The sequence below is a fragment of the Triticum urartu genome, chromosome 7A (genome assembly GCF_056163025.1).
Source record: "Triticum urartu cultivar PI428250 chromosome 7A, HENAU_Tu73, whole genome shotgun sequence".
NCBI lineage: Eukaryota > Viridiplantae > Streptophyta > Magnoliopsida > Poales > Poaceae > Triticum > Triticum urartu.
In genome coordinates, this window is record NC_141879.1 from 727,890,296 (window position 1) to 727,962,384 (window position 72,089).

General features: G+C 43.6%; 2 pseudogenes; both read right to left on the bottom strand.

The window, feature by feature from the left end:
- Positions 1-1,519: 1,519 nt before the first annotated feature.
- On the bottom strand, positions 1,520-16,690 carry LOC147962322 (uncharacterized; annotated as a pseudogene).
- A 3,324-nt stretch (positions 16,691-20,014) lies between these two features.
- On the bottom strand, positions 20,015-35,485 carry LOC147962323 (uncharacterized; annotated as a pseudogene).
- Positions 35,486-72,089: the final 36,604 nt, after the last annotated feature.

Here is a 72,089-nt window from a genome sequence, read left to right on the forward strand (position 1 = left end):
GCATCAGAAAGTGGGAGGTGCACATTCAAGCCCTGGGTCTTCCCGCTTGAAGGTCTGGCTTGTGAAGGAGGTGCAAGTTTAATGTTTTGCATGGAATTTTTTCCTCATTGCAAAACCCTTGGATACCCATATTAGGACCCCATGCAAATGAGTGATTTCGATACTATCCCATACAATTTGATATGCCACCCTCTCCTTTGGGCCCCGTGATATCCAGATGTAGCATTTCTTAGGACGGGACCACTCCATGTGACTTTTAGTCTTTTTTATGTTGGAATACGTCATCGGATCATGAGAAACACAAAGAGAGGTCAAATCCTAGCAGGCATTAGGTTGGGGGCACCGGAAGGAGGGATGACCACACTGAATCCTTAAACCTTCCCGCGAGATGGTCTGGTTTGTGAAGGAGCTGCCATTTTCCTTATTACACAATTCTGGGATACCCGTATTAAGACCCATGCAAAGGAGGAGTGGTTACAACACTTCCTCGTGCGATTTGAGCCCCCTTTTTGGCAAGCCCCATGGTGTCTAGCCATTGCTTGCCTATGGAAGGGACCACTTCATGTAATTTCAGTCTTTGTTTTTGTTGGAATATATCATATTATCATGAAAAACCCATAGAGAGCCCAACTCCAAATTGGATTTAGGTCTGGGGCACTGGAAGGGGGAAGGTCGCAGTACTGCAAAGCATGCTAGTTGTGGCAGGTGCAAAGCGGGCTGCCGGAGCGGCAGAGGTGGGGAGCTCGCCGAAGATGTCCTCGAAGGCCATGGCGACTGATACCAAGTTAGAGAGATGATTGCCTCCCTGCACTATTGTTCTGTTGATGTGAGAGGTACATGTTACATATACACAGAGGTCCAACGTCTCCCGTGACTATAGTCACGCAGGCCATAATCGTGGAGAGTTGTTTTTTTTTTTTGCGGGGGAGTGGAGAGTTGGTTGAGATCCTGTAAACTAGGAAAGGACTACAACAGATACATATGATACATGCAGTGTATAAGGAAAGGACTGTCACGTTTGACAATTCTCCTTGGAACTAGGATGGTAAAGCACGGCCATGCCCAATGCACACACCAGCCATGCCTTGGGCACCTGCACGCACGCATGCTCCATAGACAGATATGTGTACACCGTGCCTGGGCCACACACACACACACACACACACACACACAAACACACACACACACACAAGCTGGCCCTTGTCACACACGCATGGGCACACATGCCTCACACAGGCGCTCTCAACCATGGCCGTGCACACGCGGATGCAGACGTCCAGCGATGCACTATGCACGGTTGCACATCAAACATGACCATGCGTACAAAGAGTCTACACGAGATTACACTGCTGTGTGCCTAGATGAGCCGCCAGTGGTAGCAGGGGTGGAGCCAGGATTTGAACATGAAGGGGGCGAGACAGATAATAATCATTCCAAATTATACACCACACAAGAATATAGTCTCAATAGTAGAATTGATATGAGTGCATGACAACATATGTTTAGCAAAAAAAAGAAGTTACATATCTATCAACTGAAATTCAGCTCTACGAGTACCATCGTAAAAAATGTGGATAATCTCATCAGATGTGACTTTTGCAGCTATAGCATTTCCAATGTAGACAATCATGTAATGTTGAAGAAAGTCATCACCCATTTTGCCTCGAACACGCGTCTTCACTAGTTTCATAGCAGAAAAGGCTCGCTCAGTGGTTGCCGTTGAAACTGGAAGAGTAATAACCAACCGCAATAGTCTATCAATAATGGAATAGTCCTGAACTTTACCAGTTTTGAACAAACCAACAGTCAAATCAGCAAGTGAATGCAAGCATTTTAGGTCTGGATGTGAGCGAACATCCATTCTGAAATGGATAAGTTGAGACTCTAACCGAGCCAAATCTTGGTTAGAAAAATCAGCAGGATAAAACTTTTCTGCTAGAGTGCATATCTTTGTCACATCAAATGTGTCATGCAGTGGATTCAAGGATACACAAAGCCTCAATAGCTTAGTGCTTTGAACGCTGAACCGGTCATTTAGCTCGACCAACTGTTGATCTATGGCAACATTGAATACATCTGCTTTATAGTGGTGAAGTGTTGTGGTGTTGTCATGCTTGTTTCGAGATTTAGTCATATCAACGTACCCACAAATGGCAACATATATTAGATTAAAATACTTGTGATGATTAATATTCCAATCTAGATATAGGCAAAGAGACATACTTGGAACTAAAATCGGGGGTGTCAATATCATGCTTCAGACAAAAAGATTTAACCTCTTTTAGAAGTGGTTCCCAACCATCTTCTCTTAGTTCAGCAAGTAGAAACTTTGTGTTTGCAACACAATCTAATGCGTTTAAAATATCCAGAGACTTCCTTTGGAGCATTTGACATAAAACATCTGTGATCTTCATAATTTTCTCCATGAGGTGCATAATGAATACAAAATCAAAAGAGATAATCATCTTTAGGGCGCCCACTGCATCTCCATGAGAATATCTTGTGACTGAACGATCATTTTCTACACTTCGTAGAATTGCAATCGTAGCAGCAAACATCTTCCTCAAGCTATTAATTGATTTGAAGTGAGAACTCCACCTCGTGTCTCCCGGCCTCTGTAAAGAGCCTATTTGATTTGCCCCTTTTCCCGTATCAAGCTCACCCAATTCAATGCCACGTGCAATTTCAGCAGCTTGATTAGCTAATAACTCATCATTCCGTTTAGACGACGCACTAACAACATTTATCACAAAATTTGCATGCTGAAAAAAATTATGCACCTCGTGTACCTCTCGTGATGCTGCAACAAGAGACAATTGGAGTTGATGAGCCATGCAGTGCACATAATAAGCATATGGGCATTCATTTAATATTAGAGCTTTCAATCCATTCCATTCCCCTCGCATGTTACTTGCGCCGTCGTATCCTTGACCTCTAATATCTTGTACATTCAAGTTATTATCTTCTAAGACAGTACAAATTGCCTCCTTGAGAGTCAATGCAGCAGTGTCACTAACATGTATGATGTCAAGGAAGCGCTCATCTATCACTAGTAGAAAACAGGGCTTTGGTCCAGGCCGGGTCAGCCCATTAGTCCTGGTTCAGTCCAGAACCGGGACCAATGTGGGCATTGGTCCAGGTTCGTGAGCCCAGGGGGCCGGCCGGGCCACGTGGGCCATTGGTCCCGGTTCATCTGGACCTTTTGGTCCCGGTTGGTGGGATGAACCGGGACCAATGGGCCTCGCTTCTGGCCCACCACCATTGGTCCCGGTTGGTGGCTTGAACCGGGACCAAAGGCTCCCCTTTAGTCCCGGCTCATGTCACCAACCGGGACCAATGAGGTGCCTATATATACCCCTCGCTCGCGAGCAGAGCACCCCAGTGCTCTGTTTTTCTCTGGCCGAGGGGGAGAGGTCTTGGTGGTGCTCTAGCTCACCTCCTATGCACACAAGGTGTTCGATGGAATGCCCGAGCCACACTACTTAAGTTTTCTCCTCTCCAAGCTCGACCTCCAAACTCCATTTTCCATAATATTTGTCTAGGTTTAGCGGTCCGTCACGCCCCGTCCCCGTCTTCACCGCCGTCGATCACCCGTGCCGAGCTCATCGCCGGCACCACCGTGGTGAGCCTCTTGTTCTTATCTTCTTTCTGAAAGGAAAAATATTCTTACTTGTATGTTTACATAGATACTTGTATTATTTTCTTACTTTTATTATTGCATCTTATAGTGCGATGGTTTTGGTATCGCCCCCGTCGGCCCTCGTCCTGTCTATGATTCGGATGTGGTATATATATTATCTTTATAACTATTGGTTCATTTATTGTTTATGAAAATTATGCCGACCAACGTGACATAGATTTTATTTATGTAGGATGTATGTGAATCGGAAATGCCAACCGACCCTATTGTCGAGAGGTTAAATTTAGTTGAAGAAGAAAACAATTTGTTTGAAGGAAAAAATAAAAAAAATTGAGGTGGAGAAGATGATATTGGAGTTGCATGTTGCGGATGTCGTCGATGATCACAAGATCAAGATGGATGCAATGCGCTTGAAGATTAGAAATATTAGAAAATATGCCATTCATACCGAGGCTTGGTATCATTATGCCGTTGGATCAATTGTTACCTTGGTTGCGATTATGATCGCATTTGTTTTCGCATTGAAATGTTTTACATAGTTTCAATGTATGGTTTAATTAATTAGATGCTCTGGAGAGCTATATGTTGTTAGATGAGAACTATGTATGCACTTTGGTTTTAATGTGATGATGAACTTCTATTAATTTGGACACTTAATTATATATAATGCACGCAGATGAACCGGCAATGGATGTACGGTGACAGACACACCCGCGAGTACATTAAGGGCGTGCATGAGTTTCTCGATGCGGCTGAGGCAAAAAGCAGAATGGTTTTATGTGTTGTCCATGCACTGAATGTGGGAATACGAGGTCTTACTCTAACCGGAAAATCCTTCACTCCCACCTGCTTTACAAGGGTTTCATGCCACACTATAATGTTTGGACGAGGCACGGAGAAATAGGGGTTATGATGGAAGACTGCGAAGACGAAGAGTACGATGACAACTATGTGCCCCCTGAATAAGGTGATGCTGCAACGGGGGGAGCTGGTGAAGATCAACAGGAATCAGACGATGTGCCCAATGATGCTGCAACGGGTGAAGCTGTTGAAGATCAAGAGGAACCAGACGATGTGCCCGATGATGATGATCTCCGCCGGGTCATTGTCGATGCAAGGACGCAATGCAAAAGTCAAAAGGAGAAGCTGAAGTTCGATCGCATGTTAGAGGATCACAAAAAAGGGTTATACCCCAATTGCGAAGATGGCAACACAAAGCTCGGTACCGTACTGGAATTGCTGCAGTGGAAGGCAGAGAATGCTGTGGCTGACAAAGGATTTGAGAAGCTACTGAAAATATTGAAGAAGAAGCTTCCAAAGGATAACGAATTGCCCGACAGTACATACGCAGCAAAGAAGGTCGTATGCCCTCTAGGATTGGAGGTGGAGAAGATACATGCATGCCCTAATGACTGCATCCTCTACCGCGGTGCATACAAGGATCTGAACGCATGCCCGGTATGCGGTGCATTGCGGTATAAGATCAGACGAGATGACCCTGGTGATGTTGACGGCGAGCCCCCCAGGAAGAGGGTTCCTACGAAGGTGATGTGGTATGCTCCTATAATACCACGGTTGAAACGTCTGTTCTGAAACGAAGAGCATGCCAAGTTGATGCGATGGCACAGTGAGAACCGAAAGAAAGATGGGAAGTTGAGAGCACCCGCTGACGGGTCGCAGTGGAGAAAAATCGAGAGAAAGTACTGGGATGAGTTTGCAAAGGACCCAAGGAATGTATGGTTTGCTTTAAGCGCGGATGGCATTAATTCTTTCAGGGAGTAGAGCAGCAATCACAGCACCTGGCCCGTGACTCTATGTATGTATAACCTTCCTCCTTGGATGTGCATGAAGCAGAAGTTCATTATGATGCCAGTTCTCATCCAAGGCCCTAAGCAACCCGGCAATGAAATTGATGTGTACCTAAGGCCATTAGTTGAAGAACTTTTACAGTTGTGGAATGGAAATGGTGTACGTACGTGGGATGAGCACAGACAGGAGGAATTTAACCTTAAGGTGTTGCTGTTCGTGACCATCAACGATTGGCCCGCTCTCAGTAACCTTTCAGGACAGACAAACAAAGGATACCACGCATGCACGCACTGTTTAGATGACACTGAAAGTATATACCTGGACAAATGTAGGAAGAATGTGTACCTGGGCCATCGTCGATTTTTTCCGACCAACCATCAATGTCGAAAGAAAGGCAAGCATTTCAAAGGCGAGGCAGATCACCGGAAGAAGCCCGCCATGCGCACCGGTGATCACGTGCTTGCTATGGTCAATGCTTTACACTACGTAATCTTTGGAAAGGGTCCCGGTGGACTAGCTGTTCCGAATGATGCTGAGGGACACACACCCATGTGGAAGAAGAAATCTATATTTTGGGACCTACCCTACTGGAAAGACCTAGAGGTCCGCTCCTCAATCGACGTGATGCATGTGACGAAGAACCTTTGCGTGAACTTGCTAGGCTTCTTAGGCGTGTATGGGAAGACAAAACATACACCTGAGGCACGGGAGGACCTGCAACGTTTGCACGAAAAAGACGGCATGCCTCCGAAGCAGTATAAAGGTCCTGCCAGCTACGCTCTTACGAAAGAAGAGAAAGAAATCTTCTTTGAATGCCTGCTTAGTATGAAGGTCACGACTGGCTTCTCGTCGAATATAAAGGGAATAATAAATATGCCAGAGAAAAAGTTTCAAAACCTAAAGTCTCATTACTGCCATGTGATTATGACACAACTGCTTCCGGTTGCATTGAGGGGGCTTCTACGGGAAAACTTCTGATTAGCCATTTTGAAGCTATGTGCATTCCTCAATGCAATCTCTCAGAAGGTGATCGATCCAGAAATCGTACCAAGGCTAAGGAGTGATGTGGCGCAATGTCTTGTCAGTTTCGAGCTGGTGTTCCCACCATCCTTCTTCAATATCATGACGCACGTCCTAGTTCATCTAGTCGACGAGATTGTCATCCTGGGGCCCGTATTTCTACACAATATGTTCCCCTTTGAGAGGTTCATGGGAGTCCTAAAGAAATATGTCCGTAACTGCGCTAGGCCAGAAGGAAGCATCTCCATGGGCCATCAAACAAAGGATGTTATCGGGTTTTGTGTTGACTTCATTCCTGGCCTTAAGAAGATAGGTCTCCCTAAATCGCGGTATGAGGGGAGATTGACTGGAAAAGGCACTCTTGGAAGAGACTCAATAATATGCAGGGACGGATATTCTTGGTCTCAAGCAAACTACATAGTTCTACAGAACTCTACCTTGGTGACCCCATATGTCGATGAACACAAGAACAGTCTACGCTCCAAACACCCGGAGCAGTGCGACGACTAGATTACATGTGAACACATCAGTACTTTCAGCAGTTGGTTGGAAACACGTCTCAGAGGTGACAACACTGTTTGTGATGAGTTGTACTTGTTGTCCAGGGGACCATCTTTGACTGTATTGACTTACAAAGGATACGAGATAAATGGGAATACATTTTACACGATCGCCCAAGATCAAAATAGCACCAACCAAAACAGCGGTGTCCGCTTTGATGCAGCAACCGAGAGCGGAAAGGACACATATTATGGTTACATAGTGGACATATGGGAACTTGACTACGGACCTCATTTTAAGGTCCCTTTGTTTAAGTGCAAATGGGTCAATCTGTTAGGCGGCGGGGTACAGGTAGACCCACAGTACGGAATGACAACAGTGGATCTGAAAAATCTTGGGTACACTGACGAACCGTTCGTCCTAGCCAATGATGTGGCACAGGTTATCTATGTGAAGGACATGTCTACCAAACCGAGAAAAAGAAAAGATAAGGAAGCAAATACATCATACGATGAGCCAAAGCACCACATAGTTCTTTCACGAAAAAGGGACATCCTGGGAGTGGACGGCAAGACAGACATGTCTGAAGATTATGAAAAGTTTCATGAAATTCCTCCCTTCAATGTCAAGGCTGACCCAAGCATCCTGATAAACAATGAAGATTATCCATGGTTACGGCGCAATAAGCAAATAACACAAGCGAAGAAAAAGTGAAGACTTTCTCCCGCAACTATTATGATGATACCATGCCAACGTTGTAACACACGAACATGCTACCATTGTCCGTTTTGTACATGCACATGCTATGTGGGTGAAATTATGATACCATGCCAACTTTCAACTTTTTCAGAGTTCATTTGAAATGCTTTCATGTCTTATGGTTCGGCCCTCGTAATACCATGACCATTAGTCCCTGGCCCATGCCAACTTTCAACTTTCAACTTTCTAAAACTAATGGCACTAACAGAAAGTTTATAATTTTGCTCCTCGCCCCTGGCCCATGACCATTAGTCCCGGTTTGTGCCACAAACCGGGACTAAAGGGTTGGTCCTTGTTGCGGGCAGAGTTTAGTCCCACCTTGCCAACCGAAGGGGGCTCACACCGGTTTATAAGCCCTTCCCTCTCTGCCTTGTTGAGCTCCTCTCAAAGTGACAATAGATGCCCTAATAGAGAAAAGTTTAACCTAAATTCATAGTGAATTTCTCTGAAATTCATAGAAATTTACTAGGAATTTAGGTTGAATTTTCTCTATAAGCGCATCTATTCTCCATTTTTTAGTAAGTTAATCACAAACTTGTGATTCAAACAATTTTGAAAGAATTCAAATTTTAACTATTCAAATTTGAAAACTAATGGCACTAACAGAAAGTTTATAATTTTTCTAAAACTAATGGCACTAACAGAAAGTTTATAATTTTGCTAACCTAAAAGCAACCAGAATTAAAAATTAAAGCAAAAAACAAAAGAAAATAAATAATGCAGAAAACAAAACAAAAAAACTGGAAAAAAATAGCAATAATAAGTATTTTGTTGTTAGTAGAAACAAAATAAAATAAATAAAGCAACATAAAGTTTATAATTTTGCTGACCTAAAAGCAAAAGGAATTAAAAAATAAAGCAAAAAACAAAAGAAAATAAATAATACAGAAAACAAAACAAAAAACTGGAAAAAATGAAAATAGCAACAATAAGTATTTTGTTGTAAGTAGAAACAAAATAAAATAAATAAAGCAACAAAGAAAACAAAAAAAACAAAAAAAAGTGTTTTCAAATTTGAAAACTAATGGCACTAACAGAAAGTTTATAATTTTTCTAAAACTAAAAGCAAAAAGAATTAAAAAATAAAGCAAAAAACAAAAGAAAATAAATAATGCAAAAAACAAAACAAAAAACTAGAAAAAAAATTGAATATAGCAACAATAAGTATTTTGTTGTAAGTTGAAATAAAAAAACAAAAAAAAGTGCCACCTACTGGGCACCCACGGCCTGAATACAACTAGAAACCCTACCATGGGCCAGGATTCAGGCCCGCAGGAGGCCCAGTAGGCCCACAGGCACACATTGCACGGTTAGGCCCGGAAGCCTGCTTTAGAGAGGAGCTCGAGAGGGAAGGCGCACCGCACCTTATAAACAGGTGCGGCTCCCTCTCAACTAGCGAGGTGGGACTAAACATTTGGGCGCAGGGCAGCACAAGGCCTTTGGTCCCGGTTGGTGGCACCAACCGGGACTAAAGGGGGCATTGGTCACGGTTCGTGGCACCAACCATGACCAATGCCCCCCTTTAGTCCCGGTTGGTGGCACCAACCGGGACTAAAGGGGGGCATTGGTCACGGTTGGTGCCACGAACCGTGACCAATCCGCCGTCTATATAAGCAAGAATTGTGAAAAATTTCGTTCAGTTCTTCCATCGCGCCCCGACGACGCCGCCAGGCTGCCCCTCTGCGCCTCGCCGTCGCCGTCGTCGCCCTGCCTCCGACGCCGTCTCGCGTCGCCCCGACGCCGTCGCCACCCCGCACCACCTCGACGCCATCGCCGCGCGCCACCCCGCGCCGTCGCGGTCTCTCCGCGCCGCCCCGACGCCGTCGCCGCCTCGCCTCTGCCTCACCGCGCCCCAGCTGCCCCGTGCCGCCGTCGCCTCTGCCTTGCTGTAGTCTGGGCCGGCACCACCCCCCTCTTTCCCCTTTTTTTGCAAACACATATATGTTTTTTTCATGCAGATTATATGTATATGCATGTATGAGTATATGTATGAGTATATGATGATGTATGAGTATATGTATGTGCTGAAAAGATAGATTTTTAGAAAAAATACTATTTTTTCTGTTGATGATATGATGATGTTTTTTTCATATATGCATTTTTTCATATATGTATTAATTTTTTAAGTTGTTAGTAGATATCGATTTTAGGTTAGTGCATTTTATCACTGATTTTAGGTTAGTTGATCGATTTAGTGCATTTTATGTTTGTTGCATTTTAGATTAGTGCATTTGCTAAGTGATATTAAGAAAGGAAGGAAAAGAAGGATAGGAAAGAAGAAAATAAGAAGAGGAAAGAAAGAACAAGAGGAGAGGAAGAAAAGGAGAAATAAATAAGAAGAAAAAAAAGAAGAAAAAGAAGAGGAGAAGAAGAAAGGAATAGTTTCTCTTCTTCTCCACTATTCCTTTCTTCTTCTCCACTATTTTTTCTTCTTTTTTTCTTCGATCTTCTCCTCTAGCTATTCCTTTCTTCGAGGGTTCTATAGGGTCGAGGGATCGAGGGACGAGGGTTCCAGGGTCGTCTAGGAGTCGAGGGTTCCAGGGTCGTCGAGGGTTCGAGGGGTCGAGGATCGCCGAGGGGTCAAGAGAGGTTTCCTAGTGTCAAAATATTGAAGAAATCCATGGCTTTATCATTAGCCGGAAGTAACCAGGGCATGACGAAGTCCTCCAAAGTTATTTTGGAATGGTGTCCCGGATAGGATAATTTTCCTTTTTGTATGAATTTTAGCAAAGGCCTTCCAAATAACGATATTTGGAAGGTTCTTGCTGAACTTTGTACCAAAAAGCGAATTATCTTATCTGGGACTCCGTTCCAAAATAACTTTGGAGAGCTTCGTACCATCATGCACCTGTTACTTTCGCCTAATGATGAATACATGGTTTTGTTGAATCCTTTGACACTAGGCAACCTCCCAACCCCTGGCGATCCTCTTTTTTTTCTTCTTCTTCTCTTCTTCTCTTTTTTTATTCTTCTTCCTCTTTATTTTATCGGAAACGAGGGTCGTCGAGGGTCAGGGTCGTCGAGGGTCAGGGTCGCCGAACAGTAGAGGAAACCCTAAATAGAAAGTATCGTCGGTGTGAGATACATGTGGCCGTCGGTGTCGGACACTACATCCTCGTCCCACAAGTGGCGCGGGCTTCAACTCCCACGTCACTTGTGGGACGTGGATGTAGTGTCCGACACCGACGGCCACATGTATCTCACACCCACGATACTTGCTATTTAGGGTTTCCTCTATCGCTCGGTGACCCTCGACGACCCTCGTTCCCGATAAAAAAGAAGAGGAAGAAGAAGAAAAAAAGAGGAGAAGAAAGAATAGAGGAGTTCTTACTCCTCTATTCTTTCTTCTCCTCTTCTTTTTCTTCTTCCTCTTCTTTTTTTATCCTTGAAGCGTTGTCGAGGCCACCCCAAACCCTAGAGAAGCAGCGTCGAGGCCACTAATTAATATTAGTTCTACGTTTTTGCCACTAATATATCCATCTGTCATGTTTAAATAATAATTGCCATGTTGTCAATATTTGTAGAAACTATGGACACCGCCCGAGACGAAGTACAAGAAGAGTTGTTGGGGGACATAATCGCACGAGGAAGTGATGCCATCTGCTCGTTGTTTATCAACGACACCGATGGTCTGGAAGCAGCTGGCTATGATTATGATGGCTCCGGTGACCTAATGCCGGTGCAAGAAGGAGACCGTGAGGACGGCTCCGGTGACCCAATGCCGGTGCAAGAAGGAGACCGTGATGACGTCTCCGGTGACCGAACCGAGTCCGGCCAGGTATATATATTAGTTAAGCTTATGCTGACTAGCTAATTGATGCATTCATTGTTTTGGTATGTACACATATTAATTAAGTCTTTGTTCTTTTTTCTAGCCCTCCGGATCGAGCACAACTTCGGTAAAGAGACGAGGCCCGAAGAAAAAGTTGAGCTCGGATGAAAAGTTTGAGATCATAGCAATCGTGCCCGACGGCCAACCGATTGAACCCCTCCGGATAAAGAGCAATTAATCAAGTCTTTTGCTCTTAAGAGGATGGCAGAACTATTCAGGAGGTGGAAGAAAGAGCTGAATAAGTTTGTCGAAAATAATGAGACACCAGAATTCAAGGGCAGATATGAGAAGATCAGAGATCACTGGCCCGCATTTTTGGCCCACAAGACATCGGAAAAGAGTAAGAAGATGTCAGCGACAAACAAGCAAAATGCTGTGAAGAAGAAGCATCACCATCGCACGGGGTCAGGTGGCTACCTCGTAGCCCGGCCTAAGTGGGCCAAGACTGAGAATGATCTGGTTGATAAAGGGATCGAACCAGAGACAATTAACTGGCCAGACCATTGCCGGACTTGGTTCTTCGGGGCTGGCGGAACCTTGGACCCTGTAACAGGGAAGTGCATTTGGACGAACGATCAAATGGACATACCAGTCAGGAAGCTTCAGCACTATATCGAAGCAGCGCAGCAAGGGACGTTCTTTCCAGACAGAGAGAACGACGAGCTCACAATGGCCCTCGGGAATCCTGAGCACCCTGGACGGACACGAGGCACGCCAGGCTCCATTCCGTGGAAGGTTGGGTTTCCGGACGCAGGCGGTTACAAATCCCATGAGAGGAGGAAAAAAGTGCAGCAGACCCAAATGCAGGCGCTGCAAGCAAGGGTACAAGCGATAGAGGAACGAGAAGCAAATCGCAGCAAACGTACTACCGAAGCTTCCCCCGAAGCTACCCCGCCATCTCAGCGGAGAAGCAGCGTGGCTTCCACCGAGCTGCTTCAGCCGGAGCATGCCTTGACGGCTCCTGCCAGCTATCCCGTGGATGCTATCACGGAATCTCAAAATTGCCACCTTATGACGCAATGGATGAATTTGAAGGTCAAGGCGGCTGTTGGCTCTGTTTATCCTACTGAACCCGGCGCAACTTTTCACTGCCAGCTGATTCCAGAAGGATATGCTAGGGTGATGGTGGATAAAATAACGGAGGGATTTAAGGACCTCCAGCTTGACCACCCTACCGGTGAAGGGGAGACTAGGCTGGAGTCTGCTCTGAAGACTCCATGCCTATGGCGGAAGGAGCTCATCAACCTTCCGAACTGGACGCCTCCGCCTCCTCCTCCTCCTCCGGCAAGTCAGGGCACTCCGCCTCCTCCACCGCCTCCTCCTCCGGCGAGTCAGGGCACTCCGCCTCCTCCACCGCCTCCTCCTCCGGCGAGTGACGATCAGGGCACTCGACCGGCTCCTTCTCCAGCGTGTGGCGGCACTCCGCCTCCTTCTCCGCCTGTGCCGACGCGCCCGAGCAGCCAGTCTCCTCCTTCTCCGCCTCGTCAACAAGGGCAGAAGAGACCTGCCGCCGCTCCGGCTGCTCCGACGCGTCGTAGTCCTTCTCCTCCGCCTCATAAGCAAGTAAAGAAGACAACCGCTCGGTCTGCTCGGCCGGCGTCTAGCAGTACAGCCAGAGGCGGGAGGACATACAGATTCGGTCCTTCTCTGAAGACTCCAGAGAAGTTACCATACGAGAGGACCCCGGAGGAGAACGCCGAGATCGCACGAACCGAAGTGGATGACTGGTTTCAAGGGTTGAAAGGAAAGAGACATCCACTTCCGGAGGAGAGGTAGATCCGGTGAAAGCGAAGCGCACTTTGGCTGCCCTGACAAAACCACCCAAGTCTCCGCCGAAAGGAAACTATGAGCGCATTATTGGAAAGGAATTTGCCGAAGCGGAGCGGTCGGGAAGTACTGTCAGTGATCAAAGGCTGAAAGAACAACGAGCTGGGAAACAAATTGCCCAGCTCGGCGAACAAGCGAAGCATTCGTGCCCCCCGCTCAAGGTGCCTAGCGACAACGTTGCTAATGATCCGAGGATGGTGCCCGGTTATAGCAATCTTGTCGATTACCTTCCCGACGATGTACATTATGAACCCATGGAGGTGCAGATACAAAGATACGAGTACGGGAAGCCTCTCGTCAAAGATGAAAGATCTCTATCAACGATGATGCAAAGATTGCATGATTGGTACTTGAAAATCTGCAGAGACTCTGGGGGGAGGAGTACTTTGTATGTGAAAGTTAAAAAGGAGCATGACCTCGTTGGAATTGAACTGTTGCCTGTTCCATTTAAGGAGTTCTTTCAATTTTTCAATCAATTGGCCCTCGATAAAACAACGGTCGCCTGCTACTGGCTGTAAGTAGTACTACTTCTCTCATTAAGTCTCTCTATATAGCTCATCTCTTTAATTGCATGTATTTATAATCATCTTCACTATATTATGCGGATTGAAGATCGCCGAATTGAAGAAAAGACAAGTCGGTGATATTGGGTTCATTAACACATATCTCATAGGTGCAACTCAGGTTAAATTTCATGCCGCAGCTACCGAGGCCAACGTTCTACGATCGTTGATAATAAATGAAAACAAAGATATAATACTCTTTCCTTACAACTTCAAGTGAGTGTTACTGTCTTGTGCGTATTCGGTTTCCCTTATATATTAGTCAAGGTTATAGTAATGTAATTGATGAGTTATGCATGCGTGTGCAGTTTCCACTATATTCTCCTAGAGATTAAGCTTGAGCAGGGACTAATAACTGTCTTAGACTCAAGACGAAAAGATCCCCGGGACTATGCAGACATGACTCAAATACTCGAGAAGTAAGTTAAATCGATCATTATCCACCATAGCAGCAACTTTGTTCATTTCCTGATATATCAAGTAATTGTTTTCTTTGTCCGGCAGGGTTTGGAGAAAATTCACCAGAAAAGCTCCGGGACTGCTGAAGGAGCTGCAATTTAGACACCCGAAAGTAAGTACTATAGTAGCATGTTCCGCGCATCTACTAGTCATTCAAGCGCTAGTTTCATCAATATCATTTTGCATTCTTGCTTATCAGTTTGATTGACCTCTATTTCTTATAAAGTGGTTGTGGCAGGAACAAGGGAATGATTTCTGTGGATACTACGTTTGCGAGTCCATCCGCCACACGACCTGTGAGCGGGGCTACACTGACGAATAATATGAAGTACGTAAATAACAACATTCACAATTTTATTTTATTACCATCATTTGTGTTGAGTTTCATTCATATATATATGTATTGACCCCCTTCTTTAAATTAGATGTTTCGGAAGCGGGATGAACTCCTAGCACCAGCTCGCATGCGAGCAATTCAAGAGGAATTGGCGGCATTCTTTCTTGACCACGTGATCCCTGAAGACGGAGAATACTATGTGGACCCTGAGTCCGTATGATTATATTTGTAAGAGATAATTATTGTATATATGTAGCCGGTAGTGTCGGATAGATATAGGGGAACTTGTTGTTCGACCAATCTCTCGGAGAAGGAGAGGTGGTCGATATCACTTTGCTCTGTATGCATATATGTTCATGACGATCTTCTGTTTCCTTCGTTTGCTTACTAGCTAGCTAGCGTGTCTAGTCCTCTCTATACGTATGTATAGTACGTAGCGTCGACCAAGCACGGACATAAGAGAGGACACTTCTCTCTATTAATTATAGCTAGCTAACACAAAATATGAAACACCTAAATTAACCCCCCAAAACCCCCAACCCCCGCCCCTTTAAAAAAAACAAAAACCCCAGCCACAGAAATGCTGACGCGTGGATGCCTATTGGTCCCGGATGGTGCCACCAACCGGGACCAAAGGGTCTCCTGCTTGGGCTCCACGCACAAGCCACGTGGAGGCCCATCTGTCCCGGTTCTGGATTGAACCGGGACTAAAGGGATAGGGCATTAGTACCGACCCTTTAGTCCCGGTTCCAGAACCGGGACAAAAGGCCCTTACGAACCGGGACAACAGGCCCTTTTTCTATCAGTGTATGTACCCTTCTTTATTAGCAAACCGAATGACCAGTGCCATCTGCTCCTTTTTAGATTCATCTCTAGACTCGTCCACCATTATACAAAATTTGCTATTGCCAATTTCTTCTCTAATACTTTTCTGCACTTTCCTGGAAAGTAAACCAAGGATTTCTTGCTGAACGGGGTGTGAGGTGTACTTGGCATTTTGTGGAGCATTTTCCATGACAACATCTCTAACATCCTTGTTATAAGCAGCCAAAAGCTTTACCAACTCAAGAAAATTACCCTGGTTTATGGATCCTGGAGATTCATCGTGGCCTCTAAATGGACAAGCTTGGAATGTTAACCACCGTCCTAATGAAATAACAGACAAGGGACATGTTAGTCTTACATAAATACAAAATATACTAGGTTAATTGTTGAAACAAATAAACTTAGTCTTACCTAATGGAATCAATTGTGACTTTAAGTCTTAACCTTGCAGCTGCAACCTTTTTTGTACATACTTGTACCATCGCCTTGTCAATGTGGTTCAATCTATTTTTCAGATTTTCATAACAACGGGCTGAATAGCTATGAGCTGAGTTGGAATCTTTGCCCATGTGGGTTATAAAAGCACAATCTTTGCCATCATTCACCTTTCTCCAGTTTATAAATCCATCCACTGTGAATGCACTTGAACCACACTTTCCAGTTGGCTTTTTCGTAATGAGGAAACAATAGAGGCAGTATGCACGATGTGTGATAAGTGAGTACTCTAGCCAAGGCCAATCAGTGAAATAACTATACTGGAATCGGCGGCGGTTTTTTGTTGTTCCATTATATGGATACTCTTTCATGTATGGATGAAAAGCGCCCTTAGAAACATAGAATCGACGTGCTTCATCCTGCTTATCGGGATGGAGTTCCCAAATCTGTTGGCGTGTACCAGGATCTCTCACATATTTTGTGCTTCTAGTTCTACCTTCTTCTAAAGTTTCTAGTGGTGCCACAATATTGTGATCATCAGTTTGCATATCAACTAGATTAGGGCTGGAAGTATCATCTACAACAGGTTGCTCCTCCGGTGGATTTGCATTTTCAGTTGCATTAGAGCTAGAAGCAATAGGCTTGGAAAACAAATCTATTGTTGCTGTACTCTTCCTCTTCATCCTTCAGTCATTGGAACATTAAACAAGGAGTGGCATTAGAAAACTATTATGCTACCTTATCAAAGCAGTAAATTAAACTATTATCTCTGTAGAAATTGCGCTAATTCACCAAGATTAACAGTGATTTAGTGACGTACCTTGATTCTGAGTTGAAGTTGATCTGTTGATGTATGTATGGTGCCGATGAAGTACACAAGTAGTTTCTGTCTTATGATTGAATCGCATGCACTGAAGTGTTGGACCACTGCCCTGGGCGACGGCGGCAAAAGCAGTAAGACTGCAAGAGCCTACGGTGAACGAGCGATGGGCGGCGGCGAGCGGGCGGCGGCGTAGGAAGGTACAGAACTAGAAGACTTGATCGCACGAACGAAATTATCGGGAGGATAAGGGTAGATCGATAGCAGGTAATCTCTTTTTTCTGATATATACGTACATCTAGAAATCGAGGCTCGGTTGATGGTTCCACGTTGGGCCTTGGGCAGTTGGGCACTTGGGCTAGAAAGTTTTCATGTCCAACAACAAAAAGATCAGAAGCGGCCTGTACACATGACACCTATACGTAGAAACTACTGGTAATACTAGTACCTACTAACGAAGCGTCATTGGGGGGGGCGAGGCGATGGGGGGGGGTCTGACCCCTGCTCGCACCCCCCTGTCTCCGCCTTTGCCAGCGGTGTTGTTGGGCCATAGGGGGTAGAAACGGATGGGGAGAAGGTGAGGAAGGAGGGGCGAGCCAGGCTAGTGCGGGCAAGGTACGCAATCACAGTTGAGCCGGTAACCAGCGAGGAGATGGTGCCAGTGGGGTGGGCTTGGGGCAATGGCGACGTCCGGATCTGGGCCACGGTGGAGGCGGAGCTGGGGCAGAGGTGTGATATAAGTGTGGAGGCGGGATGTGCCATGACGGGGTAGGCTATAAATTTAGAGGGAAAAGAGAGAAAGGCGTGTGTGGCAAGTGGGTTATTTTTGCTAAGTCCCTTGCCCAAGATGGCTAGTCCCAGACACGGGGATCTCGGCAGAGACAACCTTTCCCGAGAGCGTGACAAATAGAACTTAGCAAAGACCATTTTTTTGTTTTTCCCTTGTTCCATATTTTCTCTTTAAATTGATGTTTCATTTCATTCTCTTATTTTAGTTTCTTTGCTCCTTTTCCTTGGACCTTATGTAGATGGGGGGTCTGCACTGAAGCCTTGAAGTAGGTGCCACTTCAAAGTTGTGTATTAAATTTTCCATCATTGCAAACACTTGGATACCCATATTATGACCCCATGCAAAAGGAAGAATGCTTCTGACACTTCCTCCCATGATTTCATGCGCCAGACTCTCCAACGGGCCCTACGGTGTCTAGCCCAATCTTTTCTTCTGAAGGATCCACTACATGTGACTTTTAGTACTTGTTTATGCTAAAATATGTTATAAGACCAAGAAAACTATAAACAGAGCCAACTGTAACACGTGTTGGGTTGGGTGAACAGAAGGGGGGAGGTTCGTAGTAAATCACAGAATCTTCGTACAGATGGTCTGGTTTGTGAAGGACATGCCACTTCAAAGTTTGGTATTGACTTTTTCCTCGTTACACAAACAATGGATGCACATATTAGGATCCCACGCAAAAGTAGAAGTGTCTCCAACACTTGCTCATGTGATTTCATATGCTCCACTCTCTGGCCGACCCTGTGGCGTCTAGCCATAACTTTTAGCTGGAAGAGGGCACTCGATGTGATTGTTAGTCTTTCGTCATATTGAAATATGTCACAGGATCAGGACAAACCCAAATAGAGGCTAACTCCTACCAGTAGTTGGGTTGGGAGCATCAGAAAGTGGGAGGTGCACATTCAAGCCCTGGGTCTTCCCGCTTGAAGGTCTGGCTTGTGAAGGAGGTGCAAGTTTAATGTTTTGCATGGAATTTTTTCCTCATTGCAAAACCCTTGGATACCCATATTAGGACCCCATGCAAATGAGTGATTTCGATACTATCCCATACAATTTGATATGCCACCCTCTCCTTTGGGCCCCGTGATATCCAGATGTAGCATTTCTTAGGACGGGACCACTCCATGTGACTTTTAGTCTTTTTTATGTTGGAATACGTCATCGGATCATGAGAAACACAAAGAGAGGTCAAATCCTAGCAGGCATTAGGTTGGGGGCACCGGAAGGAGGGATGACCACACTGAATCCTTAAACCTTCCCACGAGATGGTCTGGTTTGTGAAGGAGCTGCCATTTTCCTTATTACACAATTCTGGGATACCCGTATTAAGACCCATGCAAAGGAGGAGTGGTTACAACACTTCCTCGTGCGATTTGAGCCCCCTTTTTGGCAAGCCCCATGGTGTCTAGCCATTGCTTGCCTATGGAAGGGACCACTTCATGTAATTTCAGTCTTTGTTTTTGTTGGAATATATCATATTATCATGAAAAACCCATAGAGAGCCCAACTCCAAATTGGATTTAGGTCTGGGGCACTGGAAGGGGGAAGGTCGCAGTACTGCAAAGCATGCTAGTTGTGGCAGGTGCAAAGCGGGCTGCCGGAGCGGCAGAGGTGGGGAGCTCGCCGAAGATGTCCTCGAAGGCCATGGCGACTGATACCAAGTTAGAGAGATGATTGCCTCCCTGCACTATTGTTCTGTTGATGTGAGAGGTACATGTTACATATACACAGAGGTCCAACGTCTCCCGTGACTATAGTCACGCAGGCCATAATCGTGGAGAGTTGTTTTTTTTTTTTGCGGGGGAGTGGAGAGTTGGTTGAGATCCTGTAAACTAGGAAAGGACTACAACAGATACATATGATACATGCAGTGTATAAGGAAAGGACTGTCACGTTTGACAATTCTCCTTGGAACTAGGATGGTAAAGCACGGCCATGCCCAATGCACACACCAGCCATGCCTTGGGCACCTGCACGCACGCATGCTCCATAGACAGATATGTGTACACCGTGCCTGGGCCACACACACACACACACACACACACACAAACACACACACACACACAAGCTGGCCCTTGTCACACACGCATGGGCACACATGCCTCACACAGGCGCTCTCAACCATGGCCGTGCACACGCGGATGCAGACGTCCAGCGATGCACTATGCACGGTTGCACATCAAACATGACCATGCGTACAAAGAGTCTACACGAGATTACACTGCTGTGTGCCTAGATGAGCCGCCAGTGGTAGCAGGGGTGGAGCCAGGATTTGAACATGAAGGGGGCGAGACAGATAATAATCATTCCAAATTATACACCACACAAGAATATAGTCTCAATAGTAGAATTGATATGAGTGCATGACAACATATGTTTAGCAAAAAAAAGAAGTTACATATCTATCAACTGAAATTCAGCTCTACGAGTACCATCGTAAAAAATGTGGATAATCTCATCAGATGTGACTTTTGCAGCTATAGCATTTCCAATGTAGACAATCATGTAATGTTGAAGAAAGTCATCACCCATTTTGCCTCGAACACGCGTCTTCACTAGTTTCATAGCAGAAAAGGCTCGCTCAGTGGTTGCCGTTGAAACTGGAAGAGTAATAACCAACTGCAATAGTCTATCAACAATGGAATAGTCCTGAACTTTACCAGTTTTGAACAAACCAACAGTCAAATCAGCAAGTGAATGCAAGCATTTTAGGTCTGGATGTGAGCGAACATCCATTCTGAAATGGATAAGTTGAGACTCTAACCGAGCCAAGTCTTGGTTAGAAAAATCAGCAGGATAAAAGTTTTCTGCTAGAGTGCATATCTTTGTCACATCAAATGTGTCATGCAGTGGATTCAAGGATACACAAAGCCTCAATAGCTTAGTGCTTTGAACGCTGAACCGGTCATTTAGCTCGACCAACTGTTGATCTATGGCAACATTGAATACATCTGCTTTATAGTGGTGAAGTGTTGTGGTGTTGTCATGCTTGTTTCGAGATTTAGTCATATCAACGTACCTACAAATGGCAACATATATTAGATTAAAATACTTGTGATGATTAATATTCCAATCTAGATATAGGAAAAGAGACATACTTGGAACTAAAATCGGGGGTGTCAATATCATGCTTCAGACAAAAAGATTTAACCTCTTTTAGAAGTGGTTCCCAACCATCTTCTCTTAGTTCAGCAAGTAGAAACTTTGTGTTTGCAACACAATCTAATGCGTTTAAAATATCCAGAGACTTCCTTCGGAGCATTTGACATAAAACATCTGTGATCTTCATAATTTTCTCCATGAGGTGCATAATGAATACAAAATCAAAAGAGATAATCATCTTTAGGGCGCCCACTGCATCTCCATGAGAATATCTTGTGACTGAACGATCATTTTCTACACTTCGTAGAATTGCAATCGTAGCAGCAAACATCTTCCTCAAGCTATTAATTGATTTGAAGTGAGAACTCCACCTCGTGTCTCCCGGCCTCTGTAAAGAGCCTATTTGATTTGCCCCTTTTCCCGTATCAAGCTCACCCAATTCAATGCCACGTGCAATTTCAGCAGCTTGATTAGCTAATAACTCATCATTCCGTTTAGACGACGCACTAACAACATTTATCACAAAATTTGCATGCTGAAAAAAATTATGCACCTCGTGTACCTCTCGTGATGCTGCAACAAGAGACAATTGGAGTTGATGAGCCATGCAGTGCACATAATAAGCATATGGGCACTCATTTAATATTAGAGCTTTCAATCCATTCCATTCCCCTCGCATGTTACTTGCGCCGTCGTATCCTTGACCTCTAATATCTTGTACATTCAAGTTATTATCTTCTAAGACAGTACAAATTGCCTCCTTGAGAGTCAATGCAGCAGTGTCACTAACATGTATGATGTCAAGGAAGCGCTCATCTATCACTAGTAGAAAACAGGGCTTTGGTCCAGGCCGGGTCAGCCCATTAGTCCTGGTTCAGTCCAGAACCGGGACCAATGTGGGCATTGGTCCAGGTTCGTGAGCCCAGGGGGCCGGCCGGGCCACGTGGGCCATTGGTCCCGGTTCATCTGGACCTTTTGGTCCCGGTTGGTGGGATGAACCAGGACCAATGGGCCTCGCTTCTGGCCCACCACCATTGGTCCCGGTTGGTGGCTTGAACCGGGACCAAAGGCTTCCCTTTAGTCCCGGCTCATGTCACCAACCGGGACCAATGAGGTGCCTATATATACCCCTCGCTCGCGAGCAGAGCACCCCAGTGCTCTGTTTTTCTCTGGCCGAGGGGGAGAGGGCTTGGTGGTGCTCTAGCTCACCTCCTATGCACACAAGGTGTTCGATGGAATGCCCGAGCCACACTACTTAAGTTTTCTCCTCTCCAAGCTCGACCTCCAAGCTCCATTTTCCATAATATTTGTCTAGGTTTAGCGGTCCGTCACGCCCCGTCCCCGTCTTCACCGCCGTCGATCACCCGCGCCGAGCTCATCGCCGGCACCACCGTGGTGAGCCTCTTGTTCTTATCTTCTTTCCGAAAGGAAAAATATTCTTACTTGTATGTTTACATAGATACTTGTATTATTTTCTTACTTCTATTATTGCATCTTATATAGTGCGATGGTTTTGGTATCGCCCCCGTCGGCCCTCGTCCTGTCTATGATTCGGATGTGGTATATATATTATCTTTATAACTATTGGTTCATTTATTGTTTATGAAAATTATGCCGACCAACGTGACATAGATTTTATTTATGTAGGATGTATGTGAATCGGAAATGGCAACCGACCCTATTGTCGAGAGGTTAAATTTAGTTGAAGAAGAAAACAATTTGTTGAAGCAAAAAATATAAAAAAATTGAGGAGGAGAAGATGATATTGGAGTTGCATGTTGCGGATGTCGTCGATGATCACAAGATCAAGATGGATGCAATGCGCTTGAAGATTAGAAATATTAGAAAATATGCCATTCATACCGAGGCTTGGTATCATTATGCTGTTGGATCAATTGTTACCTTGGTTGCGATTATGATCGCATTTGTTTTCGCATTGAAATGTTTTACATAGTTTCAATGTATGGTTTAATTAATTAGATGCTCTGGAGAGCTATATGTTGTTAGATGAGAACTATGTATGCACTTTGGTTTTAATGTGATGATGAACTTCTATTAATTTGGACACTTAATTATATATAATGCACGCAGATGAACCAGCAATGGATGTACGGTGACAGACACACCCGCAAGTACATTAAGGGCGTGCATGAGTTTCTCGATGCGGCTGAGGCAAAAAGCAGAATGGTTTTATGTGTTGTCCATGCACTGAATGTGGGAATACGAGGTCTTACTCTAACCGGAAAATCCTTCACTCCCACCTGCTTTACAAGGGTTTCATGCCACACTATAATGTTTGGACGAGGCACGGAGAAATAGGGGTTATGATGGAAGACTGCGAAGACGAAGAGTACGATGACAACTATGTGCCCCCTGAATACGGTGATGCTGCAACGGGGGGAGCTGGTGAAGATCAAGAGGAATCAGACGATGTGCCCAATGATGCTGCAACGGGTGAAGCTGTTGAAGATCAAGAGGAACCAGACGATGTGCCCGATGATGATGATCTCCGCCGGGTCATTGTCGATGCAAGGACGCAATGCGAAAGTCAAAAGGAGAAGCTGAAGTTCGATCGCATGTTAGAGGATCACAAAAAAGGGTTATACCCCAATTGCGAAGATGGCAACACAAAGCTCGGTACCGTACTGGAATTGCTGCAGTGGAAGGCAGAGAATGCTGTGGCTGACAAAGGATTTGAGAAGCTACTGAAAATATTGAAGAAGAAGCTTCCAAAGGATAACGAATTGCCCGACAGTACATACGCAGCAAAGAAGGTCGTATGCCCTCTAGGATTGGAGGTGGAGAAGATACATGCATGCCCTAATGACTGCATCCTCTACCGCGGTGCATACAAGGATCTGAACGCATGCCCGGTATGCGGTGCATTGCGGTATAAGATCAGACGAGATGACCCTGGTGATGTTGACGGCGAGCCCCCCAGGAAGAGGGTTCCTACGAAGGTGATGTGGTATGCTCCTATAATACCACGGTTGAAACGTTTGTTCTGAAACGAAGAGCATGCCAAGTTGATGCGATGGCACAGTGAGAACCGAAAGAAAGATGGGAAGTTGAGAGCACCCGCTGACGGGTCGCAGTGGAGAAAAATCGAGAGAAAGTACTGGGATGAGTTTGCAAAGGACCCAAGGAATGTATGGTTTGCTTTAAGCGCGGATGGCATTAATTCTTTCAGGGAGTAGAGCAGCAATCACAGCACCTGGCCCGTGACTCTATGTATGTATAACCTTCCACCTTGGATGTGCATGAAGCAGAAGTTCATTATGATGCCAGTTCTCATCCAAGGCCCTAAGCAACCCGGCAACGAAATTGATGTTTACCTAAGGCCATTAGTTGAAGAACTTTTACAGTTGTGGAATGGAAATGGTGTACGTACGTGGGATGAGCACAGACAGGAGGAATTTAACCTTAAGGTGTTGCTGTTCGTGACCATCAACGATTGGCCCGCTCTCAGTAACCTTTCAGGACAGACAAACAAAGGATACCACGCATGCACGCACTGTTTAGATGACACTGAAAGTATATACCTGGACAAATGCAGGAAGAATGTGTACCTGGGCCATCGTCGATTTTTTCCGACCAACCATCAATGTCGAAAGAAAGGCAAGCATTTCAAAGGCGAGGCAGATCACCGGAAGAAGCCCGCCATGCGCACCGGTGATCACGTGCTTGCTATGGTCAATGCTTTACACTACGTAATCTTTGGAAAGGGTCCCGGTGGACTAGCTGTTCCGAATGATGCTGAGGGACACACACCCATGTGGAAGAAGAAATCTATATTTTGGGACCTACCCTACTGGAAAGACCTAGAGGTCCGCTCCTCAATCGACGTGATGCACGTGACGAAGAACCTTTGCGTGAACTTGCTAGGCTTCTTGGGCGTGTATGGGAAGACAAAACATACACCTGAGGCACGGGAGGACCTGCAACGTTTGCACGAAAAAGACGGCATGCCTCCGAAGCAGTATAAAGGTCCTGCCAGCTACGCTCTTACGAAAGAAGAGAAAGAAATCTTCTTTGAATGCCTGCTTAGTATGAAGGTCATGACTGGCTTCTCGTCGAATATAAAGGGAATAATAAATATGCCAGAGAAAAAGTTTCAAAACCTAAAGTCTCATTACTGCCATGTGATTATGACACAACTGCTTCCGGTTGCATTGAGGGGGCTTCTACGGGAAAACTTCTGATTAGCCATTTTGAAGCTATGTGCATTCCTCAATGCAATCTCTCAGAAGGTGATCGATCCAGAAATCGTACCAAGGCTAAGGAGTGATGTGGCGCAATGTCTTGTCAGTTTCGAGCTGGTGTTCCCACCATCCTTCTTCAATATCATGACGCACGTCCTAGTTCATCTAGTCGACGAGATTGTCATCCTGGGGCCCGTATTTCTACACAATATGTTCCCCTTTGAGAGGTTCATGGGAGTCCTAAAGAAATATGTCCGTAACTGCGCTAGGCCAGAAGGAAGCATCTCCATGGGCCATCAAACAAAGGATGTTATCGGGTTTTGTGTTGACTTCATTCCTGGCCTTAAGAAGATAGGTCTCCCTAAATCGCGGTATGAGGGGAGACTGACTGGAAAAGGCACTCTTGGAAGAGACTCAATAATATGCAGGGACGGATATTCTTGGTCTCAAGCAAACTACATAGTTCTACAGAACTCTACCTTGGTGACCCCATATGTCGATGAACACAAGAACAGTCTACGCTCCAAACATCTGGAGCAGTGCGACGACTAGATTACATGTGAACACATCAGTACTTTCAGCAGTTGGTTGGAAACACGTCTCAGAGGTGACAACACTGTTTGTGATGAGTTGTACTTGTTGTCCAGGGGACCATCTTTGACTGTATTGACTTACAAAGGATACGAGATAAATGGGAATACATTTTACACGATCGCCCAAGATCAAAATAGCACCAACCAAAACAGCGGTGTCCGCTTTGATGCAGCAACCGAGAGCGGAAAGGACACATATTATGGTTACATAGTGGACATATGGGAACTTGACTACGGACCTCATTTTAAGGTCCCTTTGTTTAAGTGCAAATGGGTCAATCTGTTAGGCGGCGGGGTACAGGTAGACCCACAGTACGGAATGACAACAGTGGATCTGAAAAATCTTGGGTACACTGACGAACCGTTCGTCCTAGCCAATGATGTGGCACAGGTTATCTATGTGAAGGACATGTCTACCAAACCGAGAAAAAGAAAAGATAAGGAAGCAAATACATCATACGATGAGCCAAAGCACCACATAGTTCTTTCACGAAAAAGGGACATCCTGGGAGTGGACGGCAAGACAGACATGTCTGAAGATTATGAAAAGTTTCATGAAATTCCTCCCTTCAATGTCAAGGCTGACCCAAGCATCCTAATAAACAATGAAGATTATCCATGGTTACGGCGCAATAAGCAAATGACACAAGCGAAGAAAAAGTGAAGACTTTCTCCCGCAACTATTATGATGATACCATGCCAACTTTGTAACACACGGACATGCTACCATTGTCCGTTTTGTACATGCACATGCTATGTGGGTGAAATTATGATACCATGCCAACTTTCAACTTTTTCAGAGTTCATTTGAAATGCTTTCATGTCTTATGGTTCGGCCCTCGTAATACCATGACCATTAGTCCCTGGCCCATGCCAACTTTCAACTTTCAACTTTCTAAAACTAATGGCACTAACAGAAAGTTTATAATTTTGCTCCTCGCCCCTGGCCCATGACCATTAGTCCCGGTTTGTGCCACAAACCGGGACTAAAGGGTTGGTCCTTGTTGCGGGCAGAGTTTAGTCCCACCTTGCCAACCGAAGGGGGATCACACCGGTTTATAAGCCCTTCCCTCTCTGCCTTGTTGAGCTCCTCTCAAAGTGAAAATAGATGCCCTAATAGAGAAAAGTTTAACCTAAATTCATAGTGAATTTCTCTGAAATTCATAGAAATTTACTAGGAATTTAGGTTGAATTTTCTCTATAAGCGCATCTATTCTCATTTTTTTAGTAAGTTAATCACAAACTTGTGATTCAAACAATTTTGAAAGAATTCAAATTTTAACTATTCAAATTTGAAAACTAATGGCACTAACAGAAAGTTTATAATTTTTCTAAAACTAATGGCACTAACAGAAAGTTTATAATTTTGCTAACCTAAAAGCAACCAGAATTAAAAATTAAAGCAAAAAACAAAAGAAAATAAATAATGCAGAAAACAAAACAAAAAAACTGGAAAAAAATAGCAATAATAAGTATTTTGTTGTAAGTAGAAACAAAATAAAATAAATAAAGCAACAGAAAGTTTATAATTTTGCTGACCTAAAAGCAAAAGGAATTAAAAAATAAAGCAAAAAACAAAAGAAAATAAATAATACAGAAAACAAAACAAAAAACTGGAAAAAAAATGAAAATAGCAACAATAAGTATTTTGTTGTAAGTAGAAACAAAATAAAATAAATAAAGCAACAAAGAAAACAAAAAAAACAAAAAAAAGTGTTTTCAAATTTGAAAACTAATGGCACTAACAGAAAGTTTATAATTTTTCTAAAACTAAAAGCAAAAAGAATATAGCAACAATAAGTATTTTGTTGTAAGTTGAAATAAAAAAACAAAAAAAAGTGCCACCTACTGGGCACCCACGGCCTGAATACAACTAGAAACCCTACCATGGGCCAGGATTCAGGCCCGCAGGAGGCCCAGTAGGCCCACAGGCACACATTGCACGGTTAGGCCCGGAAGCCTGCTTTAGAGAGGAGCTCGAGAGGGAAGGCGCACCGCACCTTATAAACAGGTGCGGCTCCCTCTCAACTAGCGAGGTGGGACTAAACATTTGGGCGCGGGGCAGCACAAGGCCTTTGGTCCCGGTTGGTGGCACCAACCGGGACTAAAGGGGGCATTGGTCACGGTTCGTGGCACCAACCATGACCAATGCCCCCCTTTAGTCCCGGTTGGTGGCACCAACCGGGACTAAAGGGGGGCATTGGTCACGGTTGGTGCCACGAACCGTGACCAATCCGCCGTCTATATAAGCAAGACTTGTGAAAAATTTCGTTCAGTTCTTCCATCGCGCCCCGACGACGCCGCCAGGCTGCCCCTCTGCGCCTCGCCGTCGCCGTCGTCGCCCTGCCTCCGACGCCGTCTCGCGTCGCCCCGACGCCGTCGCCACCCCGCGCCGCCTCGACGCCATCGCCGCGCGCCACCCCGCGCCGTCGCGGTCTCTCCGCGCCGCCCCGACGCCGTCGCGCCCCGACGCCGTCGCCGCCTCGCCTCTGCCTCGCCGCGCCCCAGCTGCCCCGTGCCGCCGTCGCCTCTGCCTTGCTGTAGTCTGGGCCGGCACCACCCCCCTCTTTCCCCTTTTTTTGCAAACACTTATATGTTTTTTTCCTGCAGATTATATGTATATGCATGTATGAGTATATGTATGAGTATATGATGATGTATGAGTATATGTATGTGCTGAAAAGATAGATTTTTAGAAAAAATACTATTTTTTCTGTTGATGATATGATGATGTTTTTTTCATATATGCATTTTTTCATATATGTATTAATTTTTTAAGTTGTTAGTAGATATCGATTTTAGGTTAGTGCATTTTATCACTGATTTTAGGTTAGTTGATCGATTTAGTGCATTTTATGTTTGTTGCATTTTAGGTTAGTGCATTTGCTAAGTGATATTAAGAAAGGAAGGAAAAGAAGGATAGGAAAGAAGAAAATAAGAAGAGGAAAGAAAGAACAAGAGGAGAGGAAGAAAAGGAGAAATAAATAAGAAGAAAAAAAAGAAGAAAAAGAAGAGGAGAAGAAGAAAGGAATAGTGGAGAAGAAGAGAAAATAGAATATTCTATTTTCTCTTCTTCTCCACTATTCCTTTCTCCTTCTCCACTATTCCTTTCTTCTTCTCCACTATTTTTTATTCTTTTTTTCTTCGATCTTCTCCTCTAGCTATTCCTTTCTTCGAGGGTTCTATAGGGTCGAGGGATCGAGGGTCGAGGGTTCCAGGGTCGTCTAGGAGTCGAGGGTTCCAGGGTCGTCGAGGGTTCGAGGGGTCGAGGATCGCCGAGGGGTCGAGAGAGGTTTCCTAGTGTCAAAGTATTGAAGAAATCCATGGCTTCATCATTAGCCGGAAGTAACCAGGGCATGACGAAGTCCTCCAAAGTTATTTTGGAATGGTGTCCCGGATAGGATAATTTTCCTTTTTGTATGAATTTCAGCAAAGGCCTTCCAAATAACGATATTTGGAAGGTTCTTGCTGAACTTTGTACCAAAAAGCGAATTATCTTATCTGGGACTCCGTTCCAAAATAACTTTGGAGAGCTTCGTACCATCATGCACCTGTTACTTTCGCCTAATGATGAATACATGGTTTTGTTGAATCCTTTGACACTAGGCAACCTCCCAACCCCTGGCGATCCTCTCGAACATGAGAGGAAGAAGAGGATAAAAAAAGAAGAGGAAGAAGAAAAAAAAAGAGGAGAAGAAAGAATAGAGGAGTTCTTCTCCTCTTTTTTTTCTTCTTCTTCTCTTCTTCTCTTTTTTTATTCTTCTTCCTCTTTATTTTATCGGAAACGAGGGTCGTCGAGGGTCAGGGTCGTCGAGGGTCAGGGTCGTCGAGGGTCAGGGTCGCCGAGCAGTAGAGGAAACCCTAAATAGAAAGTATCGTCGATGTGAGATACATGTGGCCGTCGGTGTCAGACACTACATCCTCGTCCCACAAGTGGCGCGGGCTTCAACTCCCACGTCACTTGTGGGACGTGGATGTAGTGTCCGACACCGACGGCCACATGTATCTCACACCCACGATACTTGCTATTTAGGGTTTCCTCTATCGCTCGGTGACCCTCGACGACCCTCGTTCCCGATAAAAAAGAAGAGGAAGAAGAAGAAAAAAAGAGGAGAAGAAAGAATAGAGGAGTTCTTACTCCTCTATTCTTTCTTCTCCTCTTTTTTTTCTTCTTCCTCTTCTTTTTTTATCCTTGAAGCGTTGTCGAGGCCACCCCAAACCCTAGAGAAGCAGCGTCGAGGCCACTAATTAATATTAGTTCTACGTTTTTGCCACTAATATATCCATCTGTCATGTTTAAATAATAATTGCCATGTTGTCAATATTTGTAGAAACTATGGACACCGCCCGAGACGAAGTACAAGAAGAGTTGTTGGGGGACATAATCGCACGAGGAAGTGATGCCATCTGCTCGTTGTTTATCAACGACACCGATGGTCTGGAAGCAGCTGGCTATGATTATGATGGCTCCGGTGACCTAATGCCGGTGCAAGAAGGAGACCGTGAGGACGGCTCCGGTGACCCAATGCCGGTGCAAGAAGGAGACCGTGATGACGTCTCCGGTGACCGAACCGAGTCCGGCCAGGTATATATATTAGTTAAGCTTATGCTGACTAGCTAATTGATGCATTCATTGTTTTGGTATGTACACATATTAATTAAGTCTTTGTTCTTTTTTCTAGCCCTCCGGATCGAGCACAACTTCGGTAAAGAGACGAGGCCCGAAGAAAAAGTTGAGCTCGGATGAAAAGTTTGAGATCATAGCAATCGTGCCCGACGGCCAACCGATTGAACCCCTCCGGATAAAGAGCGCATTTGTTACTCAGTGCGGGGTTTTGGTTAGGAACAAGATCCCGATCAGCATCCAGCAATGGTTTAAGCTGGCTACAGAAGACCCTGAGGTGTCTTATGTCAATGATATGCAGAAAAATGATCTTTGGACTGAGCTGAAGTCAAATTTCACCCTACCGCCAGAGGATAATCCAGAGAAGCCAGTTAAAGAGCAATTAATCAAGTCTTTTGCTCTTAAGAGGATGGCAGAACTATTCAGGAGGTGGAAGAAAGAGCTGAATAAGTTTGTCGAAAATAATGAGACACCAGAATTTAAGGGCAGATATGAGAAGATCAGAGATCACTGGCCCGCATTTGTGGCCCACAAGACATCGGAAAAGAGTAAGAAGATGTCAGCGACAAACAAGCAAAATGCTGTGAAGAAGAAGCATCACCATCGCACGGGGTCAGGTGGCTACCTCGTAGCCCGGCCTAAGTGGGCCAAGACTGAGAATGATCTGGTTGATAAAGGGATCGAACCAGAGACAATTAACTGGCCAGACCATTGCCGGACTTGGTTCTTCGGGGCTGGCGGAACCTTGGACCCTGTAACAGGGAAGTGCATTTGGACGAACGATCAAATGGACATACCAGTCAGGAAGCTTCAGCACTATATCGAAGCAGCGCAGCAAGGGACGTTCTTTCCAGACAGAGAGAACGACGAGCTCACAATGGCCCTCGGGAATCCTGAGCACCCTGGACGGACACGAGGCACGCCAGGCTCCATTCCGTGGAAGGTTGGGTTTCCGGACGCAGGCGGTTACAAATCCCATGAGAGGAGGAAAAAAGTGCAGCAGACCCAAATGCAGGCGCTGCAAGCAAGGGTACAAGCGATAGAGGAACGAGAAGCAAATCGCAGCAAACGTACTACCGAAGCTTCCCCCGAAGCTACCCCGCCATCTCAGCGGAGAAGCAGCGTGGCTTCCACCGAGCTGCTTCAGCCGGAGCATGCCTTGACGGCTCCTGCCAGCTATCCCGTGGATGCTATCACGGAATCTCAAAATTGCCACCTTATGACGCAATGGATGAATTTGAAGGTCAAGGCGGCTGTTGGCTCTGTTTATCCTACTGAACCCGGCGCAACTTTTCACTGCCAGCTGATTCCAGAAGGATATGCTAGGGTGATGGTGGATAAAATAACGGAGGGATTTAAGGACCTCCAGCTTGACCACCCTACCGGTGAAGGGGAGACTAGGCTGGAGTCTGCTCTGAAGACTCCATGCCTATGGCGGAAGGAGCTCATCAACCTTCCGAACTGGACGCCTCCGCCTCCTCCTCCTCCTCCGGCAAGTCAGGGCACTCCGCCTCCTCCACCGCCTCCTCCTCCGGCGAGTCAGGGTACTCCGCCTCCTCCACCGCCTCCTCCTCCGGCGAGTGACGATCAGGGCACTCGACCGGCTCCTTCTCCAGCGTGTGGCGGCACTCCGCCTCCTTCTCCGCCTGTGCCGACGCGCCCGAGCAGCCAGTCTCCTCCTTCTCCGCCTCGTCAGCAAGGGCAGAAGAGACCTGCCGCTGCTCCGGCTACTCCGACGCGTCGTAGTCCTTCTCCTCCGCCTCATAAGCAAGTAAAGAAGACAACCGCTCTGTCTGCTCGGCCGGCGTCTAGCAGTACAGCCAGAGGCGGGAGGACATACAGATTCGGTCCTTCTCTGAAGACTCCAGAGAAGTTACCATACGAGAGGACCCCGGAGGAGAACGCCGAGATCGCACGAACCGAAGTGGATGACTGGTTTCAAGGGTTGAAAGGAAAGAGACATCCACTTCCGGAGGAGAGGTAGATCCGGTGAAAGCGAAGCGCACTTTGGCTGCCCTGACAAAACCACCCAAGTCTCCGCCGAAAGGAAACTATGAGCGCATTATTGGAAAGGAATTTGCCGAAGCGGAGCGGTCGGGAAGTACTGTCAGTGATCAAAGGCTGAAAGAACAACGAGCTGGGAAACAAATTGCCCAGCTCGGCGAACAAGCGAAGCATTCGTGCCCCCCGCTCAAGGTGCCTAGCGACAACGTCGCTAATGATCCGAGGATGGTGCCCGGTTATAGCAATCTTGTCGATTACCTTCCCGACGATGTACATTATGAACCCATGGAGGTGCAGATACAAAGATACGAGTACGGGAAGCCTCTCGTCAAATATGAAAGATCTCTATCAACGATGATGCGAAGATTGCATGATTGGTACTTGAAAATCTGCAGAGACTCTGGGGGGAGGAGTACTTTGTATGTGAAAGTTAAAAAGGAGCATGACCTCGTTGGAATTGAACTGTTGCCTGTTCCATTTAAGGAGTTCTTTCAATTTTTCAATCAATTGGCCCTCGATAAAACAACGGTCGCCTGCTACTGTCTGTAAGTAGTACTACTTCTCTCATTAAGTCTCTCTATATAGCTCAGCTCTTTCATTGCATGTATTTATAATCATCTTCACTATATTATGCGGATTAAAGATCGCCGAATTGAAGAAAAGACAAGTCGGTGATATTGGGTTCATTAACACATATCTCATAGGTGCAACTCAGGTTAAATTTCATGCCGCAGCTACCGAGGCCAACGTTCTACGATCGTTGATAATAAATGAAAACAAAGATATAATACTCTTTCCTTACAACTTCAAGTGAGTGTTACTGTCTTGTGCGTATTCGGTTTCCCTTATATATTAGTCAAGGTTATAGTAATGTAATTGATGAGTTATGCATGCGTGTGCAGTTTCCACTATATTCTCCTAGAGATTAAGCTTGAGCAGGGACTAATAACTGTCTTAGACTCAAGACGAAAAGATCCCCGGGACTATGCAGACATGACTCAAATACTCGAGAAGTAAGTTAAATCGATCATTATCCACCATAGCAGCAACTTTGTTCATTTCCTGATATATCAAGTAATTATTTTCTTTGTCCGGCAGGGTTTGGAGAAAATTCACCAGAAAAGCTCCGGGACTGCTGAAGGAGCTGCAATTTAGACACCCGAAAGTAAGTACTATAGTAGCATGTTCCGCGCATCTACTAGTCATTCAAGCGCTAGTTTCATCAATATCATTTTGCATTCTTGCTTATCAGTTTGATTGACCTCTATTTCTTATAAAGTGGTTGTGGCAGGAACAAGGGAATGATTTCTGTGGATACTACGTTTGCGAGTCCATCCGCCACACGACCTGTGAGCGGGGCTACACTGACGAATAATATGAAGTACGTAAATAACAACATTCACAATTTTATTTTATTACCATCATTTGTGTTGAGTTTCATTCATATATATATATGTATTGACCCCCTTCTTTAAATTAGATGTTTCGGAAGCGGGATGAACTCCTAGCACCAGCTCGCATGCGAGCAATTCAAGAGGAATTGGCGGCATTCTTTCTTGACCACGTGATCCCTGAAGACGGAGAATACTATGTGGACCCTGAGTCCGTATGATTATATTTGTAAGAGATAATTATTGTATATATGTAGCCGGTAGTGTCGGATAGATATAGGGGAACTTGTTGTTCGACCAATCTCTCGGAGAAGGAGAGGTGGTCGATATCACTTTGCTCTGTATGCATATATGTTCATGACGATCTTCTGTTTCCTTCGTTTGCTTACTAGCTAGCTAGCGTGTCTAGTCCTCTCTATACGTATGTATAGTACGTAGCGTCGACCAAGCACGGACATAAGAGAGGACACTTCTCTCTATTAATTATAGCTAGCTAACACAATATATGAAACACCTAAATTAACCCCCCAAAACCCCCAACCCCCCCCCTTAAAAAAAACAAAAACCCCAGCCACAGAAATGCTGATGCGTGGATGCCTATTGGTCCCGGATGGTGCCACCAACCGGGACCAAAGGGTCTCCTGCTTGGGCTCCATGCACAAGCCACGTGGAGGCCCATCTGTCCCGGTTCTGGATTGAACCGGGACTAAAGGGATAGGGCATTAGTACCGACCCTTTAGTCCCGGTTCCAGAACCAGGACAAAAGGCCCTTACGAACCGGGACAACAGGCCCTTTTTCTACCAGTGTATGTACCCTTCTTTATTAGCAAACCGAATGACCAGTGCCATCTGCTCCTTTTTAGATTCATCTCTAGACTCGTCCACCATTATACAAAATTTGCTATTGCCAATTTCTTCTCTAATACTTTTCTGCACTTTCCTGGAAAGTAAACCAAGGATTTCTTGCTGAACGGGGTGTGAGGTGTACTTGGCATTTTGTGGAGCATTTTCCATGACAACATCTCTAACATCCTTGTTATAAGCAGCCAAAAGCTTTACCAACTCAAGAAAATTACCCTGGTTTATGGATCCTGGAGATTCATCGTGGCCTCTAAATGGACAAGCTTGGAATGTTAACCACCGTCCTAATGAAATAACAGACAAGGGACATGTTAGTCTTACATAAATACAAAATATACTAGGTTAATTGTTGAAACAAATAAACTTAGTCTTACCTAATGGAATCAATTGTGACTTTAAGTCTTAACCTTGCAGCTGCAACCTTTTTTGTACATACTTGTACCATCGCCTTGTCAATGTGGTTCAATCTATTTTTCAGATTTTCATAACAACGGGCTGAATAGCTATGAGCTGAGTTGGAATCTTTGCCCATGTGGGTTATAAAAGCACAATCTTTGCCATCATTCACCTTTCTCCAGTTTATAAATCCATCCACTATGAATGCACTTGAACCACACTTTCCAGTTGGCTTTTTCGTAAAGAGGAAACAATAGAGGCAGTATGCACGATGTGTGACAAGTGAATACTCTAGCCAAGGCCAATCAGTGAAATAACTATACTGGAATCGGCGGCGGTTTTTTGTTGTTCCATTATTTGGATACTCTTTCATGTATGGATGAAAAGCGCCCTTAGAAACATAGAATCGACGTGCTTCATCCTGCTTATCGGGATGGAGTTCCCAAATCTGTTGGCGTGTACCAGGATCTCTCACATATTTTGTGCTTCTAGTTCTACCTTCTTCTAAAGTTTCTAGTGGTGCCACAATATTGTGATCATCAGTTTGCATATCAACTAGATTAGGGCTGGAAGTATCATCTACAACAGGTTGCTCCTCCGGTGGATTTGCATTTTCAGTTGCATTAGAGCTAGAAGCAATAGGCTTGAAAAACAAATCTATTGTTGCTGTACTCTTCCTCTTCATCCTTCAGTCATTGGAACATTAAACAAGGAGTGGCATTAGAAAACTATTATGCTACCTTATCAAAGCAGTAAATTAAACTATTATCTCTGTAGAAATTGCACTAATTCACCAAGATTAACAGTGATTTAGTGACGTACCTTGATTCTGAGTTGAAGTTGATCTGTTGATGTATGTATGGTGCCGATGAAGTACACAAGTAGTTTCTGTCTTATGATTGAATCACATGCACTGAAGTGTTGGACCACTGCCCTGGGCGACGGCGGCAAAAGCAGTAAGACTGCAAGAGCCTACGGTGAACGAGCGATGGGCGGCGGCGAGCGGGCGGCGGCGTAGGAAGGTACAGAACTAGAAGACTTGATCGCACGAACGAAATTATCGGGAGGATAAGGGTAGATCGATAGCAGGTAATCTCTTTTTTCTGATATATACGTACATCTAGCAATCGAGGCTCGGTTGATGGTTCCACGTTGGGCCTTGGGCAGTTGGGCACTTGGGCTAGAAAGTTCTCATGTCCAACAACAAAAAGATCAGAAGCGGCCTGTACACATGACACCTATACGTAGAAACTACTGGTAATACTAGTACCTACTAACGAAACGTCATGGGGGGGGGGGGGGGGGGGGGTCTGACCCCTGCTCGCACCCCCCTGTCTCCGCCTCTGAGTGGTAGGACAACTTGCCGGATATTGTTGGTGCTACTTATGTAAGGCACGCCAGTGGAGTTCGGGTGTCAATGAATGAACTGGCATGTAGTTTCCTATAGATTATACTTCTCCGCCACTCATGTGATTATGCTTCCTATGGGGATCGATGCACCATGACATTCAATCATGTAGTTATCCCATTTATATGCACTCACAATCACGCGTGCAAAAATAGGCCCTTAAAATGCAAAGCACAATACATCATATGTTAGAATATGCATATGGTGAGATTTGAAAAATGCAACGCTGGGTTCTTTAAGACAAAAGAAACAGATGGCATAATCTTGAAGGTGAACATATCAGTTACATAATTCCACGAAGCAAGATAAAGAGAACACACATCACTAACAGGATGTCTAGTGATTTTGGTAGCACCAGAATTATTAAGAGAAATAAACGATAACTACTCTTGCCTTGATCTCTTTAATGGGGAGGTCACCTCATCATCATCCTCATCATCCTCACTCAAATCGTCAAGTGGAGTAATATACGTTGTAATTGCAACATCCTAATTCTCTGGCAACTGCATTACCTCCTCCACTTGCTGGAAACTCACGTACTTCAAGCCAAAAATATCATGTTTCTTCTTGCATAGCTTCTCAACATGATCCAATTTTGGTAAGCTGATGTAGATATCTCCATTGACATCAAATGCAGAACAATAATTGTTATTTGTTAGACTCCTGACCACATGCATCGCGATGTAGTACTTGTCATCGGAACGTGGTTCCACATCAACTTTGAAAACATTATTAACCGGCCCAACTTCAATCTCTAGCTGCATAATGGTGGCCATTGACAACGTGACTCTCAAATGCTCCGCACTACAAATTAAAGGAAATTTACAATGTTGTGAAGTTAGCGAACATGAAGCATGTAACTTATAGTATCTTATTAAACAAATGTATCATCAAAACTAGCAGCATATGCACATCCTCGATCGATATTAGAACTAGGATAAGAAAATCTGTCACACATATAGTAAATCCCCAAAACTAAGTAAATCAAACTGTGCAATCCAAACAAACTTTCTCTTTTCACCTAAAGGGCAGTTTGCGTAAGATATCTTGAAAAAATACAAGAGATTCTGTTGTTGAAATATTAATACAAGCCAGTCCCAGAGGACAAAACCTGAAAATTTAATAAAAAATACTACTTTTTAATTGATGAAGGTTTTCACAAACATCTCTAGGAACTACACGCGTCCAGAAACACCACGATCGGAGATAGAAAATACTAGTTCAATACTAGATCTGTTCTGAAAATGAATAATGAAGAGTTTGTCAAGGATATGTATGAACTGAACAAACCCAAAAACAACTGGAGAAAAAAAAATTCTAGATCTAATCTAAAAAAAATCAACTATGAAGGGTTTGAAAGCATATGGAGGAACCGAACATGCCAAAACACCATGATAAAAGATAGGAAATCCTAGATCTATTCTAAATATAAACAATGAACAGTTCGAAAGCATAGAGGAACTGAAAATCCATCGGAAAAAAAACATGATAAAAAAGGAGTTAAAATCTTAGATCTATTCTGAAGATGAAGCGGTGAAGGGTTTAAGGGAATTTGTAGGAACCGGATGCACCAAAAAACACCACGACAAAAGATAGAAAATCCTAGATCTGTTCTGAGAATAAGTAATGAAGGGTGTGACAAATATCTGTCAGAATAAAGTTGTCTAGAAAACACCACGATAAAGGATTGAAAATCCTAGATCTGTCATGGAAATGAATGATGAAGAGGTCTAGAATCCTCTGCATAGGAACCAAACGTAACCAGAAACACCACAATGATAAGCTGCTAGAAAAATCCTAGATCTACTTTGAAAACGAATTTAGTGCCAATCTTTTTTGTGTAAAAATGAATGAAGTGCCCATCTGTTGCGTTAAGCAACACATATCTTCAAATTCTCTGGCAAAATCCATTCTACAAGTTGGCGAACTCCACAAAAAAAAGTTGGGATGATATAGGATCGGAAAAAAAAATCGTATCAATTGTCCGGACAAACTCACGAGCTAGACTGCAGAGAAGTTGGCAAAAGATAGGACGTAAAATAACAGAGCACAAACCCCACAATCAAGCTCGGCCGGAATTCCATTAAAATAATCAGCCCGGTAGCGTATCGTATGAAACCAGATCAAGCATGATTACGGCATGCAAACGGGCCAGAGTTGCAGCGTACCTTTTCTTTTTCCCCCGTCGCACAGGCGCCATCGTCGACGGTCAGGTACCTACGCACAACTACAGTGCGTTCGTTGCTTCTCACGTTGTGATCTGACGGGTTGTGGTGGAGGAGATACGGTGGATCTGGCTGTTTATATAAAGCGAGCAGGCTGGAACAAAATGGCAAGCCTTGAACGCATTGATAAGGATTAGAATAATGGGAGGGAAACAGCTAAGGATTTTGGCGCTGAGGCAAAATGGGACATTGTCATTTAAAGGGAGCTCATTTTAGAAAGAGATAATGACAGGCCTATGGTAGAGAAAAGGGGACGCGTAGAAACAAGCTGTGAATTGCCAATAAACACATTGCTACCTAAACAACCATCCCTTGGAAGGACTTGCCCAGGATGCAAAAGCAAGCAATCATGAGAGTTTATTTTTATACACGAAACACCGACTGCCCAGGGCTTATACAGCCTCATGCATGGGCTTAAACAACCAAGGCATTATTTTCCTCGAGAAAAGAAAAATGGTGCATCTCTATGCATTTATCCATAGAAAAACAGTAATCAGAACTGGCGAATGTTCGTTGGGAGGAAGGCCCCAGCAAACGCCCGCACATCCATAAGATCTAGATCGCACGGATGGCAGTTTCTGAAAAAAATTGTCCCACAACAAACTAGCAGCCATGCACAAACACTATAATGCCACCCCACTAACTCTAAAAATCCCATCTGCACCGTTAGCAAATGTGCAGTAACTAGTCGCTGGATATTGACGTCCTAGAAAAAAGGATCAGTTTTTACGGACCAAAATCAGGGAGGTGTTATATATCGTCTTTAGTGAGTACATCTCGCCAGCATGTCTGCCTGGGTGGACCGGCTATACGTCCAGCGCTAGTTTACTTTTTCAGATATGCCTCATCGCTAGCTTCACGCCAGTTATTTTGGGGCTTATGGGTGGCTGCCAAAAGAACTGGGCTACCAATGATTTGTTTGTTTCTGCTTCTGATTGCTAGACTTTTACTTGTACATGTCTGGTTGCTAGCTTCTAGTTGGCTTTTTTTAGATCTACCAATGATTTGTTTTTTTTTGCCTTTTGGTTTTTACTTTTCGCACTCTTATATTATATTTATTTATTTTCAAATAAAGACAATGGTTGATTGAACAGTATTCGGAAACTTGTTCATGAATTTAAGTAAATGTTCTCAAATTAAACGTTCTAATATATGGTGAACAATTCTTTAATATACAATGAATACTTTTGAATAATTTGTGCATTTTTTGTATATGCACTCAACATTTATTTAATATGAACTGAACAATATTTTAATATATAGTGAACCTTTTATGCAAGGTGAACTTTTCCCTATTATACACTAAACAATTTTAAAACACATACCGAACAATTGTTCGAACATTCAAAAGAAATCATGCACTACTAAAATATTCATAATATTAGGAATTTGTTAGAGGATTAAAAAAGGTCACAATTTTAATAAATTTAAAAAGTTTTAAATTTTTTAAAAAAGAGCAAGAATTTCTGTTTTAAAAGTAATGAAAGGGAATAAAAAACCGATAAAATACAAAGACAAAACAAAAAAACAGAAGAATACCACAAAACCCAGTGAAAAGAAAAAAAATAGATAATTTAAAAACGAAAGAAAGAGCAGGAGAACTGGCCAAGGAGAACATAGGTACTAATTAAGAAAAAACGGCCAGAGGCTTCAAAAAAAGATGGAAGCTTCCTAAAACTGGAGTACTCCTATTGGCCCGGCCCGCTTACATCAGTCGGTAGGCGATTCTTCTGTAATGCTCGCATTGAGAGATACTACCAATGGGACAAAAAGCAGGATGTACAATACAATCAACAACTAGTCATGTCCCTACAAAAAGTTGCAACCAGTTGTGAGAGGAGAGATGACAAATAGATAACTCTAAGAGCAACTCTAGGTGAGTCATCATATGCCCCAGCCCACTATAATAACAGACAATTTGGACACTAGCGGGTCAAAATCACACTCTAGCTAGCAGAACCGCCATCACCTCCTCATACCATAATTTTTAGATGGCTTTTCCTAAAAAGGGATTCAGTGCTGAGCGGTGTTTTATAGGATGGACTCCAAGACGCCCATTTTCAAAAAAATAGAAATATATCTCAAAGTTTCAATATTATTTCTTTCTACAAATACATAAACATGTTCTTGAAATATGTGTAAAGTTTCATTAAACAGCACGCTACAAAACACACACAAAAATCTAGCTCAAATACAACAAAGGAAAAAGCCCATTTTAATATATGTATTTATTGTTTTAAACATCACATGTAAACAACACAGCATGAACACTCAACCCTAACCCTAGATCAAATACATACTCCTGCACTAACCTCAGCCTCCCCTTCCGCTCCCCGCTCCGACAATGTCAAAACAACGCTCCACCTTGTACTTGCTTAATCAACCACCTCACTGGGGAGAACGTGCCAACCCTGGCATCCGGAGCACCTCTCCCCCGCCAGTGCTTCCTCCTCTCGTGGTAACAATGGAGCTGGCCCTCTCATGGCAAAGCTAAGCCTGAATCTAGCACCACCCGTAACACCGCAGAAACTGGTGGGACTCCTTCAACGATGAGGATGTCATCCACGCTCGACCCCATAAACATCCCACACCTATCAAGGAAGAGGATGCGACCTGACACATGCTACTTGTGAGCTGCGTTGCGATTTTCACGAAGAGGAGGGGATGATGCAGTATAGTAGAGATAAGTATATCCCTCAGTTAAGAAACCAAGGTTATCAATCCAGTAGGAGAATTACACAACAACTCATTAGCAACAACTGCACACAAAATAACAAATCCTCGCACCGAACACGAACAAGGGGTTGTCAATCCCTTGGCTGTTATTTGCAAGATTAAATTGTATGGTGATATACATATAGATCGAACAAAAATACAAATAAAATAAATGACATAAAATTGCAGCAATATATTTTTAGGGATTTTAATATATGATAAAGGTAGACCCCGGGGGGCATAGTTTTCACTAGAGACTTCTCTCTTAAAAATAGTATGTGGTGGGTAAACAAATTACTGTTGGGTAAGTAATAGAAATGCAAATAATCATGATGATATACAAGGGAATGATCATGCATATAGGCATCACGTCCAAGACAAGTAGACCAAAATGATTCTGCATCTACTACTATTAATCCACACATCGACCGCTATCCAGCATGCATAGAGTATTAAGTTCATAGACAACGGAGTAACGCCTTAAGCAAGATGACATGATATAGACAAAGTAAACTCACGCATGAATAAACCCCATATTTTTATCCTTAATAGCAATGATACAATACGTGTCATGTCCCCTAGGATTGAGCACCGCCAGATCAAACCCATTACAAAGCACCTCTCCCATTGCAAGATAAATCAATCTAGTTGGCGAAACCAAATCAATAGATCGAAGAGAAATACAAAGCTATAACAATCATGCATAAAAGAGTTCAGAGAAAACTCAAATAATATTGATGGATAATCTGATCATAAACTCACCATTCAGCGGATCCCAACAAACACGCCGCAAAAAGTGATTACATCGGATAGAACTCCAAGAACATCGAGGAGAACATTGTATTGAAGATCAAATAGAGAGAAGAAGCCATGTAGCTACTAACTATCAACCCATAGGTCTGCGGTAAACTACTCACGCATCATTAGAAGGGCAACAAGGATGATGTAGAGCTCCTCTGTGATCCAATCCCCCTCCGGCAGAGTGCCGAAAAATGCCTGCAGATGGTATCTCTCGAGAACAGGAACTTGCGGTGGCGGAAAAAGTATTTCTTGGACTCCTCTGTTGGTTTCCTGATTTTAGAGAATTTATAGAGGCGGAGTTAGGTCAAATGGAGCTATGTGGGCCACTGCTCCATCATCTCATCCCCTCCCGAAGCTTCCAGGGTCTATTATATGCAGAAAAAACTCCAAAAAGTTTCGTGGCATTTGGACTTCGTTTGGTACTGATATTCATAAAAACAAAAAATAAGCAAAAAATAGCAGCTAGCACTGGGCACTAAGTTAAGAGGTTAGTCCCCATGAATGATATATAATTACTTGCAAGTGTATACAAAACATCGAAGGTTGATACTATAATAGCATGGAACAATCAAAAATTATAGATACGTTGGAGACGTAGCTACACATCATCGTCCGACTCAAGCAATCCATCAGCAACATGGAAAACGGATGCACATAGGAGGATGAGCATTGCTGCCGCTATGTCATCTCCAGGAACAAGACCAATGATGATCATCAGCTTGTCCTGTCCCTGAGAAAGGACTTGCCAAGACGCAAAATCAACCTGTAATCAGGAGAGTTCATTTTTATTCGAAGCACCCATGGCCTAGCCCTAAAGAACCTCGATTGCTTAAGTAACCAAGGCTTTTTCCCCTCAGGAAAACACGAAGCATGCTTCAGGATAAATTTATCGACCTAAATCAGGGAGTACATTACAATCAAAACTCATATCAAGCTACAAATAGTTGTGTCCCTCAAAAGAACCTACAACTAGTTGTGCGACTACAACAACTACCAAACCCAAGAGCAACTCTACCACAATCGCCATATGCCCATGCCCACTATAATAACCACTACAAAGATGAAATATGTGTAAAGTTTCAGTAAATAATATGATCTGCCTACACGACACGACAAAGCCGAGTAGCCGAGTACCCCAAGATTGTCAACTAATGGGCCTAGTTCGTCGTAGCCTAGGAGCGTGAAGAACGGATCTCCTGAAGACTTGGCATGTACTCCAAAATGTAGAGGTACTCTCCAACATGCTTGCCTCTAGATGCAACCGCCCATGTGTAAGCCTAGGCATCTGTGGTAGCGATACAAACAAAGGGCCGAGGTTCGTAGACAGCAACTCAACTCATATACACGATCTTGTGTTAGATCACTTGTACTTTGTAAAGCATTGAAATCAATACAACCAAAGAAAGACTTAGGGTATTACCTCTTCGAGAGGAACCGAACCTAGGTAAACTCTTGTGTCATTGTTAACATCGTGCCAAGACTACCTGCTCAGGAGCCCTAACAGAGATCTGCTGGATTTAGCTCCGACATCGTGTAGTCGAAGCAGTTGGATGGCATCAACGATCGATAATTAAGTCAGCGACAATGAGTTTTTCACACCTGAATTGTCTCGCTTCGGCTTGACTGAACCATCGGAGAAGATGGACGCTCCGATACACTGCCAAAACATAGATCTTTTTTTTGTGAAGACCAAATCTTGATAGACCAAAATCCACCGACTCTTCCTCTCAAATTATCTTAGATTTTATTGAAGGACCGCGAGTAACTTTCCTAACGACGACGTCATGTGAACCTTCGGACGAAAGTTGCGTCTCATCGTATCAAGAATAGAGCTTAGATCCGATAACCCAGCAAAGAAGCCAGGTATAGCAGGCTCCACGACTTAACCTTGTGCCGATGTCAGATTGACCGATGGATAAACCATCTTCTTTTCCGATGTTAGATCAGATTTGACCCAAATTTTCGCTCCCACCCATCACCCATGTGGAGTACTGCTCAGATAACATGGGACCTACCAACATCTAGGAACTTGACTTTGATAATAAGAGGGAACATAAGACCCTCTTGAAAATTCTAGGCACGTTTTATTTGAACGAAAAAATATTCCAGATTGTACGAACCAGGAAGCCCCCGTGGCATTCCACCTCAACCTTTGTGAAGAAGGAGCCAGAAGAGAATAATTTCCCTGACGTCCGAGATAATTTGCCGAACTCTTTGACTTTGTGAAAGACTACGGTGCCCAGGAGGACGCTCGCCTAGCCAACCAGGAGCATCAATCCCCAAGCTCGGGGTCACCCGAGTCAGCAGAAGGAGGCAGGCGCCACCGTCACAAACGGTGATCCAAGTGCAGTAGTGTGTATCTCCATGACGAGCAACCTCCACGGAAGAAAAGTTGAGCGGAAAGGAACAAAGTTAAATCACTGTTGGACACGCTACTCGACCAACCATGCTCGATCCACTCCACCTCTTCGGATAAACTGGCCACCCACAAACACAGGAACTGTTGGCTCCCCAGACAGGCGACAAAACAAGGTTTCGAGATCCTCGACAACCCGAGCGCTAGAGCAAATTAGGGTGCAAATATAAAGCATGATCAAGGAAAATATCCTTGTGAGGTAAAACACGTTCTCATGATCTATGAAACACTCTTCGAGAAATCAATGGAAGATAGCTCTTTGAGAGACCTGCACCACCGTTGAAAATGAGAGAACCTCAGAAGATACATGGTCAAACGTTCTGATCACCTTTGATCATGAAGATCAACCGATTGAAGTCCACAACAAAGGAGTTGCGTCTAACATCCTCGACTACATAATCAACGGTTACTGTTTCTCCAAGGTCGCGATGGACGGAGGTAGTGGCCTCAACCTCATATATGAGGACACTTTGCTAAAGTTGTAGTTTAACAGATCATGTAGTGAACTGAGCAGGACAACCTTTAAAGAAATAGTCCCTGGTAAGGAAGCACGGTGCACCAGAAAATTCTCCATGGCATTGCAGTTAATGTTCTATGCAGTCTCACTCCGGAGTGGCTGCCATGCCCTGTTCAGTCGATCAGTGTTCTCCAAGTTTCGTGTCGTTCCTTGTTACGCCTAAATGGAATTGAAGATGTCAAGCCCAACAGCGTGATTACGATAGATAGCAACCACGATCGGTTATTCAAAGTCGAGGACAAGAGTGCAACTTTGTCACTTGAAGCCAATTTTGAGGCCTTAGCAGCGACGGAGTTTTCTGAGTTATGGGAAACCGTAGATAAAGGATGATGTTACTCTCGCCAAGCATTGCAAGTCAACATCTTTTAAGCCAGCCGACGAGATTGTCAATTTCCATGTCCATCCCGAGGACTTGTCCAAAACGACCTCTATTCGAACTAGCCTGGATGCCAAGGTGGACGGTCAACAATTTTTTTCAAGAAATCTGGAATATATCCGTCGGGTACCCCTCCGATAACAGAGCATAGCCTGAATAGAATTGATGGATTTTAACCAGCCAAACAGGCGTTGCGCAGGTTCTCTGAACCCAATCGGCAAGCCATGGGAGAAGAACTAGCCAAACTACCAGGTCAGATTTATTCGAAAAGTTAAATGGCCAGATCGGTTGGCAAACCTGGTCATTGTACCCAAGAAGGATAAATCATGGCGTTTGTGCATCAATTTCAAGGACGTCAACAAAGCCTGCCCTAAAGGTTCCCTACCCCTACCTCAGATTCACCAAATCGTCGATGCCATGGTTGGCCACGATCTGTTATGCATTCGGGATGCATACTCAGGCTACCATCAAATCAAGACGAAGGAATCCAACTAGGGAGCAATAGCCTTCATTACTTCCCTACGCTCCGTTCTGGGTCAACATTATGCCCTTTGGGATCAAAAACATTAGCGCAACTTACCAGCGACAATGAATGATACAAACATCCTTGCACACACAGACCGACAAGATTGCTGAAGCCTATGTGGATGATGTGGTTGTTAAAACCAGGCAGACCAACACAAGGACTTGGGCGAGATGTTCAGAAATATCCATGCATATACTATAAAGCCGAAATCGTAAAAATGTGTTTTCATCGTTCCATCTGGCAAGCTCCTTGGTTTAATTATCTCTCAAAGAGGCATTGAAGCAAACCCTGACAATATGAGGGCACTTGCAGGGCTAAACACACCTACCGAGCTCGAGATATCCAAGGACTGGTCGGATGTGTTGCCTCCCTGAGCCGTTTCATATCCCGCCTTGGCGAAAAGACACTGCCCATTTATTGGCTGCTTAAACGGACCGAGTGCTTAAAGTGCACCGCTGAGGCTAGTTCGGCTCTCGGGGAACTCGAAAAACTAGTGGACACTAGTCCTGTCTTAGCTGCTCCTCGCCGCATCGAGCCAATGCTATTATACATCTCAGCAACTAAACAGGTGGTAAGCGTCGTTCTAGTCGTCGAGTGAGCCATAGAGGGGCACATTTCCGAGGTACTCACCCTATGTAGAATGACGTACCCACATTACCAGAAGATACCCTATGCGTTTTTATTGCTTTTTGGAAACTAAGGCACTATTTCCTAGAATGCTCGATAACTATGGCTTCCTAAGTGGCGCTGAATAACATTATAAACAACCAGGACGCCACAGGTCGTATCATGGAATGGACCATTATGCTCCTTCCTTCCGAAATCCTCTATCGACCATGTCGAGCTATTAAATTGTGGGTGCTGGCCAATTTCGTCATACGACCTACTCCCCATGTACTTTGATAGTTCCAAAAGGCTCGCCCGTTTAGGAGCAGGGGTGGTTCTCGTATCACCCATTAGAGGATCCATGAAGTACATACTTCAGATCATGTACACCAACTCCAATAATGTTGCAGAATATGAGGCATTGCGTCATGGAATTCAAATGGCAGTATCCATGGGTATTCAAGGACTAGACATCCAAGGCGATTCCACCCTCGCGATCTCTCAAATCAATGGCGATTTCCACGCCAAGGACCCACCAATGTTAGCGTATTGGAACACGGTGATGACCATGTCGGCTCGCTTTGGGGCCTAGAATTTCATCACGTACAGCGGGATAGCAATCAAGTCGCAGACACGTTGGCGAGGATAGGAGCACGGCGCCAACCTGCTCCCCAAATGGAACGGTTACTCAAACCATTCATCAAGTGGCAAGGTGTGGCTGATTCAAGCATACCAACCAAGGAACCCACTACCGATCGATTTGATCACCAGGAAATAGTTGGGGGCTCAGAGGTAGAAGAAACATCCTTAACCACTGAACAGTAATTGCGCTATGGTCTGAACTGCTCGTTGCATATTTGATAAGCAAAGAATTGCCCGAGGAACATAGGGAGGCACGCATCATTTGAAGATCTGCCTTGTATACCATCTCTGAAGGAGAACTCTACAAACATAGTGTTAGCGGCATAGTACAATGTTGCGTTTCCGAAGAGGAAGGGAACATGTCTTATCAGAAATTCACTCCGGCATGTGCGGGCACTTTCAGCACCTCAGACCTTGGTAAGCAAGGCATTCCGAGTAGGCTTTTACTGGCCCACGGCATGAGCCAATGCACGAGACATGGTCGACAAGTGTGTTTGATGCCAGCTCTTCACTAAAAGGGGCCACTTGCCGGCCACAGACCTAATAACAATCCTAATCACATGGTTATTTGCGGTCTGGTGGTTGGATATGGTCGAATCACTCCATAAAGGAAAACCCAGAAAGAAGTATCTGCTAGTTATGGTCTACATGTTCACCAAATGGATTGAAGTAAAACCTGGGCCTCGGAACAAGCAAAACCTGTGATTTACTTCATCTTGGTTGTTGTACACTGTTATGGGATGCCTTACAGCATCATAATGGGTAAGGGATCAAACTTCACGGCCGAAGAGGTAAAATCATGGTGTGTTAAGCATAGTATCAAACTTGATTATTACACCTCCGTCTACCACCCACAAACAAACGGGCAAGTAGAGAGAGCCAACCGATTGATCCTAATTGGTATAAAACCATGCTTGGTCCGATCTCTAGCAGAAGTCGATAATAAATAGGTCGAGAAGCCTATCTCCGTGTTATGGAGTTTGCGTACAATGCCCAACGTTCGCACCGGCTACACACCATTCTTGATGGTGTATGGTGCTGAACCCAATTTGCCCAGTGACCTCATTCACGAATCACCTTGGGTAAGCTTGTATGATGAAAAGGAGGCCAAACAAAGTTGACTAGACGATCTAGACGCCATGGATGAAGAATGAGACGTGTCTAAAGCACGATGTGCCTTGTATAAGTAGCAGTTACAGCGCTACCAGCACCACGAGGTCCCAAAAAAGGCCTTCAACATTGGGGATTTAGTTTTACGATTTCATCCTAACAAGAATAGTAAGCACAAATTGTCGGCCACCTGATTGACTCGCAACTCGCAAAGTTTTTGGAGCACACACGAGGCCACAACATGTTTTAAGTTTTAGTTTCTGCAACTTATGATTTTGTCGGTCGTAGGATCTGAAACTTCCGATTTTGTCGTCGCTCGTACCAAGTTTGAAAAGTTGAAACTGAAGGAGGTTTTAAAAACTCATCAAAACGTATTCAAAATGGATCTCATTTGAAAGCCCTCGTCCAAAAACATGAATATTAAAAATAAACTTAATCTGGAATTTTGGTATAAAATATATGAAAGATTGAAAATCAAAAGCCCAAAGAAAATTTGGGCTGCATGCCCCCGCTGTTGCGTGCTACAAATCCCCTCCTTAGGAAAGAATACAGCTTCATATATATGTTTGATAAATAAAAAGATCCTGATTTGTGAAGTTAACATGGAAGATGACACTAGGATGTAGGAATGATGACGTCCATTGGAGGATGTGGAGGAAGTGCGAACTACAATTGCAGATCTATTTCCAGAATAAGAATTCTCACAAAGTCACACAGGGAACCAGGATTACCACTTCACGGCCTACAACTATATCCTCCAAGCTACTAAGTTCCGCAAAAACATTGCTAGTAGGTGATCCAGTGTCAAAAGAAGAGCCGTATAAAGCCATAGCAGTAGATAAACCCTTGAGGTGCTTTATCCCAACTTGGTCAAATACAATCAATTGTTGGTTGTCGCTTGTAGAATAATCTGTACTTTCTGGTTATTGCGTCCTTCTGTCCACTTAGGATACTTAGAGAGAGGCTTGCCACTTTATTATTATAACTGCTCCGTACTTTCATTGCTTCATGGACAATATACAAGTTTTATGATCCGATAAAGAATCAAACTTTTTAAAATGTTCCAGCTATTCTCTATTTCCTTGAAAAGGGTGCTCAACCGACAAGAACTGTTTATGATATTTTAAGGAAGGCGGAATTCTTTAAAGAAAACGAAAGAACTTTGAGTTAATTGAAGAACTAAATGAATCAAAAAGTAGGATAGGAGAAGATTATTAGTATTCCTAGTTCTCTAATTATTTAGAAACAACTTACCTCTTTCTTAATCCTTGACTTTTTTAGCACAGGTTCGAGTCAAATAGCAATGATTCGAAGCACTTCTTTTTCCTTCCAAGGAAGGTAAGATCACTAATAGCAGGATGCTGCACCCTACTCATCTCAGCCTTCGCAAGTCATTCAGTCTTATGGTTCTTCATTATTTGCATATGGTCGTTTTTTCTTAGGTGCTCATTTTGTCTGGGTCTTCAGTTTAATGTTTTTATTCAGTGGCCGTGGTTATTGGCAAGAACTCATTGAATCTATCGTTTGGAAGAAGGAGATATTCGTGACTACTGGCGGTTTCATTATGGGGCAGCTCAGGATCTTCATATCGATCTATTATCCACCTCTGTACCTATTCTTTCTTCGCTAAACAGGTGGAAGATCTATCCAATTTGGTTATATTATATCATGGACTCCAAAAATGGATCTGAATTTGAGGTAAGATCGGCTCGGGATCATGGGACCCTTTTCTATCAGATAGGTGGGGCTCTTGTACAAAATAGACTTACTAAGTGATAGTATGGTGTAGCGTATCTTATGCAAACGGAATTCTAAGGTTTCTTTATTTTATTATGCAATAAGAAGAATTCGTCCATTTTCTCACAACCATGCTGAATTTGAAAGCATTTCAATATATCGAAAATCAAGTCAACCGTGGTTGGTATTAACTGGTGGTTTAGAGCAACTCCAATGGAGCGACCCATTTTGTCCGCCTATGTCCGTTTGGGTTTGCGCGGACAAAAACGATGGCCTAACGCACAGACCCATCTCCATTTTGCGTCCACTCTGTATCTGCACGGACCCATTTCCGGCTCAAATTTGGGAATGATTTGGGTCCGAAGCGGACACAAAGCGGACGTTTTTTGCCTCCCTTTCGTCCTCCACTGTCCGCTGCATGCCCGCGCTACCCCACCTGCCATCCACCCACCCATCCCATCTTGCCTTTTTCTCTCTCCCTACAATGTGAGTCCGTGGATCTCGCCGCAACACAGAGCACGCCCATCCATGCCGACGAGCTCAAGTTGCTGCTGGCGTCGAGCTCTGCGTCAAGCTGCTGCGGGCGCGCAGCGCGGGGAGCGGGCGAGGCACGAGCAGCGGCGGGTGCGAGCTGCTGCGGGCGCTCAGCGCGAGGGGCGTGCGGGGCGCAGCAGAGGCAAGAGCTGCTGCAGCCCCGGCAAGCTGCTGCAAGGGGCGGGGCGAGAGCTCACAGCGGCACGGGGAGAGCCGCGGGGCGGGCGGGGCGAGCGGCAGCACGGGGAGAGCCGGGCGGCGAGCAATGCCGACAGGAGCAGCACCAAGCAAACCACGCCCCATTGCGGCCTCTGACACCGATACATCACGGAGACACTAGTGTGAGCTAGCTCGCTTCCTCATGATTTAACGTGTCTGTGCCACACCCAAAGTGAGCAGCGAGGATTGCCATTGTTTTGGCGGCGAGCACGGGGCAGCTATGTATGGCCGGATGCGTAGCCCCGTTCAAGTATCCAGCTACGCCCGTTGATTGCGCCTCGCGACGCCCCGCCGGCGCCATTCCTACCGGCCCGCGTCGCGCTCGTCCCTCTCCCCTCCGGTGCTTGTCCCCGCAGGTGACGACCGTCTAGGCCGCACCTCGCCGCGCCCAACAGGCGACACCCGTCCAGGCTGCGCCCAGCCACCGGCCTCGCCTCGCGCCCGCGCCGTGCCGGTGCCGCCGTCGGCGCTGCCAGCCCCGCTGCCTGCTACGTGTTTGACAAAATGCCAGGACGGACATGTTAAAAATGCGTCGGCCACCCGTTGGGTGCATGTACCGATCCAAAACAAAAGGCGGACGCGAACGTTCGCGAGCCGACCCAAACAGACAAAAAGCGGACAAAATGCGCGTCAGTTTGGGTCACCCCATTGGAGTTGCTCTTACCTGACTTGTTGTTCAAAATATTCTGTAAAAAAATGAAAGGATAATAAGAAAATTTCAGAAAAGGAGAACTAATTAAAAAGATTTTATTTTGATTTTCCCATCCTCATGGCCTTTCTATCTTTCTAATCTAATTTGAAATTGGATTCAAAATGATTTAAAACGTCTTCTATTTGTTATTGTTATTTTGTTAGAACAATTGATAATGAAAATTGTATTGATCTCTTCGTCACATCGAGTGATACAACTGTGGCTCACTCCGACATCTGCACTCGAAAAGGCACACAACCATGCAATAATCACATTACAAAATGTGGAATATAAAAAAGGACTAAAAAACTATGAAGTTCCTACCCGAAGATTAGACCCTCATCCGCATTCATGCTTGATGATGAGCTCCTTACTATTTGCTCAAGGCCACGCCTCACCCGATAGTCATATCCCACCCCTCTTTTCTCATATATTCATTGTTTGCTTGTGTTCATGGTCTTTGTAAGTTGTTCTCCTTTGAACAAGGATAGTACACCTCGTCCATGCTCAACGCACGCACCAGACATGCCATGGACACCTGCACACACGACATGCGTCATGGACAGATATGTGTGCGCCATGCCTGGGCCATGTACGTACACGCACAGACACCAACTGGCCCTTGGCACACAAGCACGAGCGCACATGCCTCACAACCGCGCACTCCCGACCATGGCCGTGCACAGCGAAGCACGGTTGCACATCAAATGTGACCATGCGTGCACAGAGTCCGGACAAGGTTGCACCCGCTGTGTGACTGGGTGAGCCGCCAGCAGTGGCTGGATTCTTCAACTACTTCATCAGATGCACGGTGTTGTTGGCCTTACTTGTGTAAGGCATGCCCCTGGAGCTCGGATGTCAATGAATGAACTACCACGTTGTTTCCTATAGATTATACTTCTCCACGACTCATGTGATTATTCCTATGGGGATCGATGCACCATGACATTCAATCATGTAGTTTTCCTATTTAGTATATGTTTTCATGATCACGCGTGCAAAAATAGGCCCTTAAAATGCAAAGGAAAATACGTCATATATTAAAATATGCATATGGTGATATTTTAAAAATGCAATGCTGGGTTTTTCAAGACAAAAGTAACAGATAGCATAATCCTGAAGGTGAACATATCAGTTGCATAATTCCATGGAGAAAGATAAAGAGAACACACATCACTAACAGGATGTCTAGTGATTTTGGTAGCACCAGATTTATTAAGAGAAATAAACAATGACTGCTCTTCCCTTGATCTCTTTATTGGGGAGGTCACCTCAGCATCATCCTCATTGTCCTCACTCAAATCGTGTAGTGGAATGCTATACTTTGTAATTGCAACATCCTCGTTCTCCAGGAAATGAACTACATCCTCCACTCTGTGGAAACTCACGTACTTCAAGTCAAAAGTATCATGTTTCTTCTCGCATAACTTCTCAACATGCTCCAATTTTGTTAAGCTGATGTAGATATCTCCATTGACATCAAATGCGGAAAAAAAATATTGTGAAGACTCCCGACCACATGCATCATGATGAAGCACTTGTCGTCGGAACGTGGTTCCACATCAATTTCAAAAACATTATTAACCAGCCCAACTTCAATCTCTAGCTGCATAATGGTGATCATTGACAAGGTGACTCTCAAATGCTCCGCACTACAAATGAAAGGAAATTTACAATGTTGCGAAGTTAGCGACACGAAGCATGTAACTTATTGTATCTTATTAAACAAATGTATCATCAAAACTAGTAGCATATGCACATCTTCAATCGATATGAGAAGTAAGACAAGGAAATTTATCACACATATACTAAAATCACCAAAACTAAATAAATCAAACTGTGCAATCCCTACAAAATTTCCCTTTTCACCTAAAGGGAGGTTCGCAAAAGATATCTTGAAAAAATACAACAGATTATGTTGTTCTAATATTAATACATGTCAGTCCCAGAGGACAAAACCAGAATAACTGAACACAATTCTTCCTTTTTAATTGATGATGGTTTTGACAAACATCTCTAGGAAGTACATGCATCCACAATTACCACGATAAGAGATATAAAATACTAGTTCAATACTTGATCTATTCTGCAAATAAACAATAAAGAGTTTGTCAAGAATACGTACGAACTGAACGAACCCAAAAACAACTCGATACACACAGAAAAATTATATATCTATTCTAAAAAAAATTAACTATGAAGGGTTTGAAAGCATAAGGAGGAACGGAACACACCAAAAAAACACCATGCTAAAAAAATAGAAAATCCTAGATCTATTCAAAATATAAAAATGAAGGGTTTGAAAGCATATAGAGGAACTGAATCCATCTAAAAACAATGATAAAAAACGATTGAAAATCTTAGATCTATTCTGAAAATGAAGCGATGAAGGGTTTAAAAGAATTTGTAGGAACATGATGCACCAAAAAACACCACGACAAAAGATAGAAAATGCTAGATCTATTCTGAAAACAAACAATGGAGATTTTGACAAATATCTTCAAGAACAAAATGCACTTAAAAACACCACGACAAAGGATTGAAAATAATAGATCTGTTGTGAAAAAGAATGATGGATGGCCCACAGTCGTCTGCATAGGAACCAAACTCAACCAGAAACACCACAGAGTGATGGAAGGTCCACAGTCGTCTGTTGTAGAAAATTCCTAGATGTATTTTGAAAACGACTTAAATGCCAATCTTCTGTATGAGAACGAATGAAGTGCCCATCTGTTGTGTTAAGCAACACACCTCTTAAAATTCTCTTAGAAAATCCATTCTTCAAATGTGTGAACTCAACACAAAAAGTTAGGATGATATTGGATCGGAAAAACAATCGTATTGATTGTACGGACAACCTCACGAGCAAGACTGCAGAAAAGTTGGCAGAAGATAGAACGTAAAATAACAGAGCACAAACCCCATAATCAAGCATTTCCTTTTTAATTAAAATAGTCTGCCCGGTGGCGTACAGTATGAAACTAGATCCAGCAAGATTACGTGCATGCAAACGGGCCAAAGTTGCAACGTACCTTTTCTTTTTCCCTCCTCGAATCTGCACCATCGTCGACTGTTAGGTGTACTAGATGATTCGTTGCGCCAATGGCGCAAAGGCCGGCAGCAACCAAGTATTGTAAGAGTAGTGATAGGAAAACTCAGACATAGATTGAAATAATGAGTACTTACTGCTGGTTATTGTCTCTGTTCATGATTACTGTTTCTCCTGGAACAATTTGTGCTAAATGATAGTTGCTATATTCCACGACACTGCCAGGTAGGGGATGCCTCTTCCTTGCTTAGCATATTTGTTGTTCCTGGTGAGTACTCGATGTTTGAAGTAGAGAAAGTAGTAAAAACATATAATTATAGATAGGGGCGGCATTACGCATAGATCGATGAGGAACAACAACAGAGGTTATATAGGTAAAAGCATAGGTGGTAGCCGTTCAAAAGCAACAGATAGCATCGTCAAAAAACAGAGAAAGGTTTCATCCTATTACAGAGCTTAGTTAGTAGTCCTTAGAATGCTAGATGATATTTGGATATGACTTCCATTGCTATCGATGGTTCGTCTAATGGCAATGCACGATGAGAACCAGGCGCTGCTTTGTGGTGACCTTGAAACGAAAGGCACAGATGTCTCCTTCATGGATTTTTGCAAGGCGGCGAAACTCAGACCAGTTGGTTGTTACGGTGGCTCTCTTGTCGGTTCCTAGCATGATGCAACAATTGGCATGTAGATCACTGTTTGCAAGCCTGGCCTTGAGCGTATCATAATCTGGGTCAATGTAATCTTTTAGTTTGCTTTCAGTGTAGTTGACCTGAAAATACTGGTGAGAAAAAAGGAATTAATTGAATGGATTGGAGACTGTCTTGTCACTCTTACACTGAGAAGGTTTAAATATAGATAGCGAGAACAGTTATCAGTAAATAATGGCAGGAAGCAAAAGAAGGGTGCAGAGCATGCTACATTTCTTCCTATGTGGAGTATAAGATGTAAATTGGTTGTTTCTGTATGTATGGTACTCTAGTGAAGGAGAACAAATATAGGAAGGAAGATAACATGTATATCAGACTATGAATATTAGTTTCTAAAGTTACATCTAGCAAGTTGATGAGAATTGTTATGCTGGTGCTAATAGCAGTGTATACAGTTTTTTCAATATTTCGCAATAAAGTCAATTTGGTGAATCAAAAGCATACTGCAGGTTGTACTTCTGATGATTAGTCAAGTAAGTAGTTTAATTGTGAGGCATAAATAAAGATAATTCTTTTTTTAAATGAAGTGGAAGGAAGGAGTTTACCATTCACCTTCATACGAAAAACAGAAGCATCAAAATATAAGAAAAATGAAGAACCAGTGAAAATGAGAAGAGGAACTTATCCATACCACCATCTTTGTCAATAAGAACTTTTCTTTCCCTAAACTTCCTGAACCTTCAGCTTGTGTGGCTGTGATACTCTTGAAATGGCAAATTGTATGAGAAAATCACAGTTATTTATGTAAAAGGGAGACAGTTGTATCTTCTGATCTGAAAGTGCTGCAGTATATGATAAGATCAGATAAGCTGAAAGCCTGAAAGTGATGCAAACAATACTTTCAACAGGTTGTTGTTTATGCAAGCGGTAGTATGCTTTAAACAATATATCATCCGACATAACCACGCCCAGAAATTTTCCCAAAGTTTGCCTATGCAAGTAGTAGCATGCTTTTAAACAATAATATCATCTAAAATAATACACGGCCGCTTTAAAGAGGGTAGCAAGCCTATTTAAATACATATTTTTTTACGAAGTTACATTAGCCTCCTAGCTTAAAGAAATAGTGGCAGTTCAGGCTGCTGCTTATGAACCCCGCAAAAAAAAAGGCTGCTGCTTATGGAGGATCGTGATGGCACAGTGGCAATCTCATAAATCCAAGCATACAACGGCAACCTATGAAGATGTGAACCAAAATAAAGTGGCATTCCTTCGACGATAGAACAAACCTGAACATCCGTCCCTCCATAATTCTCTCAAATAGAGGTAAGCTAACTCCTCCAATAGGATGATGCCAGTGTGCGTCAAGCCATCAGCGATGAAAAGGAACCCCACGAGACCAACCTGCGAAAAACAAAATTGCAAATCTTTTACAACAACTTGTAGAGTAAGCAACTAATAATGAAAGGAGCAATAAGAGAAGCAATCAAAATGGCCAAAGATAAAAGGTGCGCTCCAGGAGAGAAGGGAGTAAAGGACCGCACCAAAACTCATAGAAAAGCGACCAGCTAGAGAACAACTATAATAGGAAATCTGAAGAGCAAAGCGGTAGCTAGCAGCATTTGACTACATGAGCATTCTAAAAGTTGTCTTAGGTACTGACATGACACCAGGCTAGCTATCTAGAAGACATAGATGATGGCTAGTAGAGAATTTGTAGAAGAAAAGAACAAAAATGCAATTACACCACCAAACAAGCCAAGTAGTACTTGTTGCTTGTTTCTTATTTGTTTAATTTTAGTCTTCGAGACGTTCCACTGCCAACTTCACATGAACTAAATCTTGCATATGCATACTAAGATTACATACGCCTCACACGTCATAACTAATATCAGCCGGTCACTCAAACAAGGCTCCTATATGTCTCACTGGAAAATATGTTTCGCTCCCAATCTTTGAACAGAAAAGAAACTCACATATGCAACAGATGTAGCAAGTATCAGGTGAGATTGCTTAAGTTTCTGCCTATTCCTGAGGCTTTTAATCTCAAGAAGTACCCCTTTTTAGAACAATCTCAAAAGTTACCTTAGGGCTGCTTCAAACAAAAATTTCATCTGTGTGGAGATGTGAAAGGAAGCAAGTCCATCATAAATAGTGTCTTACTTCTCATTCAGGGTAGTGATCACGTGTCTGCAACTGCAATAAAAAATGGGGCTTGATGGACAACAAAAATAAGTGTTCCATAGAAAAAGGGCTACAGTTTGTTTAAATGGTCTGTTCAGTCATAGGGGTTATAGTGTAACAAATACACATGTACATGCACACGCCTAGAAAGTTTACGGTTTACAGGGCACACATCGACCAAATATAATACAGCAACAGATCACTATTGAATTTGGGCAAACAACATAAAGAACTCATATTATTCCCTTTGGGATTGGGCGAGCCAGAGAAACTGGAAACAACATGTATGTCTAGAAAGCTTAGAGTTTACAGGGCACACTGTGCATATAAACAGCAAAAGTTCACTTCTGGATTTGGTCACACAACATAAAGAAATCATATTATTACCTTTAGAATTGGAGAAGCCGAACGAAACTGGAAATAAGCTAACAGAGAGAAATTCATCTGAACTGGTTGCTCTCCCATGATATTAGAGCTGCAATTTGACCACAAAAATTGTAACTTCCAATATATTTCTGTTGACTATAAAAGAATACAAAAGGTCAAATCTCAAAGGAAACATGGATGCTTTTTAATCATATTACTTTTATGCCAATCATAGCATGAATATGAAGAATAGTACGCCACAGAATGACAGATGCATGTGTAAGAGGTCAACAATAAGCTCTGAGGTTTATCGGGTAACAAATGGAAAGGTGGACCTCCAGAACCAGATATGGTAACGAGGTCATCAACGAGAACTCACATGTAAACATCAAAGATATGTTATCTACCTAAAATTTCCAAACAAATTATAGAGCTAGCTGAAAATACAACTAACAATGTGTGCACATACCAGAAACATATGCTTGTCAATTCCAGATATTTGAATGAACCTAAGCAAAATATTGCATGGCCTTTTATAAAATTTATACTATACAATGCTTAGGCTGTATCATTACCTGTTCCATTTCCGGCAAAAGAACAATCTGAACTCAGACTGCAGCTTTATACCAAAAAATAAGATCAATAATTTGTAGGCATCATACAATGAACTTTGTAGCTGCAGCAGGAGGTTTATGACCAAATTATGCACTTAAATGAGCAGAAGCACAAGCAAAATCCAATTAGTGGTCAGTATAGCAACCTGGTAGTAGATAGATCACGAAAATTCTCAGATATATCAGTACTTAATCCCCATCAACAATATATCAGGTAGAATTACATCATCAAACCTGCAAAAAATCTAGAAATTAAAGAACATTGTTTAAAGAAGAAGACATATATAAGGCGTGAATAATGTAATATTCTAACTATAACTACTCTCTTGCACACCAAAATAACATTGCTTATGCAGAACATATGAATGTGATAGTGTTCAAGAGAGAGGGAGAGATCACCTTGTTCTTCCCCAAACTCTTCATCAAGATTCACCTCTTCTGCTTTTCCTCAGATCTGCACATGTGTGTTTTGAAAAACCATAAATCAAGGAGGCTGCATATTTACAACCTAGATTGGGGACAGCGTACTATGGGCAGCAACGCCTGGAGCTCCAACCTCACTGCGATTCTCCTCATTCTCCCTTGCTACTCCACACCCAACAAGAAGATCATGCCGCCGGTTACGCCAGAGGCAAGAAAGTGAACAACAGATAAATGGAAAAAAATGAGCAACATACCTTAAACCAAGCCCTCCAATGGCAGCAGCACCGGCGCAAGAACGGCAGGCGGCGAGTTCACAACAAAGGAGAGCACAACCACCCAAGAAGAGAAGGATCCGCCACTCCTCTCGCCTACCCCATTCGTCGGCAGGCTGAAAAAAAAAACTTCTCTGACGCCCAAGAGGATGCGGATCCACCACTTCTTTCCGCCGGGCCGACGAGCAGGAAAACCTGGCAGGCGGGGGTGCCGCCATGGAAGGAGAACCACCTGGTTCCTCCCGAGCTGTCGTCTCCTCGTCCATGTTGATAGCTGGGTGCGAAGGTAGGGGAGGAGGGGGGTGGTGGCGGCGGAGGAGACGAGGCGGCCGAGAGGGAGGAGGGAAGCGGAGGCGGCGGCCGGAGAAGGAACGGGGCGAGAAGATACGAGATGAGGCACAGGGAGGAGATATTTTGACGGGAGAGAGGCTGCCCACACGAGCAAGGAAGACCAGAAGCGTCGCGCACCCACGAGACGGACAGATGGGCCCACCGCGGCTGAAGCGGAGGCGCCGCTGCTGGGTGCAAACGAGGACGGTAAAAGTCCGCCATGCCAACCCACGAACGCCGCTGGCAACCCACGATCGGTCGCCCCTGCTTTCACCTGGACACAGGCACGTACACACAGTGTCGCTGTGAGGCTGGTCCGCGCGCAAGGCTGGCCCATGTGTCAATCGCTCTAGCCTGGTTATGTGGCGTACAGAAGAACGAGCGTCTGGATGTTTACCACGGTGATGAAAGGTACGATGTGAATGGCCAGCGAGGCAGAGCGTGCGTACAAGATGAATTTGAAACGGGGATGGCCCTGGAATGGCGGGTTGGGTAGGAAGGTTTATATGTTCAATATGTACGCACTACTACGCCCCGTCCATTTCTTCTCACGTTGTGATGTGAAGGATTGTGGTGGAGGCCAGATGACATGTCTTGGTGTCTATATAAAGCCCAGCGGGTTGGAACAAAATGGCAAGTACTGATAAGGATTAGAATTTTGGGAAGGAAACAGCCCAGGACTTTTGGCGCTGAGGCAAAATGAAACATCGCCGATTTAAAGGGAAATCTTATTTTAGAAAGAGGTAATGACAGGCCTATCAAACAAGAAAATGGAACGCATGGAAACAAGCTATGAGTTACCAATAAACACATTTCTACCCTAAAGAGGTTTCTTTCTCCATAGCCGTGAAACCTTCATAGTCATATGCTTTGCTTTCTCTACCCTCCCGTCATATGCTTTGAACCCAATATCTTAATACATTTTTACTATGGTGCAACCAAATAACTTCTACTATAGATATTACGTTCTCATCGTGCGCCCGACCGGCCGACTAGTTTGATGGAGAGACCCGGGAGAGATGCATCTCCTCGGTGGCATAGAGATTCGAAAAGAGATGTCTCCCTTAGAAAATCATACACGTATCACAGTGCCAGTACAAGGCATTGATATAAGTCTCTCACATTTGTGCTACAAATACCACTGTTATATACTCCCTCCGTCCCATAATATAAGACATCTCTGAAAACTAACATAGCTTGCAAAGATGTCTTATACTGTGGGGCGGAGGGAGCATCATTTATGCCCATTACACACGACATATGTGCCAGATAAATGGTGACAAAATATCACAAAAGATATGAAATTCACACAATTTTAACTGAGTACAAAATAAAGTACAATTGCTGAAAAAACAACGACCAAAGAACAATACAATGACTACTTATGTAAGCGGACATTCCAGTCCTTTGCGTTCCGCATGGATGGCATGAACCAGATAGGGGGGCATCGCGCCCGAGCTTGATTGCTGGTAAGTTCTACACCTAGTGCAAGATCTTCATTCAAGCTGAAACGGCATAGGTCAGGAAAGTCTCCATTCCAACTCCTAATGCGTTCATGCATACTGAAAATGCATCCATGCTTCATGAAGGGAAGGTCCTGGGCATCATGTACAGATGGTGGCATTTCAATCATCAGTGGATAATTCATGCCAATGAACAGAGAGTATGCTCCAAGATCATGCTTCCTTTCCCAGTGAGCCCCAGCAAGATTCCAGACCATGCCATTGAACTGGAACACAAGGCAGCGCATTGTTCCATATGAGCGCAGTCCTCGCTCCAGATATGGACTCTCGACCTCTTCCCCTGTTACGACCCCACGTGTGTGGACCAATAACATAGTTTTATTGTCATTTATGTTAGGTACAAGATTCCAGGAGAGAGGCGTGAGGTCCTGTCCATCGATGATAACAGGAGCCGGGATTTTCTGAGGAGCCAAGTTCATTCCTGCCAAAAAACCGTTCATCATATTAGTTGTCTGAATTGCAATAGTTCCTAAAATGTGATCAATGTAGTTGAGCTTACCGTATGAGAGCTGCCAAACGAAAACAAACCCCTCATTTGTCAGTGCAAAGATCCGTCCGCCATGAAGAACAGCATCTTCATACACGAAAGGGAACATGAGGTCCGACCTTAATAGTTTCCACCCGTCGGAGGTGAAACCACCCCTGGCGATGGCAATTGAGATGTCGAACACCGCGATCACAGTGTAGTTGCTATAGCCGGCCTTCTTGGATGGTGCATCAGGGATAGCTATCTTCTTCAGCTTTGCCCTTGCTTGATCAAAGTGGAATTGCACGCTGTCTGGCAAGTCAACCAGATCAAACCCTATGCTGGAAATGGGCGGAAGTGGCACAGTGACAGTAGTGTACACATTGTGCAGTTCAATATGGCCAGCATCCCCGACATACGCTAGCCAGTCACCATTAGCACCAACCCAGCGTTTGTCAGGACTAGACATCAAGCATGCATGCAGCGCCGGGGCATCCAGAGGCATGAGCGTACATCGCGTACCTTCCTGTGGCACCCCGATCGGCCACGAGAGATCATACTCGAGCACGCATGGTAAATCAAGCGGTATTTCAGGGGATATTCTAGGAACGGTCTCCAGAAGGACGGTGCAAGTACCAGCAAGTCGAGCACGACTAAGCACGTCAATCCGAGATGTTATTATTTGCAGGATGTCCTCCTGCATGTTGGCCCATCTTTGCTGGTTGCCGTCCGTCGCCTCCAACTTTGCCTCGCGGGCCTGTAGCATGTTGGCATTCCGGCTAGGCGACATGGGAAGAGGGATTGGCAAACATTAATAAGACATGTAAATTCTAAAGGAATTTAGTAATATTAAGGCATGTCAATTAGAATGGAAAGAACAATGGATAACCGGAGATAAATTACTCATTTGAAATGTGTTTGACAAACATCTCCAACAACCAAATGCATGTACAAACACCTTCAATTCTTAAAAAGAAAACGTAGAGACCTCATCAGAAATGGTATACGAAATTTGAAATGTGCTCTGGAAATGATCTTTAAGTGTCCATTTGTAGCGTTAAACAACACAATTCTTTTTTAAAATTTTCTGCAAAACTCCATTCTTCAAAGGCGTGAACTTCACAAAAAAAGGTGGGGTTATATTTGAGATGACACATGATATAATACATCTCAAACCCATAAAACATGTCGGAATCTGATGGCATACAGTACGAAAACAGAATCCCATTAAAAAATACAAACGGAAACGAGCGGTAATACATGTGATTGACATGTATTATATCGTAAGAACAAAAGTAGACTACGAATGATTAACTGGCAAGAGCTGCAGCATACCGTGGCCGGCCGCGTATGGAGTTCCTTCTCGACCGTCGAATCCGAGCCATCGTCAGGTGTATCACGATACAGCTTATAAGTACTACGTGGCCGTTGTGGCTTCTCAGGCTGTGATTGACTGGTGGAGGCCAGAAGGAGGTGATGGTTTGTCAGCCAGGCCAAAAGGACGGCTTATATAAGCTAGCCCGTTGGAACAAAATGGCAAGTCTTGATACTATAGATAAGGATTAAAATTTTCGATTTTGGAAGGAGGAATGTGAACGCGTTCGGGTTTACGCCTTGAGTTATATATAGAGGTAAACGTGGATGATATAAGTCTATTTTCTCATGTATGAATGCGGTTGATTTAACCTCCTTGCTATATATGTGATCGTGGTTTATTTTACTTTCCATATATGCAAAACTTAGAGTGCCGACAAAGATGCTCATACATACGCACATTTACTCACCCCTATAAATGCACGCACGCACGCACGCCCGATCCTTATGAGCACCTTCGAGAGACTAAGCCGACACATCATCTTGAGATTGAGGAAGTCGCCACAGTCGTCTACCTAGTCAACGGGAACGTCTCCTCCTACTAAACCCACATCATCAGAAGGTCTGAAATGAATTTAGAAAAATGCAAGCACCAATGTCAAGTGTAGATCTGAACCCTCGTGGGCCGGGGATAGCACCGTGCTCCTAGCCATCCAACACATGTTGGTTAGTGGTCGGTTCCTTAGCATATAACTTGTTATCGAAAGACAATCAGTGACTCCCTGGAGGGAAAAAATAAACACTAGAAAAATGCATAACATTATTATAACGCCATAGACATAAGAAAAATGCATCCTAGCTAATAAAAATGCATAGCTTTGGTCTTATATGGCTTTACTTTTGTCGATGTTTTTTTCATGTGTGTGTGAGTTGGTGTATGTTGTGTGCATCTTAACTATATATGCAGAGGCCTGGTGTCTGCTCATTGCGTTATGTATGTTCTTGATGCTCCATTTTGAGCTAAAAAAATCTACCATTTGTCGAAAAAGATAAAAAAAGACATAAGAAAAAAATGCAGCGAAAGCAATCCAAGTGACACTAACACTATTTGGCCCATGATGACCAATGGCAGCACATAGACACTGTATTGCCATTAGCAATATCTTTCACATGATTTGACGAATATTAAACTTGTTTTTTTTTCTGGGTTTCTCGTGCCGAGAAATAGTGGGAGTACAGGTTGCACGGTTGTATTGCACCATGCAACAGATGCTAAACTACGTTGGGAGCATGGGAGTACATTATATGGGAGTTGCATCGAAAAAAGGTTCAGCCAAACCTAAATGGGTCTACTTCCAAAGATCTTCACGTGCCAATCGCAAAGATGAAAACAGCTCATAATTTTGACACTCGATTCGAGATTATTCCACTTCGAAAAGTTGGACCCAACAAAAAGAGCACAAGCAACCCACCCATTTGCCTCCCATGGGAAAAAACATCGAAAACTCTCTGGTGGCGACAACTGGCGTAAATGCATTGAGCCACTTGTTGCCACCAAAGAAGTTTGAAAGTGACCTTTGGAGGTACCCCTTAATGAGTTATTTCGAATAAAACATGTCTTCAAATTATCATTCTACTTAAAACACATGAGGACATATTAAGAAAATCGGCCCACTGTGCAAAAAACATTAAAATGAAATACTTATCAAGCGAGAGAAAACAACTTGCACTATGACACATAGTGGAATTGAGCCCATTTTACGCCCGTGGGCTGCCTCCTTACTAGTTGAATTGACCCCATTGAGCTCACTCCTTACTAGTAAATAAAACTTTCCTACTGGCAGTACAACCAGCAACATGCTATGGATATGGATCGCGGATCATTACCACTAGATGGGCAGTGCGATGCAGCGGAAGAAGAGTCGTGGCAGCGCGTTACCAGAGTCATCTCCTCCACACGTTGTCCCACATAGCCTATCAGACCCCATGAACAGGTTCGTCGGAGCATCGCAAGTGAACTTCCTCTAACGATATCCTCTCGTGCAGGAGGAACGCCCGTGTGGCGCACTGCTAGGTTCGATCGCATATCCGGTAGCATGTGGAGGTGGCTAGTTGCAACACATGCAAAGCCCTAATGACAAATGCCAAAGCGATCAACTGAATGCGTGTGTCGCACCTCTACTATATATCGGCATCCACCGCGGGCTCAACACATGGGCCCCACGTGGATCCTAAAATCCAAAGTTTGTTCGACCTGGATCCGAGTACGAGTAGGACTGTAGGATCATATCCGACTCACCAAGTCGGTTCCGGCTTTACAGATTCCTTCCCTTAAGAGCGGGACCCCTTAGGGAATCATCCACTTGATATCTAGCAAAGCGTGTCGACTTTAAGTGTCTAATGAAGTAGGTTCGATGAACCTGTACAACGTGCCACACTTCTGTTCCTTTCGCTTCATGACATATGTTATCGTGCTCATGGCAAGTCACTCATCCTTGTTGTAGCCCGCACTCTTTCTCATTCCAGTGATGATGACCTCAAACCGGATTATCTCATTTTGTAGCCCGGACTCTTTCTCATTCCAGTGATGCTGACCTCAAACCGGATTATCTCATAGTCCTTGTCACATGGCCATACTTATCCAGGTTGGATCACACAGGGGTCCAGAGTATATCTATCCTAATCGGAGGGGCAAATCCCATTTTGCTCAACCATGCCTCGCGGCATGGGTCAGGACAAGCCCCAAGCCTACCTTTATAACCCAGTTACGGAGTAGCGTTTGATCTGCCCAAAGCAGGTCTATCACCATCCCGAGTCCATGTGCCAACTTAGGTCTTAGGATACATAACCCATGTTGTACAAGAGACTCACATATGACCTATCTTCGCGTCTCGTAGTCGGCTCTATCCGACTCACACCTTATCTGGACTCGGATCCGGCTACGTTGAATTTGACTCCAGATCTTTCTGAGTCCATATTATCCATCTAGCATCCAATGCTACATGGCTAGTGAGACTAAGCCATCCACCGTGTCATATGCTAGTCTAGCCGACTGCTTGTCCACACAACCCTTTGAATAGTCTCACAAACAAGCCACGTACTTGTTGATACACATCATTTATAATGTCGAAGGACTATATTGATTCATGAACATACATATGAAATATCATCATACATGATTGCCTCTAGGCCATATCTCCAACAAATGTCCATTAGTTGATTCACAAAGTTATGCACCATCCAGAGACAAATCTGGAGTATAATAGTCTACGGGTCCTATTAATAAGCGTAACAACAAGGACTTTTTAATTGCCACTGTTAATCTTCATGCACTAGCCAACGCAACCAAAAGTGTGAACTAATGGAAAGAGCTAGGCAATTCACATATACACTTCAACACCCCCTTTCACGTGTGACGCGGAAAGTCAACACGTGAAAAGATTGAGGGGTATGGCTCAAGAGGCCTTCAACACCCGCTTTCACGTGTCTCCGTCGTATCTACTTTTCCTAACACTTTTGCTCTTGTTTTGGACTTTAATTTGCATGATTTGAATGAAACTAACCCGGACTGACGTTGTTTTCACCATAACTATCATGGTGTTGTTTCTCTGCAGAAATAAAAATTCTTGGATCTAGACAAAACTTTTTGGAGAATTATTTCAGAATAAATAAAAAATTGGAACCAAGAACCACCGGAGGGGGGCCCTGGCTGACCACAAGACACCAGGGCGCGCCACCCCCTCCAGGCGCGCCTTGGTGATTTGTGGGCCCCTCAGGGCTCCACCGACCCTAATTCCAACTCCACAAATACCTATTTTTGGAGAGAAAAATAAGAGAGGAAGTTTCATCGTGTTTCACGATACAGAGCCGCCACCACCTCCTGTTCTTCATCGGGAGGCCCAATCTAGAGCCTGTTTGGAGCTCCGTAGAGGGCAATCTTCGGTCTTCGTCATCACCAACCCTCTTTCATCACCAATTGCATGATGCAACCCAACGGGAGTGAGTAATTCCTTCGTAGGCTCGCTGATCGGTGAGGAGTTGGATGAGATTCATCATGTAATCGAGTTAGTTTTGTTAGGGCTTGATCCCTAGTATCCACTATGTTAAGAGATTGATGATGATATGACTTTACTATGCTTAATGCCTGTCACTAGGGCCCGGATGCCATGATTTCATATCTGAACTGTTTATGTTTTCAACATTATATCTATGTTCTAGATCCGATCTAACAAGTCATATGCACCTGCTATGTATTATGTTCCGTAAACCCTAGGGTGACAGTAATTGGGATACTTTCCGATGATGACTGTAGTTTGAGGAGTTCATGTATTCACTATGTGTTAATGCTTTGTTCTGGTTCTCTATTAAAAGGAGCCCTTAATATCCCTTAGTTTCCTCATGGACCCCGCTGCCACGGGAGGGTAGGACAAAAGATGCCAGGCAAGTTCTTTTCCATAAGCACGTATGACTATTTACGGAATACATGCCTACATTATATTTATGAAGTGGAGCTAGTTCTGTGTCGCCCTAGGTTATGACTGTTATATTATGAATATCATCCAATGAATCCACCGATCCAATGCCTACGAAATTTTCACATATTGCTCTTACTAAGTTACTATTGTTATTGCTACTGTTACAACTGCTATAAAATGGTTACTATTGCTACTGTTACCACTGCTATCAAAACTATCATACTACTATGCTACTAATCACTTTGCTGCAGATATTAAATCTCCAGGTGTGGTTGAATTGACAACTCAACTGCTAATACTTACAAATATTCTTTGGCTCCCCTTGTGTCGAATCAATAAATTTGGGTTGAATACCCTACCCTCGAAAACTGTTGTGATCCCTATACTTGTGGGTTATCGGTGGACAGAAAGGGGGCAATAACAATTTTTGGATAAATTGTGAAAGCCAGGACTTGAAGCTCAATTTTGTAGGATCTGATACCATGTTAAGTTTCGTGCACTAGTCAACGCAAACAAAAGTCCAAACTGATGGAAAGGGCTATGCTATCCACATATACAGTTCAACAACAACTCGGGTCATGTGCATTTGGAATCCTTTTTATTATGGTATGGCAAGGATAATCAAGGGGCTTGGACGACATCTTCCTACATTGGGAAAAACTAAAGAGTCTGCGACTCTCTGGGCTTGAAGACAAGTTGCCAAAATCAAGAAACCGTTGCAAGCTAAAGATGCTGGATCTTGAGATTGGCACTTTGAAGAAATATGTCATTGACTTCCTTCGACAACAACCTACCAAAACAATGCATTCGTCGTCTTCAAGTCAAATAGCTTCAACTCCATTTTCATGTCAAGATGTGTGGGGAGCAGGTGGTCACCTTCTTAAAGGTGAAGATAGTCGAGATTGCTTGCAGCAGGAGTGAGTTACATGTATCCTTGAATCAAAATCGATGAAGAATCTTAAGCTTCTCCAGATTCTTTACTCCAGTGGATCATATCAGCTTGGCGGCCTGAATAATCTATCTGCACTCAAGAAAATCTTTCTCAAGAGTACCAATGATGAAGCATCCATGAAACAATTTGCAAACCATCTTGCCAATCATCCAAAGAGCCCTACCATGAAGCAAGAGTAACTACCGCCATCATCTTGAACCCTCATTGTATCTGACTATCTGTTTGTCTGCTTCTCCTATTTGTTAAATCTCCTTTTGTTTGTATTCCTAGAGAGTCTTGGCGTTGGTGTTGCTATTAATCTTGATTTCCGGCCTGTTGACTCTGCTTATTCTAGATTTGTAACACTTTAGTATGCTCTAGTGTGTACTAAATCAAACGTCAACACAAGTGGAGGTGCCCATCTCAATACAATATGATTTGAAATGTATCACTCATACAAGGGAAATATGGTTTTTTAACCCGTAATCAGGAATTTATGTATTTTGTGAGGAGCTGGATGCATCCCTACAGATCTTCCAGGTTAGTTTTCAAACTCTTTTCAAATAATCATGGCAAGGATGATGAACCAGCCTTCACTTTTGCACTATGTCGTGTCTCTTTTGTATTGTATCTCGAAACTTTCAAATCTTAATTAATATACAGATGAAGTGCAACACCTTAACTATATTTTATCTTTGTTCTTATAATCACCTTACTCAGAAATCTAATAAACTAGATGATACCCCAAGCATTTTTGTGGATGGTTGCAATACATCTTATATTTACTAATTGGAGGCACCTTTCAAGCCATCTAATTAACCCACATCACCAATATTAATTCTAGCGTTGAATTAGAGAATTTACGGCCAAGATAAAAGGAAAGTTGCGTCAAAAAGATGGTCAAGTACAAATGGATCTGTCACGTCTATAGGTAGTGGAAAAAAAGAGAAGTCTCCACCAATTAAAACTCCATCGTCTAGTAAAAAAGGATCTGTCACATCCACCAGTAATGAAAAAAAAGCCTCCACCCATGAGAACTCCACGATGTCCACGCTTAGTGGAAAAATAGAAACCTCCACAACCATGTTTTTGATCATGTACGCCCTCTCCAACCAGATTACGGATAGAAAAAAAATATGTGGACTAAAAAAACATCACTGAAGTCTCCTTCACTTAAAACAAATCTCAACTGTTGATGAACCACAATGGAGTCCGAGACCAGGTGCCGCACCGAGGATGAGGTTCCCTCGCCAGTCATCAGGAACAAGGTTTCGTATTGCAGTTATACTTTCCCTTATTCAGAATTCAATTTATCATAAATCTCATTTTGTTTTCTAGATGCTAGCTCATAAAATAAATCTCAACCTTCTATAATCCAGTACATTGTTTTTTGCGGTTGAGTACATTTTTTTCAAGGTAGATTGAAAGCAGAAGTTTGTTGACATGGTTTCGATCGAGATTGACAACCAGACAATATGGATGGCGCCACACCTTCTTGAATCGCCCCTAACCTGGGGAAATCAAGGACGAATCCTGCATGTATTATTTGCTTTCCCATCTAAAAATGAGATACCGTGCGTTCCTATTTGCGAGCAGTCATGGCTCTGGAGCTGATACTGTTCTCCCCTCTCATCTGCAGACCTTCTTGCTGAGGCTACGTCAACCGGAGTCCGTGCGTTTATCGCGCTGTACTCGGCCAGGCAACGACAAACATGCATGTGGAGGTAGCAGTGTACGTAAAGAAAACGCAAAAAATCATAGAACGGTAACCAGCAACCGACCGAGAGAGCTAACAGATCCGCAAGCTTAATGTTAATTTTATGATCCTTCCAGCGGCTACTACCATCAGCGTGGGGTTCACAAGATTCACAAGGATGCCCTATTTGTAGCTATTGCTTGGCTGTGGTTCATCTAACAATGTATCTGCACTTACCTCCACCTCCTCTTCCGATCTCACATCAAACGGAAGCTTCCTTGGCGGCAATGGCAGAGGCAGCACGCGCGCATGCTCCTGTACTATGGCAAGGTGGCTGCATCATCTCGGCCTACAGGTATCCCTAAATCCTAAGTATCATTAAGTTAGCAGCATATAGATGCAAGCGAATTAGTAATGATATAGGCCACCATGTATTTGTCATGCATATGCAGGCTGCCTACGTACATACGTGGGTTTCCATCAGTTTAAGGCTTTAAGCCGAAGACTCATCTTACAAAATAAAGCACAAGTCTAAAAGGCTCAGACAGTAACTGGCTCACGATGTCCTACATATATCAATGATCGTTGTCGGTGTCGGGCATCTACAACACCAGTTTCAGAACTAGCGTTTCTACTGAAAGATGTTTGGTGGTAGGAACAGACAGAAACGCAAGTTGGTGATGGACTAATGGTCATTTAGATGGTCAGTTTGTTTGTATGATATCTCTCACATGAGTTATCTCAATCACATAATTCACCACATGATTGCCATTGATGCCTGACATATATGCATGCATGTTCTTAACTTCTTATTCATCATATTCATGCACGTAGCAGTTTATGCTCTTATGTGTGGCCTATCATATTGATCATATTCCCATTGATGGCCTAGCAATGATTTGTTACTAATGATAGAATCCCTTCTCAGTATATCATGCTATTGTATGAAAATACCTTCAAATCTCAAGTTCGCAAATATAGTATAACATTGGACAAAATATTCAAGACACCTATCTATGTAGATTATCTAATGGTCCAATCATAGGCATATGTATACAACATTACCCATGTCTTAGATTTCATATACATATTAATGCTGGAACTAAAATAAAGTACATAGATTCAATTTAATGAAGGGCACAAAATCTGATGTATGTATTTGATTTACACCACACGTAGTTGTGATTTTCTACACTTTAATGTTTATACATTTACATTTAGCTTATAATCTATATTTTGCTATTTTTCCATAATTATGTCTTGGCTTTCGTTAACCTTGGTCACATTTCTAGACAAGGATCAGTTGGCCAAAACTCAGCTATGTCAAAATTAGATATGACTGAAATATGCTCTAAGTATGCATGCATCTGTACATGTCCAATAAAAAGACAAAATAAATACATCAAAGAAAGAGAAATGCATCACTATACAGTTAAATCGGATGGCAATATTCTAATCAGCGTGAGGGATCTAACAAATAAAACAATTTCCATGGGAATGTATCATCATGAAACAGTTTGTGAATGCATATGATTCTTTATTATCCTTCCGTGGTCTAATAAAACTTTTTTAGTACCAACATTTCAAACATTGTATTATCACATTTTCTCAAATATAAAATACAACTTTGTGGTCTTCAAACTGCTAGCCCGTGCAGGTGCACGGGTTGACGACTAGTTTCAATAATGGATTGTGTGGAATATAAATATTTAGATTAATAACATGTGAACCAAAACTAAAAATGCATACATCTTATTATATTTGATTATATTTAGTTATAAAATATTTATGAACTATTTAGATTAATAACATATGAGCCAAAACTAAAAATGCATACGAATTATTGTATTTGATTGTATATAGTTGTAAAATAATTATTAAAAATGAGTAGAATAATTGAATGAAAAATATTTTTGTATGAATGGTTGTATGTGGTGGTGGGTCTTTTTCCCATGCATGGTTGCATGCTGAGGCGTCCCTTAACGCGTCCATTATTGTATGATGATGTGGCACACTTATATGTTGAGATAAATAAGTTAGTGGAGATCAATCTGTTAGGTATACTAGCAAACATGTCTGTGCGTTGCAACAGGGAAAAAACGACATGCACCTAGCCTAATGAGCATGACTCAAGACCTTCTGCCCGTGCTCGCTACCATCGATCTCGCTCAGACAACCGCCTTACCCGGCACCCCTACCTAGGACTACATCTTTTTTTTTTGCAGGTGAACCTAGGACTACATCGCTGGCACCACCGCCCGCGCTTGCTGCCGATTGCCTTACCCGAACAACCACCTTAGCCTGCACCCCTACGGCCCTACCTGGCACTGCATCACTGGCACCACACCGCCCATGCCGAAACCTTGGACACTACTAGCCGATCAACTAAAGCAAAGCAACAATGAAGCGGATTATTTTGCTCTAAGTACTAATCCCCCATAAGCACCCTCTACAAACTTCTATGTACAAAGGAACATAAA